At 33.3% G+C, this 72,089-nt stretch overlaps 2 protein-coding genes across 2 annotated transcripts; both read left to right on the plus strand.

Moving 5' to 3' along the window:
- Nucleotides 1-12,746: 12,746 nt before the first annotated feature.
- On the plus strand, nt 12,747-23,964 carry LOC124938207 (WRKY DNA-binding transcription factor 70-like). The gene is made up of 3 exons (XM_047478608.1): nt 12,747-13,084; nt 22,088-22,189; nt 23,408-23,964. Exons 1-3 carry the CDS (start codon nt 12,789-12,791, stop codon nt 23,751-23,753), a joined length of 744 nt encoding a protein of 247 aa, XP_047334564.1. The 5' UTR covers nt 12,747-12,788; the 3' UTR covers nt 23,754-23,964.
- Nucleotides 23,965-27,792: 3,828 nt separating this feature from the next.
- LOC124919853 (probable inactive serine/threonine-protein kinase scy1) lies at nt 27,793-46,367 on the plus strand. Its single transcript, XM_047460210.1, has 21 exons — nt 27,793-28,078; nt 30,543-30,638; nt 33,141-33,292; nt 33,692-33,764; nt 34,552-34,674; nt 35,556-35,664; nt 39,328-39,407; nt 39,842-39,920; nt 40,682-40,821; nt 40,909-41,019; nt 41,118-41,234; nt 41,335-41,424; nt 42,238-42,291; nt 42,458-42,532; nt 42,654-42,729; nt 42,823-42,922; nt 43,797-43,866; nt 44,173-44,243; nt 44,365-44,459; nt 45,374-45,622; nt 45,743-46,367. The coding sequence occupies exons 1-21, from the start codon at nt 27,953-27,955 to the stop codon at nt 46,012-46,014; spliced, it is 2,358 nt and encodes a 785-aa protein (XP_047316166.1). The 5' UTR covers nt 27,793-27,952; the 3' UTR covers nt 46,015-46,367.
- The last annotated feature ends 25,722 nt before the right edge of the window (nt 46,368-72,089 follow it).

A 72,089-nucleotide genomic window follows, 5' to 3' on the forward strand; every position in this document is an offset into this window, starting at 1 on the left:
ATCCATCCCTCTTCTTTTGATAAGTCTTCATCACATAGATAGTCTTTGTTCTATTTAGGGCCCTTCTATTTCTTCCTGATTAGACAGTAAGTTGAGTAGGTTGGATTACTGTTATTTTCTTGAGAGGAGTTAGAAATAGTAAGTTGGTTTGCTGTTATATCTTCAGAAGATGAGCTGGAAGACTCAAGCTCCTCTTCATTTTCTACAACAGATTCTTCTTTTGTTTCACTTTCTTCTTCAATCACACCACTTTTCCAAACTATTCAATTATAAACTTCAAGCATTTCTTTTTATAGTTCCATTGTTTTCTTTCTTCGAATATCACATCTTTTCTCACGATAACCTTTCTTAACATTGGATCATAAATTTTATATGCCTTATATTCTCTGATAATGCCAAGAAATATGTAAATATGACTTTTATCATCAAGTTTATGTCTTCTTTGTATATGAACTAAGGTGTGAGCTATGCAACCAAAAACTTTTAAATGACTTATAGATAGTTTTATGTTTCTCCATACCTCTTCTGGAGTTATTTTTGCTGCACAGTTGAAGTGTGACTTTTTTTCATTAGGTATATACACCAGTCATTTGTTTCTGCCTAAAACTCTTTACGCATTTCTCTGCTAGCCAACATGCTCCTTACAGAGTTCATGATTGTTCTATTTTTCTTTTTTGCAACTCCATTTTATTGAGGAGTGAATGATGCAATCAATTTCCTCTTAATTCCCATTTTCTCACAAAACTAGTTGAGCTCCTTTGAGGTAAATTTCTCACCTCTGTCGGTACGAAGTAGCCAACATGCTCCTTACAGAGTTCATGATTGTTATGTTTTTCTTTTCTACAACTCTACTTTATTGAGGAGTGAATGATGTAATCAATTGTCTCTTAATTCCCCTTTCTCCCAAAACTAGTTGAGCTCCTTTGAGGTAAATTTCCCACCTCTATCGGTACGATGGCAAGTCAGTGGTAGTTCACTCTCATTTTAAAGCATTAGCTTGAAGTTCTTAAATTTCTCAAACACATCAGATTTTTCACATATAAAATATGTCCATATTTTTCTATTGTAATCATCAATAAAAGTTAATAGGTACATTTTCCCTAGAGTAATAGGACCACAAAGATCTGAGTGAAATATTTACAGCTTCTTTGTGGCTCTCCACTTACTTTTCTTTGACTGCTTCTTCCTATGTTGATTTTCAATCAGGTAGTGTATGCATGTGTCTTCAGGAATGGTGATTAAGGGTAGTCCATCTACCATCTTTTGAGAATGCATCTTTTATAGACTCTGATAATTAAGATATCTCATTCTACATTGCCATAACAGAGATTCCTCATTATAAATAGCTTGAAGACATGTAGTTGTAGAAACTATTTTTTTTATTCCTTTGGTTTTCTCTTCGAGTGTTATTTCTCAGTATTGATCTTAAAGAGTCTATTTGAGCTCATCTTTGTGGTCATTATTAATCCCCTCTCGGATGATAGATTTTGCATTCATCATCTAGCACAAGTAGCACTATACATGTATGTTGTAGCTGACTCATACTTAAGAGGTTACATTTCATCTCTGAAGTATAGTAAACAGCTTCAACCATTTGTTTAATGCCATCCACTTTAATTTGAATGCTTCATTTTCCCGATACACCAATTTTCATGTCATTTCCCATTTTAACAAAGTGATTGAACTTGGTATCCAAGTGTGTGAACCAATGTAGTTCTCTACACATGTAATTTGAGCAGCCTAAGTCTAAAAACCATTCATTACTCTTGAGCTCTACTTGTACTTATGGTGGAGTTGTTGTTCTAACCTCTAATTCAACATTAGCCATAAGTAGGACTTATTCTTCATCCTTTCAACATAATTGGCTTTGTTCCACACAGAACATTCAATCTGAAAATGTCTCAACTTCTTGCACTTGAAACATTCAATACGTGACTTATCAAATGTCCTTCCTCTTCCGCCTCTTCCTCTATTCATCCCTTTGCATTTGTCTCTTCCTCTTCCATTAACAGAAACATACATTCTCAAGATTTGAGCTTCTTCCTTTTCAATGGGCTTAAATTTCTGTTTGTGTACAGCCAACGAACTTTGTAGTTCATCGACTGACATCTTTTGCCTCTTCTATTACAACCACAACGTAGGTAAACTTTCCAGTCAAGGTTCTCAATATTTTTTCTACGATAATGGTGTCCTACATTGTTTCTATGTTGCTTCTCATCTAGTTTGCTACAGATGTAACCCTCGCGAAATACTCCTTGATCATTTCACTCCTCTTCATCTTCAGGATTTCAAATTTGCGTCTTAGAATGCTGAACAGAGATCTCTTGACCCTCTCGTTGCCCCAAATTTACTTTTAAGAGACTCCCAAACAATCTTAGTTGAACTATGGTCTAAGATTTGTTCAAAAGTAACTTTGTCACTTTGTTAGGTAGAGGAAGTATTTCACTTTTCAATCCTTGTTCTTTAGTTCATCAATATGAGTTTTGTTAAGACGGACTGCTTCTGCGTATTCTTCAACATTTTTTCGATTAGATGCCACATCCCCTTTGCCCTAAGCAAATTTTCCATCAATTCATTATAGTGGTCATAGTGTTGACCAGTGAAGGTGGGTAACCTTGTGAGGCTGTTGTTGTTCTTCTCGTCCATCCTTGTGAATCGAATGCATCTTACTTCGCCCCTTTCGATTATAAATCAAACTCTCAATTGATTCTGAAAGTTAAATCTAACTCTAATACCAATTGTAAAATAGTAATCAAAAGCCTTTTCAAACTCATGATAATATTAATAAAAAGTAAGGTATTAAATAGTACAACAAATAACTATTGTCCTATAAAATAGGAAACACTAACTAATAAGGAAACTATCAAAACTAGTATCAACTTAGTCTAACCAACATTTTATTCAAACAAATTCTAACACTTCTAGTTTGTAGTTCTAGTTTGTAGGAGACAAGTTTCTTCAAGGCTTTAGCCGATATATTATTATATTGACATCAACTTCATCCGTGGCATCAGATTTTGCATCACCGTTGTTCATCCACTCATCAACGTTCTCATCTTCAACATCAGATTTTTTATTGATTCGTACAGGAAAAATACCTAGCTCAGAAAAACTCGTTCCCTACTCAAATAAAATTTAGGTCTAGATTGGGAGAATGAAAGGAAAAAAATATGTAGTGAGGGTTAAGTTGTGAAAGGATAGGGAACTCTATATTAGGGACGGTAAGTTGTTCCGTTCTTCCATCTTTTATAAGTCTTGTTCTGTCAGCTTATACCTCATGTGTATGTCTCGAAAGGATGATTGAATTTATTATCCAACTATTTCCCGTTTTAAGCCAACATTTCCAACTGAATTTATGGGTCAAATTTTCGAGATAAACGTCCGATCGGAATGAATTTTGGCCAGTTCAAAAGGTACCTATATTGAAAGTAAAATCCTGAAAGAGCATTCACCCGTTTCGCGGTCTGACCGGTTGGACCGCCGAACCGACCGCGTATTTTACGACTTTTATTTATTCTTAAAATAATACAAAATATATTTTATCTTAACAGTTTTAAATTTTCAATTTATTATCTACGTAACATTTAAAAAAATAAAATAAAATTATTGGTGACTAGTTTAATAATAAGTCACTTATTTTTAATAGTTATTATAACTAGTTATTATATATATATATATATATATATATATATATATATATATATATTATAGTAGTTTTTCATTCATAGCATATATATATGAGCCGTTTGGTAAGTGGTATTAGTTATATAGGTATTAGTTGTAAGGGGTATAACTTGTATAGGGGTATTAAGATGTATAAATTATATGGATTATTAATGTTTGGTTGGAATGATAAAAGATGTATAAATTATATTGATTTTATAATTTTGTGTTTGTTTGGTGTTATAAAAAAAGTAGTAAAAAAATGACTATTTTATCCTTGTATTTATATAAATTATTTTAATATTTATTTTATTAATTATATTTAAACTAATAAAAATATATATTTAATTAACATATAAATATTTTTAAAATAAATAATAATGTTATATGATAATATAATTATATGTTAATTCTTATGTTTAAATAAATATTTATCAATAATTATTTTATTAAATATATAATAACAAAATTACAAACAAATTAATGAACTTAAATTCTAATTTTTTTTATTAAAATAAATAATACAAATGAATTCGATACTCAAAATCAATTCGAAAAGAGCTACTGCTCTCATGAAAACAAATCATTGGTCTCTTTTGAATTAAGATGGCCTCTAGAGAATAACTCCACCACAATTAGACAAGAAAATAAATTGTTCTAAAAAATTAGGTTAAGAATAACAAAAACTATTTAAATATTTAAGAAAAGAGATAATAAAATAGTGAAGGATTAAAAATGGAAAAAGAAAAAATTAAAAGTTGACAGGGTTAAAAATGGAAAGAAAAAATTAAAAAAAAGTTGTACCTGGTTATACCTGTTACAATGTTATACCTAGTTTGAGGTATAAGTTATACCTATCACCCTCACTGTTTATATAAATATTATTGACCAAACATCAACTAAAGTCTACTGTTAATACTAATATTCTATATGTACAGTACTATACCTCTAACCAAACGGAGGCATAGTGTACTGAAAGTTTCGGTATTAAAAAAATCATATTAATATCATACCGTTATTTTTGGTATACTAAAGTTTTCTATTCTTTTTCGAATTTCGGCACAAGAAATGTCGTTGAAAGTTCTTTTTGGGCTTTCGGTATAGGAAATGTCATTGAACAATACTATGTAAAGTCGCAATCCATTCTTTCCAAACTTTCCTTAGATTATAATACAAGTCCTACTTTAGCAACGCCATACTTTCACATCGATTTTTGTTTACCTTTTCTTGCATATCTCCAAATTCGGCATCTTTGCAAGAGTCTTGACGCTCATAATATATTAGGCTATCCTCATCGGATTTACCACTACCTCCGCCTCCTCCGGTGTATATGGCACTGTCATTCTTATCTCAAAAGTTGCAGGACAAATTCCCTTTGCAAGAGAGCAAGAAAAGTGTATTCGTGAATATCGAATCAATTATCAAATTTTATACCCTAAGGCCCTAATTTATCTTGAATTAAGAATATTCACAACATTTCATTCCAGATTTGAATTCAAATAAAAAATGAGAAGTATTTTAAAATAATTTAGAGAAGATCTTGAAGGATATAAAGTTATCAAAAATATATATTAATTAGTTAATAAAAAAAATGAATAATAAGTTAACCATATTTAAATTGTTTAAACAAAATCATGTTTTTGTATAATTATAATAATAATAAAAACTTAAAACTGCATACGGTTTTGAAGTAAAAAAATCTGAAATCTCAATTAATTAACCCGTAAAGTCCCAATTTACCATAAAACTAATATTTATAATACTCTTTTAATAATATATTTAAAAGTAAAAAAAATGCTATACAAAACATATACAGCTGACGTCACTGAAGAGATGCGCTGGCTGTATCCGTCAGAGGCCGACAATACTCGTCTCAATCTCAATGATGCACGTTCTCTTTATTATAGATTAATGCCACGTATCCAAATCAATGACGGTGAAACACTATAAATTTGTTAGATCAAAATCCGGTCTAATCATTCATCCATGGAGGCCACAACAATCACATTTCAAACGGGTCACAGATTTCCGTTCTTTTCATACACCACATTTTCACCTAGTCCAAATAATGACGGTCGTGTCTTCTGTCGGCCGGCGGGAAGTCGGTTGTTGAGGCGGCAGCGGTGTGGGAAAGACGGGAAAGAGAAGGAGGTTGTGTCGGCGGTGGAAGAGAGAGAAAGGAGGAGGAGGTTAGTGGAGATGATGGAGTGTTTAGAGAGAGAGGCAATTATGGGAGATGATGAAGGGAAAGAGGCAGATGATTATAATAGGCGAGCCCAGATCTTTGAAAATAGCTCGAAGCTATTTCAAGCTCTTCAACAAGAAGAAGAAGAAAAAGAAATAACCCCAAACACAAATGATTGATTTATTATTTTCTAACTTTTGTTTTAAATAAATAAATAAAGGGATGTATATGTTATAATGTATAGTGTTTAATTATCAATAAATCAATCATGTTTTAGTTACAAAAATAATCTATGGGAAAGTCTAATTAAGGTCTTGTTTTGATTTGAAACTAGTGAGGTTACTATATATATATATTAGAGGCATGTTTTGAAACCAGCTACTAGATATTGAAATAATGTTATTTAGTTATATATTAACAAATATACCTAATTAACAAATTTAATATAATATTTGTTCCTTCACCCTCTAAATGTTTCTAAACCGGCCTATATGTTTTGATTAAGTTTGAGGGCTTGAATACTTCAATTTTAAAATTTAGGGCTCTTACCAAAAAAAAATTATATATATACTTTTTTTGAGAAAATTTAAATAATTTAGTTTTAGTTTTGTTGGTTAGTTATTACTTTATAAGTTTAGTGATTATATGAAAATGACATCCAATAAAACAAATGAAATATAGATTTCCAAAATATTTTAAATAAATTCACTGCAAAATCCATACTCAGCATCCAGGACTACTTTACCATATTCAGATTTCAATAAACTCCTTTCATTTCAATAAACCCCTTACATTAATAGTTTGTTTTGTTTTAATCTGAACAATAAATACATTTTTTACACGGTCTTTCGAGGGATCTCTATGCAAATGTATAGATTGCATCACTTTTAGAGTCGATTTGGGTGTGTTTTAGATGTGAGAGTGTTGCTTATACAATAGTGTGACTTGGTTTTTATAATAAGAAATTTAAACTGATCAAATAACTTCAATTTTGGAATTTTGGTTTTTAAATTCTGTGTTGAATTCATCTATTTATAGCTCTTTAATTAATTAAAAAAATTTCCATAAAGTCTTTCCATCTGATCCATGAAAAATCAAGGATCTATAATAAGTAAGTCTATCCAAGTTAGCAATTGATAGATTATCCCAAGTGAAATTTAGAGCTTAAAATCATCTAGTTTAAAAACCGCCTAGTTGACGTTTGAAATTATAGAGATTTTTTTAATTCTCGTAGAAGTCCTAGGACTTTCTTTTTCTTGGTCCATCCAATAGTTTATCGTTTTCAACCACTTGTAAGTCTCAAATTATTGTATAATCTTAATCTCAATTCTATTTTTTATCTATGTTTTTGAGTTATTGTCTCTTTATTACCTGTAAGTTTATTCGATTTAATTGCCTAGTCACACTCTAATTTCAATTTAGAAGCTAACCTTTTAATTAAAATCCTCTATTTCGTCTCAAATCAACATGTTTGAATAAAAATATTAATATATTGGATCATCACTCTTGATCGTTGAGAGTCGGAGCTCGAACTCGAGGGTGATGATCCGGAAATGCTTCAAATATATTAGAATCGATTAGGATTAATTTAAGGAAACTGTAATGGCATAATGGCATCTCAACATAATTCTAACAAATTTTGAAACAGTGTAACGAAAGTCTGGCTTATAACTAGTTTGCTTCTCAACTTTATATTTTAAATCATTTTCTATTATTTGATTATCAATTGATTTTATTAATTTAATAAAAATATAGAGAATAGTTTTAAAGTAATTTTAGGACTAGTTTAAAATATTGTCTCTATTTTATCATACTTAATATGAAAAAAAAATCATACATTATCCTTCTAATATTCTTAATCATCATCTTCAATTTTCGAATGATTTCATGTACCATTTTTTTTACCCTCTCTAGATACATTTATATTTAATTTTGTTTACACATATTCTGTCCATGCAATGCTATAATTAAGTTTCTAACCTTAGACATATACAATAGGTTTAAATTATCATTTTAGTGTAAAATTGTTGGGTCTCTCTCATATAAACCATCAGTTCAGTTTAGTAGTAGAGAACTTCGAAAGACAGGTCATTCACACGTGTTATCAAACAACGAACTTTAAAGAATTTTTATTATTTATTAATTTCAAAAGGAGACAAATTAGGTGACGATTCTCGAACTAAAACTAAAATAATATTCAAAAGGCCGACTAAAATGAATTAGCTGGATACGGACTATTTTTGGGGCGTACAATGAGAAAGGAAGAAGGAACTTATGTGTGGTAATATATTACCTAATAAGAAGTGATGTGGTCACTAATTTCTAATGATGTTGGTGGTAAAAAGCCGCTCAAAATGATTGTGGGTATTCTGTCGAACACTTTGTAGTCAAAAACTTGAAAAAAAAAAAAAGTAAAAAATCAACCATAAAAACAACAACAAAAATATTTTTTGTTGATGAATATGATGAAGGGTATCGAATATGATGAAGGGTATCGAAGAAAACTACCTAAACAGAAGACATCCATAGCGGTTGCAACCCGTACTTTGCCAGACCTAGCCAAACGAAACCATATCAAAGAAACAAATTAACATGGCTAGCTATCTTCTCCGTCGTTGAGGTTTGATAATGCCTACTAAATGTTAGGACCCTCTCTAACTCTCACATTTAATAAGTACGATATCAATTGACAAGTCTTTTATATTTAAATTAAATAAGGTTTTATTTTATTTAATACATTTTTAAATTAAAAATATGGGCAGTTACTCATCAGATAAAATGATTTTGGATATGGATAGATATAGATATTGCCCTATTAGACTATCCACAGTCGGTATCAAATTTTTTCATTTAATACCCTACCACGTCAGTTTAACACATATTTTAACACCCACTTTTTAGCATATCCTACAGCAGAGTGTTATTCAAGGTATCAAAATTATTTTTTCATTTTCTCTCACTTCCACATCATTTATACGTAATTTCATTTTTTTTAACCATAAACAAAGATGATAATATGGTGGAAAATTTTAGAAATTTTTTGGTGTCCAAATGACACAAACCAAGTCTCTATTTATAGATCTCCAAAAATAAAAAATAATGATATATATATATATATATATAAATTTTGATCAATTATTATGCAAAAGTGTATTTAAAAAAGAAAACAAAAACAAAAAAGTAACCACCCGCGCTGTCACTTGGCACGCTGTGATTGGGCTACGTCAAATTTGGTCCCTTATCAAAATTTGATACTCATATTTTAACACTTAATTTTAATTTTGATACTCTGCTTGTACCAATTAATATTATATTAACACTCATTTGATACCCTGTTGTTGACACACTGCTGTTGATAGTCTTAACGATTTGAAAATTTATTATTTTGATAACAGTAATAACATATCTTTGCAAATTTGATTGCTATTGACTATTTTATAGTAGGGTTTTATTTAGATCAAGAAATATTTGGAGTAATGGATTGATTTTATATATTAGGTGTAAGGTCACTCACACCTGTGACCTGTCTGTCTAGACATTAATGTGATTTGAATAAAATTGTATTTAATAAAATTTTGTTTTAAATAAATAATCATTTTTATAGCTTTTAAGTTATAATATATTATATACACTATGGCTTCTTTTTGTTGATAGTGATATCATATATATGGCATGAATTAGTTTTATGAGTTGTGACATGATAAAATAGTTTTGTTAAGTTAAAAAAATACACTAATACCAACTATTTTAAAGTGATTGACATGAATTAGTTTTATGAGTTGTGACATGATAAAATAGTTTTGTTAAGTTAAAAAAATACACTAATACCAACCATTTTAAAGTGATTGATATAGATGAATAAATATTCACTGTTTTAAAATAATTGATATTATCCCCTATAATAAAATATGTAGTTCATTAGGAAGACATTATCTATTAGTTACAAGACACAATGATGGATTCGTATATAAGAGATGCTATAGGATAAAAAAATAATATAAGGAACCAACATCCATCTTTTATTATTGCATTATACAATATATATATAGACATGATGTTTGGTGTTGAATGAGTAATATATTTCATCACCTTTAAGACGGATGATTCGGACTTCAGACATGAGTAAATTGTTATGAATAATATAAGTTTGAGCTAATGTATGTCTTATTACGATCTAATGAGCATAAGTAGTTTATAAGTATGTACATTTATAAATATAGAGACGATGTAATATAGAGTTACTTGAATTATTATTCATTAAAAATCAATAGAATGGACGCGCGACTCCCCGAGGACGTAGACATTGTTGATAGAACCTAGTTAAATATTGTGTTATTTACTCTATCGTATCTCTATTGTTTAGATCGTTATTATTTATTTTGTGATTTTTTTAACATGAATAAGCCTTATATTTTGAATCACTACATTGAGCCTCTAAGTTTCTACATATCATTTATTTGTCATGAATCAAAAATTTTGAGAGATGAAAGAGTATATACAAGTCTAAATAAAGGGACGTGATAACTAGAATCATAATCTTAACCAATTGCAAACGTTATTAATAACCTAGGTGATAAAGATAAAATTATCAAATCAAAACAAGAAAATTCATAGTGAGGTAAATTATGACATAAAAATACATGTCATGAGATTGGAACAATTTCATAAATTCTCCAAAATGAATGTGGAGGTAGAGTTATTAGAATGTATAGTCTTTGGTTATATTTTCATTGTTTTCCAAAAATAGTATTTGGCTTAGGATTGATTGCTCTTTTTATTAAATCAATAGGATATTCCTATTTTGTAGGCCTAGTTAGGTTGGGTTATTTTAATAACTCAACCCACTCAAACTTTTTTTTACTCCCCTTCTAATCAATTACATCACTCAATTCATTATCCAAAATACTAAAATACCCTTTATTTTAAATTACTATTTATTATTTTATTATTATATATCAATACCCTTTAAGTAATTTTACCAAAAATATTCTCATTATCTCAAAATCATCACCAATTATTACTTATTTTCCCCTCTAGTTATTACAATAACCCCAATCCGAACAAGGCTGTAGTATCTGAACGATGAGAACCAACTATCCACAAGTTATCACAAGTTAGTGTATGATTTTAAAGTTTGAAGGCTTCTTTGAATATATGTAACAAATTATAGGATTAACTAATGTGTTTTGTCTGCTAATGTGTCGTGTATTTTGATAGTGGGGTACTAATTTATGGATCTTATCTACAATTGGCCGGCCAGAAACTATTAAAGAATAATAAAGATACAGTACGATGCCAGCTCATCAAGGAAGGAAAACGATAGGTGCATCAGCCCTAGTATCTTCTTTCGTCATCTACATGACGTCATTTTTAATAACTAAGGACTTGTTTGATATTAAATATTTGAATTTAATCTAAATAAATCACTTTTACATATTTATTTAACTTGTTTTACTTTATTATTTATAAAATTTTAAAATATTATATATAAGATATATAGTTTTTCATTCAATTCAAAAATTTGAAATAATTGTTTTTTTTTATAAACGGATATTTTGTAAAAAAAATGGTTAATTTATTTTAAAAAAAACGTGCTATAACTTATTTTTATTTTATTTAATACCATGTTACCAAGTAAGGGCTTGTTTGGTCTGATTATTATTTTTGAAATAAGATAGATTTTGGAGAAGTTTTTGTATGATAAAAAATAATTAATTTGGTTTAAATGACTTATATGTGTCTAATATTTATTTTTTAATTTTATAGAATAAAATAATGATATGTACTTAATTTAATAGTTAAATTGAAAATAAGCATAATTTATTATAGCTTGCTTTGATTGCAGGCTCCTTTTGCTAATAAAAGTTTGATCTATAAATCATTTATAGCACAATTAAAAAGTTGATATTTTTCTTACTAAATAAAATTTAATTATATTTTTCATATTAAATATTAAAAAATAATTATTTTTTCTGATTTTTATTATAAATTTTGATAAAATACACCAAATTATAATTTGGTAGTTTGTGTTGATATTAATTATATAATGATTAACCATTTATGTAAGTATTAACTTCCTTTCAGATGATTTTATGTTTTATTATGTAATATGAATCTATAAAACAAAATTTGAATTTAAGAAGCTAATGCACCTATCCTTGCTATTTAAGCTAGCCTAATTAAGTAAAAAAAAGTTATTCCTTTCAAAATTATATAGTTTAATTTGTAATTGTTTGTAATATTTTTTAATGACATTTCACAATCTTTTATAATTAATGAAACTAGTAATATATGCAATCCAGCTTAGAGATATATGAATTTGTTTTCTTGATTTTTGTAATTGAAAACTATTATCACCCCACACGATTAAACTTTCACTTCAACTTTAAACATTTTAAGTAAAAATCAAACATGTAATATTTAATCTTTTATTCATTATTTTCATTTAAACTCTTTTAATGAGTTTTAGAGATATATGAATTATTCACTTTATTCCAGTTATAATTCAAATAAATGATTATAACTTATGATAGCTTATTTAAATCTAGTTCCAAAGTTGCTTTAAAATCTGACTTAGATTAGTATTTTCATTCAGAATCTTTACCCTAATTAGATATGATTTATTTATGTCTTAACTAGGTAATAATTTTGGTTTAAATTATTTAATCTTTACAAATAATAATAAAAAACAGACAAACAATAACTATAATAGAACTCTATCTATAATTAGAAAAAACAAACAAACTTTGATGTACTATATAATTTTAAATTAATAAAAAATGGTACTACTTGAGTTTGACTAAACTAAATAAATAGACAAAAACCAATATTTAATGCATAATATATAACGTTTAGACCACTTTAATTATAGCTTCTTTTAGACTCAGCTGTCTTTCTCTTTCACTTTCTCTCTCTAGATGAGGTAGGAGCAAGAAGAGTGATGGAAGAATCATCCAATTGGTCAGAAAACCTAAAGCCCCAAGATTGTGAGATGGAGATTGTAGAGGAGCTGATAAAGGGGAAAGATATGGCGAATCAGCTCAAGATCTTGCTTAAAAACCCACCACAAAATGCTACTTTTATTACCGATTATGCAGAAAATATCTTCACATCTTTTACTCAGGCTATTTCTCTCCTCGCCTCTTCCGGCAGCCAGTTGACCGGCCAGAGTTCAAACCCGCAGCCGCAACCGCCGGCCACGGCCACGAAGGATCGAAGAGGCTGCTATAAGAGAAGGTACATCATATCTACTTTTGGTACAATATTAATTATATATATTTAAGGCTTTCTTTCAATTTATTATTATTATTTTTTTTTTGTTTAGTAAAGGTGAAATAAATTCATTAATAATGCAATCCCATGTATAGTGATGAAGCTTTCACTATTGTTTGTTAGTTTATTAATAAACTTTAGATTAACCCAATATACATAATTAAAATTATAAGAATTCGATTCTTATTTAAAACGTACTAAGTTAAGCTGAAATGAAGTAATTACCGGAAAAAAATAAAATGAATAAGTATTTTTTTGGTTATTGAGAAATAAGTTAGAGATAACCCGACCCGACCCTAAATGATGGGTAAGATGGGACTAGTGATTTTCAACCCAACAATTAGTAAAGGATTTAGACATGGTAATTGATTCTTGATAACCGAACAAATTGACGCTAAAATCGATTGAGGAAGAGATAGATGATGTTGTGGTCCAATTTGAAGAAAGTGAATGATGTGAGGTTGAGAATAGCCACTAAAAATTGCAAGAGTTATAGCTAGTATGTACAGAGAACAACATCTCCAAGAGTATAGAGAAGGTTTTGCCACTAACAAAAAGAGTACATTGAAACCTAATAAAGGAAAGTATTAAGTAACATGCAACCTAACTTACTTAGTCTTCCATTTTTTTAAGACTTTTACTATTAGAGATTCATAATTGAATGATGATGGATACATTTTCTTTTAGGATGAATGCACTTTTTTAATGTTACCTTGATGTTTTTTATTTGATGTGTGGTTACTACGACTCTTTGATATAGCTTTGATTTTAATTTATGTCATTTATGATAAAACTGATATCTTGATTTGGGTGCTACAAATCTTCTTACTGGAGATCTTACTAAAATGAAGATGAGCTCTTTTTACACAAGTAATAAAAAGTGTTTGAAGTAGGAGATAATATTCTTCTCACTATTTTATAGTATTGATTATATATACTATTCCATGACTGAAAACAAGTCATTTTCTCTCTACAAATCACCTTCATCCTAAATATTAATGTGCCTACAACTATAAAATCTGATGTGTGAATTAATTTACTACCAATTATAATGTCATTTTCAATTTTATACTAAATATTGTATTTTCAAGAATCATGCCACAAATGAGGTACTCTTATATGGAATATTTAAAAATGATCTTTATTGTCAAACAAAATCTATGTAAATTCAAATATTTCTACCCTTACCAAAACAACACTTGTGCAAATAAACTTTACAACCATCTATTTTAATTAGCAAACTATTTATATGTTGCATGAACGAGTCAATTGTTTTTCACAATGAGGCACATCACATCTTTATTACTACTTCAACACCTCACCGTCTTCTATCTTCATTATAAGTTAGGGTTGCTGTCAACCAACGACTTCTCGCTCATCTATGCCTTCTTTAATAAGAAAAATCAAATACATGTTGTCTTCTTCTCTCTTCTTCTCAAGGCATCGTCACCCAGAATCGAGAAAAATATTAACCACTATTATGGCAACTGAAACTTTAAACTCACATATTTATTACTAATTATTCTACAATGAATGTCTTTTTTCAATTAACTTACAATCTTTAACAAGAGCACAAAATTTACAACAACTTCTTCAATAAAGATTTTATGATGGCATATCATCATAAATAGAATATGTTAGTTATATTCTTAAAATATGTTTTTGATACCACTTATTGAGTAAAACACATACAAAAATAACATTAATGTAGCACGATGGAGATAGAGATAAAATAATTAACACAATATATAATGAGGTTCAACAAACATATGACTAAATCTATACAGAATTGTCAATTCTATAAATTTTCCATAGAATAATGGTTCAAATAACCTAAGTTATTATAACATCTATATTTATAGAAAAAATGATTGGGAGCACGACTTTGGGGAAGCGACTCGTACAGCGAAAGTGACATCGCTGTTATACGAAAGTGACATCGCTGTTATACAAAAAAGACATCGTTGTTATACAAAAGGGACGAGGTCTCTTTTGTATAACAGCGAGATCACTTTAGTATAACAGCGATGTCACTTTCGTTGTACGAGTCGCTCCCCCAAAGTCGTGCTCCCTATCATTCATCATATTTATATTAGTATATACATCTAAAATCATAAAAAACTAAATTATATTATTATTTTTATGCCAAAGACATTATAATATAAACTCTAATAAAATTTGAGACAAAACTCCATATTATATCCTATCATGATAATTTGAGACAAAACCTACTCGACTACTCTATACAGTAGAATATTATTCTCCCAATATCTACACCCCGACCCTATGGTGAGATACCACTGGCGTTATATTCTTAGTTGTCAATCTTGTCTTCCATGCTTAAAATCATAGAGAGATTGATTATGATTCCATGCTACTAAAACATCGTTGGTATAATGTATTTATTTTGAAAATTAAATTGTTGATATTATAATCAAAAGATTATCGTCTCACACGACAAGTTTGAGATTATGCCTCATTTTATTTTAAGGTGTATTAAAGATATAATAGATTTTGGGACTTAACCTAAGATTATCACGTCAACGATCTCCAATCAAACTGATTTAGTCGACTAAAATGGATACATACGGAAAAAAGATTTGAATTATATGTTGATATTTCGTCTCGAAATTACATAAAATTTGTATAAATACGATGATACAAATAAATTATAATACAAAAAACGAAATCATTAAGTAATAAAGAAGTAGTTGTGTATTAAAATGTATTTTCTATGTATGATTACAATTATAAGAGTATGAATTTATAAAAAAAAAAGTAAAGAGTAACTAAAGAGTTATAATATGTACCATCTTAAAGGATAGAAGATGAAAACCAATGGACTCGAGTGAACTGATCATTACTTTAAATTGTAGAGTCTTTAATACATTATCTCAAACAAAATAGGGAGGCACACACCGTGAATTTGTTACATAATAAAGCAAACCGATTTGATGTAAGTCATTTGGTGAGGATGTCGACAATCTGATCATCAGTAGGTATGTATCGGATAAAGAGAGATTTCTGGGCAGCACGTTCAAGAACGGAGTGAAAATTAATCTCTATATGTTTCGTACGAACATGAAAAACTAGATTGGTTAAGAGAAACACAACACCAATATTGTCACACCTAAAATGGGAGGTTGAGGTAAGGAGATGCAAAGTTCACGTAGCAAAGATTAGAGCTAGATGGGTTCAGTAGTGGCATGAGCTAGAACTCGATATTCAGACTCGATACTAGACCAAGCATCGACATGTTGTTTCTTTGAATTCTAAGAGATAAATTTGTCATACAAAAATGTGTAATAGTCAATTGTGGAGAGACGATCGTCTGGACAAACAATCAGTTAGAGTAAAAAAAGGTAGATAGATCGAGAGAAGGTTATGGACGAATGAGGAGTCCATAATGAGGAGTATTAAAAAGATAGCATATTATTCTTTTCACTATAGACCAATGAGTAATGGTAGGAGGCTGCATTAGTTGACATGCACGGTTGACAACAAATGCAAGTTCAAGTCGAGTATGCATCAAATATTGAAGATCGCCAACAATGATGTGATATATAAATGACTTTAAAAAGTGTCGTCATTATGACGAGATAAAGATTACTCATAAGAGATTGGGATATTAAAAAGTTTTGAGTCACTCATATTGGCTTGGATAAAAATATCATGGATATATTCTAATTGAGATAGAAAAATGTCGGAGATAAATCGATGAGATTCAATCCCGAGAAAATAGTGTAGTGTACCTAAATCCTTGAGGGGGGAAATGTGATTAAGTTGAGAAATGATGGAGGAGATGTGAAAGGAGGATTTGCTATTGAATATAATATAATCTAGTAGCCAAGAAATAATGATGTAATTTGTGGAGAGTGATACATGAATAAAGGTGAATTGTTTTTGGATGATATGATCCTTCTTCGTGACCTAATCCTTGACAATGCAATGATTTGGAAGAAATTAAAAAATGTATTATTATCGACAGAAATTTGAAAACACTTAGAATTTTTTGTGATTAATGAGACATAAATATATTACGTAGATGATGATTTTATTGGAACATGAAATAAATGATTTCCCAATATTAGAAATAGGAAAAGGGTTATCGTCACCCATTTTAATAGTTTATGTACCATGATAGGAGGTTACGACGCTAAGGTTGTCAAGATTCGTCATAAGATGATATGTAGCACTAGAGTCGAGATATGAGTCCAATGCATAAACAAAGGAAGGTGTAGTCTTCATAGTAGAGTGTGTCGTATTTTGATTATGACGACATCAACAAGTTTCAATCGAATGACCTATAAAGTTACAAATCTGATAAAACAGACCAGACCAAACCGACAAACATTAGTCGCGTGACCAAAACGATCACACAATTGATATTGTATTTTATTTCTATTGGACTCACAAGACCATGACCCAAAATAGAAGACACAATAGTAGAAGGACCCCAAACATGTTAGCATAAAGCTAGTTGGAGTGTGAAAAATTAGAGGAACTGAAGTCCCATTTATTTTATATCCATTAAAATTAGGGGAGCCTAATCGATTGATAATTTTATTTTCTCCACTATAATCACTCGAGGAGGAGACCGAATGTCACAATCATTAGAAGTTGGATGGTTTCGAAGATCCTCTCGATCAAATAGCAAGATTAAAGGTTGGAGAGTTAAAATGGAGTGATTTAAGGCAGATCTCATGTTTAAGAAGCATTATACGAGGTCTTCGATGGCGATGTGGTCGGTGCGGATGGTTACCGCTATAGTGAAATATTCGTATTTAGGACCAAGTCCTCTCAAAACATAAATGATGAAATCTTGTTGAGATGTGTTTTGCCTAACACTAGCGAGACTAGCGATGATTGATTTTATTTTCTACAGATAACACTTATCTGGAGTGAGTCCTTTTTTACCGTCAAGAGCTGGAGATGAAATTGCATTAGATGAGTTTGGGATTGAGAGGCGAATGTGCATTCTAAATCAAATCAAATGGCTTTAAATGTGATGGAGAGAATTTAACCACTTGGACTAGGGTGGATTCTAAAAGGGTGGAAAGAAGACATGAAAGAATCCTTTGATCTTGTTCCTCCCCGGTGGTAAAAATATGATTTGTAGAGAGGACACTAGATCCGTCAAAAGTGTCGGCTTGGAGAAAAATTTAAGAGCATAATTAGTTCTAGTAACGTATGGATAAAAGTCATAACCTTTTAGGGTATGTAAGATTTGAGATTTCTAAAGAAAAAAGTTTTTGTGATAAATTTATTAGAGTTGAGGTTGAAGTAGAAGAGGAGGAAGAAGATGCCATTATATAGAGGTATGTTAAAACCGAGTAATGACTCTAATACCAAGTTAGAGAAAGATAAATAGTAAAGAAGTTGATGTGTATTAAGAATGATTTTTTATATTATTAGAATTACAAGTATTAATAAATAATTAGAATATGTATCAACTAAGACTAGAAGATTAAAACCAAGGAAATCAAGTGAGTTAGCTTACTTTTAATTCTAAAATTTTTAATAATGATAAATGTTCGATACAACGAATTTATTAATGAATTAATATTGTAATCACTACTAATTGAAATTGTCTATACATGTATAACTATAATAAAGTTCAAAGTAACAAGGTCAAGTCTAATCTAATTTTGAGTGGTATAGAATTGATTACATTCAAGAATTATATATAAATATATAGTCATTGGTTCAATTAGTACTGGTTGTTGTATGTTTTTTCTTTGTTAAAATATTTTTTGAAGAAGTTTTTACAAAATTAGAAAAATTCCTATTTTAATTTAGTTTAATTTTTATTTTATTTATTTTTTTTTAGGATGATAATACTTATAGGCTAAGTATTTCTTTTGTTAGACGTTCTTCTTCTATTTCTTCTTCTTTTTTTTTTTTTTTTTTTTGAAATTTAGAAATCCTTCTAAAATCTTTCTACGAAGTAATTTTTTTTTTTTTTTTTTTATGAATCAACCTGTGAAAATATTTCCATAAATTTAAAATTATTAACTTAAAAGAACATGCTTTCACAATTAGAGGTTTTGTTGCATAATAGACTTGGAAAAATAATTCTATTATATTCTAAAATTATTGAAGGGATATTTATTTGCTGAAAACTAAAACCATCAAATAGATACTTGACCAAACCTTTAACTTTGGTCATTAATCGAGAATAAGAATATATATACCAAATGCTCATTTTCATTAAATAGATTTAAATTACTAATTGTTATAATTATCAATCACAACTAATTTGTTTTGATTAACAACAAAGCAATAACAAAGAAATAGTAAATATCATTATACATAATACATTAATGTTGACATCATTCTACATTTTGATCATTTGGTATTTATATACAATTAATTTATTAATTGCTTTTGGATTAATTAATTAGAATTAATTAATTCAAATATTACTAATTCAATGACATACAAATTTATTGATAATTTTATTATTAGCATTTAGAGTAAAACTTAAACAATCATATATTGACTTTTGAATTGATCGAGTACAATATTTGATTTTATTTTGTTCGGACATACCAACTTAATTAGCTAGATATATTATTCTTATATTATCATTTTCATTCATTTTAATGAGTTCATTTCAATATTATAATTAATATATGAAATTAGATTATGAATTAATAATCTAATTCTTAAATTTTCTAGCATTCTATTTTATTTTCTCTAGTCATATATGTATCTGATAACTTCAGTTGAAGCATTCAGAACAACAATTCACCCTACAAGAATGTTGAGCATATTGTTTTCTATTTTACAACACATTTCATTATTTTTTTCTATCTACATAAGAATTCATATATATATATATATAACCATAGAATAAGACAACCAATGCAACTGCATAGGGTTTCATAAAAAAATTATAAAAACAAATACCTTAGAAAGGTTTGAGAACCCAATACCTCTTAGAAAGTATTATTATACAATTTAACCAACTAAACTAAATTAGTTAGGTTAAATATAATACAAAATTATTATTTTTTACAATATAACATAAAAAATAACAAGTTAAATAAAAATAAGAATAATTTTTTTCTTTTCGCATAGGCCCCAAACTTCGGAGATATATATATATACTCCATAAGAATGACATTGTTGTTGATATGAAAAAATCCTTATGGATTGTAGTAATTTCTTTTATGTTGTTTGAGTAGTAATCGGATAGCGGAATATATTTTGACATAACTTATACTGAATTATTTTGACGAGTTTTTTACCATTTCTTTTGCAATCTTCGCAAAAGTACTATCTATAATATATTTGACCAATAATATTGGATCTCCAATTGAAATGATAGTCACTCATCCCAAAAGGATGATGAGATAAAAGTTGTGATTTGCTATTGGACTTGTAGTGTGGGTAAGAAAACTTATAATTTTTATAATTTGAAAGATGAGTTTGTACTTGAGAAACTATACACGAAAAAGTCAAATTAAAATAAATAGAGATGAGGACTATGGATAATAGATTGTCTATAAGTTTAATTCTAGTGTGGATAATTACAATTCAACTTGCTATATTGATGTTAATAATAAAGACAATTTTGTTTAATTGATAAAATAATTGTGAGAGTAGATCTGATCAATAATTCTAGCAAACCTCTTATAGTAAAGATGTTACTTTGGTGGTTTGCACTTCTTCTTTTTTCAATCAAACCTTGTTTATACTCATTACACATGAGCATGAAAACAAATCAAAATGAATGTGTGATTCCAGACATATTTGTGATGGATTCGCTTTAATGGACTGATGGGAGGCGAGATGTTGAGGGAGTGATTGGAGAATTTTTCGAATTCAACAAAATACTTTGGAGTCGGGTCTGATTTGGAGGGGTTGAAGATGTAGTAGAAGAAATCTCATATGGGATTGAGGATGTTGGAGATGATGATGTTACTTAGCTTAGAAGGGCGCGGTCACTCCGCCTATGAAGAGAGATTTGACCTTTTATCCTCTTAACTAATTCAGAATCTTTTCGCTAAACTCTTTTGCAGAGATTGCAAAAGTGAGATGGTCGAAAAGGCGACCAAAACAGTTGAGAAAATCTAAAATGACTAAGAATGTAACTTTATTATAAAAAAAATTAGAGAATAGTATAGAAACTTGAAAACTCCAAAGCGAAATAAACTATGCGAATAACAAAGAAAAAGTCCCGAAAAAAAGACAGAAAATGACATAGGTATACGTCATTGACTCGTTGATTTTTCTATTGTTTGTTATTTGGATCATTAATGTTTTTTCAGTTTTTTATTTAATTTTTGTTTTCAACTTACGACTAAACTTGTTTTTAAATGTTTTGTTGGGGGTTAACTCCAAAATTTTGCAAAAATTTTATAAGTATGTTATCAAGCTAGAAGGTCTTACTTTTATTCTAAAAAAATATGTAGTTTCCATATGGACTATCATAGAATAATGGGGTAGGAATTTATTTCTTATTTAGTAAGGTCAATTTGCATCAATTCATTAATAGGGTCTCCAAAAATCCACAGTCAATCGAGGCATATCCCCCCAACAAATCTCATATGATTATCACAATCTATTAGTAAGCTATCACGGTCAAAGAAAGATATATTTCGGTTTTTAGGTTCACATAAATTGAAAAACATACATACAAATACCCAAGCAACCAAAAATTACTATGACCTCCCCACAAAAATTATCATATTCACTCACAACCGAAATCGCACCCACCCACAATTTCTTGTGGATGAGCGCGATAGTTTGATGATTTAAATATATATTAGAAGAGCTGTTTACAGGTTTATAAGAACTGTGGTGTAGTTGAATGTGTTTGTAAGTATTCATTTTAAATTTGTGAAATAATTATTGGACAAATGTGAGAGTTTTAATCTGAATTTTTAAGAGCACAAAGTAGTTTTTGTTACTAATTTACTTTGATCATGAAATTTTCTCCACTTTTACTGGTTGATGCAGAAAAGGGGCTGATTCAATGGAAAATTTTTCTACAACAACTGAAGATAATTATGCTTGGAGAAAATATGGCCAAAAGAAGATCCACAATGCTCATCACCCAAGGTCTGTATTCTCAATCAATGGATATACATCTAGATTCTACATTTAGCATTGTAGTTCCATTTGATTTGGTTTAGCCAATTTATTGCAATGTATTGGTAGGTAGCAACATGAGATAGTGGTCGGGTCAAATCGGGTAACCAAGATAAACAGTTAACTAAAACTACTTTTTAAAAGAATGATAAAATTTTCAATGACCCATGTTGTATGCAAATTCACATTATTTATGAAAAAATTAAAATGAGTCTGTTACAAAATGACATGGATTGTCATTATTAGGCATCTAGCTAGTTTTGAAAATTAACTTAAGTACAAAATTGTGGTGTTATAGAATCAATGAAATTGAAACATATATTGTAGATGGAGTTCACTTTGATAAAACTTATAAATATCTTTGATAATTAATCTGCACATTCAGTTGCTTACAATTAATTGTACATGTGCTCTTAATGCATGCAATTATAGTTTTAGTTCACAAATATAAGATTGGGCAATTAAATGTCTCAAATTCAAGACAATAAAATCTATACATTGAATAAAATAAACTTTTTTTTTGAATTTTTGGAAACTTAATTAAATTAGCAATAGGAAAAACAAAACCACAAAAGTAGTTAAATAGTACCTAGCTACCCGCAAGTAGAGTTTTTCATGGCTATAAATTCTTACTACATTACATGCCTTAGGGGGTCATATGAAACTTATATATTTTTTTTAATTCCTTTATCTATTTTTTTTTAAATAGAGAAATACCATATTTTAACGTTAAAATTAAAAAAAAAATAGTTTGGTTTATTTTGTTAAACAGACTTAGTGGTTTAAATTCAAACATCAAGAGATATTCTTTTTGAATTTGCCCTAACTAAAGGATATGCTCTGTCATAGACAACCAAACATTTTCCTTAGGTTTTTGTATAAGTATAGAACACACCCACTTAACATTTAAAAAAATCTTGAAGAGACTTTCCACAACTATAAAAAAAACTCATAGAAAGTTGTCAAGAAGGTCAAAATCACGTTTATTTCCTTTTTCTTTTACGTATTTGTATATTTACGTTGTTTAAGATTAACTATAAAAGTATTTACAATAACCCATTTCACATACGAAATATAAGACCCAAATGACAAACATTATAGTTAATCGAAACTACCTTTTGTAATCTAATGTATTTTTGGTTGTATATTTTAACCTTTTTTTGGCTAATGAGGTATTTTTGGTTGTAGGTGCTATTATAGGTGTACTAACAAGTTCGTTGAAAGTTGCAAAGCATTGAAACAGGTACAGCAAATTCCTGGTGAAAAATTATTATACCACATCACATACATCGGCCAACATACATGCCAAGACACATCAACATCAAGGAACCCTTCAAATATAATCTTTGATTCTGATGTTGCAAAGTTTAGCCTCACCGGTTTCGAATCTACCATGGTTAATCCATCTTTTGTTAAAGAAGAGGCGAATGATAATAGTGTTTCCGATCCATTGGATTCAATCACATGGCCTTCAAATATGATCGTCTCGGATGTTCAAGAGGATGATGCTTTTGTCACGAATTTGCGTTATTAGGTTTGATGGATTGCACTATAATTTTCTATGTTTGATGTTTATGATTGTCGCATTGATTTTTGGATATTCTTGTAATGTAAAGTTTTATTGTTCATTGTTTGTAAAGAGAAATAATTACTCCCTTTTGAAATATCCTTGTGCTAACAAGATGGAGACTTTTTTTATTTTTTTCTTTATTGGAAGCAAGACTTTCTTGTTGATGATAGCCAAGTCAACCATGTCAATAAATTATGAGCTTATTCTTGATTTTAGGGTTTATTTTGCTTCACAATTTGAATCTTGCACATATTGAGGTAAGTATCAACTTATAATTATTATAATTATTAGGGTCAAATCGTTTGTTGATCTCATTTTAATTATGAATAATAAAAGAAAAAGTGAAACTTTTAATGCAAATAATGCAATATGATGAGTTGATCTTGTACAACTCATCTAAAAGTATATAAAAATATAAACGATAAATATAAACGTTATTCTCTATTCAAATTTTTTTTATTAATAGATGAATATATATATAAACGCGAAATCTTATACTCTCTTTTCAGTATTTTATTATTAAATGAATTATATTAATTTTGTACAAGTAAAATATTTAACGAAGAAAAAATGTATAAAAAAAATCAAACAAAGTAAAGCAAAACATCAAAAAAAAAGAAACATATATCAAGCTCACATTGCAATACTCAATGGAGCTCATAGAGAAAAATCCCATGGTGATTATGAGGAAGCTGTGCAAGTTGCTTGAGAAAAATATTTTAATTATTTTTAATAAGATAATCTAGTAAATAATAATGATGGAAATGAAAAGTTAATTTTTTTTTGTTAATGATAACCTTGATAATGACTCATACTTCTCATAAGTCATTTGTCACATATATTTAACAAATCAATTAATATAAGCACTTAAAATTTAGACAATTATTTAATACTTGATTTTTAATATTATAAAAAATATTAACCATTTATACTTTGTGATTAACCAAGTAACTTTTCAATGGAAAAAACATAAAAAGAGAGAAAAAAAAAAGCCTAATAAAGCATTCCATATACAATAGAATGGTTCACAAATTTGTAGCGTGTTTTTGTGTGGAATATTATAATAATGATAGGGAGCAAATGGGCATCGATCTCTAGCTACCCTAACTTGAGAGTTACTTGAAAAAATAAGTCAAATTGGAAAAATTAATCTGCCACTTAAAAAGAAAATTATAAATGTAAAGAAAGACATATTCATTCGGATCATTCTGTCCCGAACATAATTTCTCTCTCTAATTTTTTATATTATAATTTTTTTTACCTTGACTTATTTTTTTCACGTGACTATCAGATGGGTTCGTTGCCCCGACGTCCTCTCTTTATCATTCTTATTATTATTATTTAGCTTTGAAGGTTAGTTGAGAATATGTTACCATCTCGCCCCATTCTATTCCAGTTGTTTTTTTATTATCATTTTTGTCCATTCAATTTCGGGGAATCTCGGTTGGCACCCTTAATCATATTATATAAAAAAAAATATTGATAATATTATATATTCAATTATGTTTATTAGTGTTCGTGGCAAAATTGTGTTGAGATCGAGACCGGAGATACAAATATCATTCTCGTCTCATCCTCGTTCGATTTCGAGAAAAATCGTCCCTAACAAAATGATTCATATTAAAAACCGCGTGACAATTTATAATTGTCATCCCTAATAATGATAAATTGTGTTTTAAGTGATAATCGAACTCGTGGTCGTATAATCAGAAAGTCTACATTGTTCTCTTAAACTTATTATAAAATAAATGAAACTTTTAAAAAATAAACCAAAATAAAAATTAATAAAATTAAATATTAAAGTGAAAAGTTGGTGTGTTCTAGACTTCTAGGCTTTATGATATTTAAAAAATATATTTTTTAAATAACAAATATATATATATATATATATATATATGGAAATTTGACGAAATGACCCTAAAACGGGGTAAATGTGTTGGTGACCAGCGCATAAAATTTATTGCACTAGTAACCACTTCATATTTTTTTTTGATAAAATTGCCCCCGTCGCGAGAGGCAACCACAACCGGATGCCCTGTGAAAAGTCTTCCATTTTCTTTTATTTCCTTTCTTCCATATTATCTCTCTTCTCAATCTTCTCTTCCTTCTCTCTAAAAATTAAACACCGAACATCCAGACGACCGAACCCCGACGACGGAATCCCAGCAAAGGCAACCATGAGCACAAAGATGATGTCCGGTACTGGTATGCTTCCTTATCCTTCGCTCATTGTTGTTTATTTCTTGTTTGAACGCATAGTAGGGTTTAAGGTTTTTTTAATTGATTCGCCTTGATTGAATTCAGATGTCGATGGGGTCCCTATTGATGAGGTTGGATGCGGTGGTGCGGTCTCATGTTGATTCACCTTGCGGAGCGGGCGCGATTGTTGATCGCTTGATAGTTATCGATTACGTCTCGCGGTTGGTTGCGTCTCGCGATTGCATCTCGTGAATGCTTCTCGCAAATGCTTCTCGCGAATGCGTCTCGCAACCTAAATTGCGTCTCTTGACAATGATAAAAGTTTGGACTATGATTTGTTTTGATTTTGTTGTTTAAACGATCAAAATGAGTGAGAATGATTGTGAAAGAATTGTATTTGTAACTGTTGGGACAACTTGTTTTGATTCTCTTGTTAAAGTTGTGGACACTTCTTTTGTATTAAGTCGTCAACATTATGTAGTTTGTTTATTCATACATAATTTTGCTGTAGAGTTCATTGTTGTTATTGTTGCTGCAAATCAAGTTTTATGAAAGAAAAAAATGCTAATTGATCTAAGATTGGGACAAGAAATTGTACATAGGTGTTTGTTGACAACCAAACTATAATTTCTATCTTGAACAATCCTGTTTTTCATAGGAAGACCAAGCATTTCAACATCAAGTTGTTCTTTCTTAATAAAGTGCAAAAAGTGAAGTACTGCAATTGAACTTCAGTTAGCAGACATGTTCACAAGGCCTTACTGAGGAATAAGTTCGAGTTTCTAAAGGAGAAACTTGACATCTACATCAACTCAAGCAATGAGAAGTGTTGAAGTTTCTTGAAACTACTGTTATTTTCTCTTATTTTTAGCATTTCAGATTTAGTTTGTGATGTAGTTGGTGATTTCTATAAGAGTTTATAGTAAATCATGTTTATGTATTTTCCTATTTTTTAGCTTCACCATAGTCATTTAATTGTATTTCAACTTAATGAAAATTTACAATGTTTTTTCTTCCATCTTTTTTCTACTTTAAGAAAACATTCTTAATTTAAAATAACCAACATACTTATAAAATAACAATATATCTACAATCAAACATCGATTTTCTATGATTATATATGAATAAACAAACTACATAATCTCGACAACTTAATACAAGAGAAATGTCCACAACTTTAACAAGAGAATCAAAACAAGTTGTCCCAACAGTTACAAATACAATTCTTTCACCATCATTCTCACTCATTTTGATCGCCTAAACAACAAAATCAAAACAAATCATAGTCCAAACTTTTATCATTGTCACGAGACGCATTCGCGAGACGCAATCAACCACGAGATGCAATCGACCGCACCACCGAATCCAACATCATCAACAGAGACCCCATCAACACCTGCATTCAATCAAGGCGAATCAATTAAACACAAAAACATTCATCTATAAATGACATAAGGGTTAAAGAGAAGAGAAAGGCAACTCCTCTTCGTCGCAGTTCAGTTCGCAGTTTGCCGTTCGCAGATGTCTTTACCGTTGTGTTTGTGTTCGTTGTTCGCATATGGAAAAAAGAGAAAGGCGGCTTATCATATCCGTCATGTGTGGTTGCGTCTCGCACAACAGGGTAATTTCGTCAAAAAAATATGAAGTGGTCACCAACGCAATAAAATTTATGTTACGGACATTTGAAGGCCTTTTAGGGTTATTTCGTCAAATTTCCATATATATATATATATATATATTAATAATATAATCAATTAAAATGATTGATTTCTCTAGTAATCTCATAATATTTTTGTAATCCTTTATTTGCCGGTCACAGGTTGCCGGTTGGCCCGTTTCTTCTCAAGAATCTCTGAATCTCCGACCCGTCCCTTCTCGGATCGAAAAGAGCTATTCCTTTCCTCTCTCTCTCTAGAGCTTGGAGCTGAAGATTGTCTTCTTCTGGCTGATCGGAAAACGTTAAGATGTTCAAATTCTTGAAAGGCGTGGTCGCCGGATCCGGTTCTGGCACCAATAATCTGCCTTACAACATTGGCGAACCTTACTCCTCTGCTTGGGGTTCCTGGACTCACTATCGCGGCATCTCCAAGGCAATTCAATCCCTCTTTATTTCTCTCTTTATCTATCTACTTGAATACGTGTATGCATAATATATATGGTATAATTCTGTCTCATTGGCATCTGGACTGTGTTAAGGCTGGATCGAGATTTAACAATTTTGTGGGATATCCATAATGTAGTTCTTGGTATCAGATCTTGGACTTTTAGAGATGAATTGTAGGATTAGTTCGTGATGACCATATAGTGGTTTTGTTCAACACTCTGGTTGCCATTTTGTTTGTTTTCGTGATAATTCAGGTGTAAATTTAACCTTTTTCAGTAACAGAAGAGTGGGACTCAAAATATGGAACTTGAATGGGATTAATTATCCCCGGGGTACTAGTTGGTTTCTGCTATACTATTTGACTTAATGTGATGAGGTTGATGATGTTGGCATTACTGCTTATGGATGATTCATCAATCCATTTTTAACTCATACCCTCGCAAGAAAACAAACAATTGACATAATTTGCTCAAAGGGAGTAACACCAATATGAAGATTCCTCTTCCATGTCATCTCTTAATTCCTTTCTCCCTATTTTTTCTGTACTTTTCCCTGTCTTCATTCATATCTTTATAGGTATGTATTGCATCCGCTAGTTGTGTAGCTTAATGCACTTAATTGGAAAGTGAAAACTTAGGAGAAAACTGTTTTTTTCATGTTATGCAATCTATAGATGGCTAAATAGACAAATAGACATGATTCAAAATGCAGTTCTTTCTACACGATAATGATGAAACATGGTCTCATATAGTGATTCCTTGCAATAAATAAATAAAGGAATAAATAAGGGGAAAGTAACATTAGGGAGTTTTCTATGCATGCTAGTAAGACGTAAATTAAATAAAGGCCAAGTTTTGTGCATGGGGTTCCCTGCCATTGTGGGTGTTTGAGAATGCTAACAATTTGTTTGAGGAGATTTGGATTCTTTCCGGATTCCAATTTTCCCCAAAATCACTTTTACCAACTAATATTGTTTATCCTATCATTTGATTTATGGAATTAATAGTTCAAAAACAGCAATTGCATAAACATCTGACTTGTTCTGTTTGATTTAATATTTTAATATATTTTCATTTACAACTCTCTTAAGATTATGATCTGAATTCAAATCAAATATAACCTTAGCCTCCATTAAGAGGGGAATTCTGGCCGTCAGTTCCATGAAGCAAGATTACTCGTTCTATTAAATTTAAATAGCCTTCTAAAATTCCTGAACTGTTGGTGCGGGATGATCTTTCATAAGTAAATCTTTGCACTACATGATTTTATGTAATCATATCAAAGTTCTCGCAAGAGAAGCACTATATTTATGATACAAGATAAATATGACAGTTTAGAAGGGTCAATACTAAGCATATTATATTTATTTTATGTAGGTAATTGTAATGAGTTAAAATAGGATAATACTCTAGTTATACTATTTAAATATTAATTCAAATTTGAATATTTTAGGATTATGCTAGCCACTATTATTTATGTTCACAAAATGCTATGTTTAAAATGCAGATTATGAGATCAATCTTTCTCTCCCCAGTTCTCTTATTTTCCATCTCCTTCTGCACTATCTTTTTTTCCCTATAAATCAACATATATCTTTGCAAAGGATTCTAATTCTTGTAACGAATTTCAATTGTTTGGTTTCAATGTGGCTTTTTATAGGCTAAATGAGCTTGATTAAGTAAGATGAGAATTAGTGCATTGAATCAAACGAGCGCCTAGTGCACTTATTGTGTATAAAAATCTCACAAAAAACTTCTCATGATGGGATATTTCTCCTTACAAGAATCTCTAATTTGGTGTTACATCTTTCTCTTATGAATATCCTACAATAGAAAAGAAAAATCTGCCATTGATGAATTATTAAGAAATGTACATGCTTACATTACATGCAAGATGAAAATAAAAGGAGAGTTAGACTATGAATTTATCAAAAGATTATGTGGGCAATTTTTATTTCAGTTGTTGGGTTAGCTCTATCTTTCGCGTTGTTAATTGAACAACTCAACCATCAAGCTACATTGAGTATGTGAGAATATATGAATTGCTTCTTAATTTCCTCTGCCATCCCAGCCAATAGGATTTGTTTTTGTTAACATCTTTTACAGTCACTTGTTTCATTATTCCCATCACTTCTTGCTTAACGGCCTTGGGATGAACTCTATAATAGCCCTCTACCATACTAGATTTCCTTACATTGAAAATAAGAAGTCACTACTTGCTTTGAGTTTAGGATACAATGCAATGCCAGTCTAGAGTAGGTGGTCGAGCTTCCATGAGTTATGTGTTTTTTTGAATAAAATGTGTGCATCTTTTATTATTCTAGCAATATGGCCTTTTTTCTTCTAAAGTTTGCTTGTATTTTATCATATGCTGGTCTAAGAGTGGGAAATAATGCTACTTTCTTCTCCTTCTTTCCTCCTCTATTTGATGGACCTTGTTTCATTTCATAGGATGATGGATCTCCTGTGTCAATATTCTCTCTTTCGGGAAGTAGTGATGATGGCCATATATCAGCAGGCAGAAATGGGGTTAAGCGCCTCCGTACGGTAAACCCTTAACCTAATTGGATCAACATATTTTATTAATACAATTCATTTTTTGCTCTCTTATTTCCTCTCACTATTAATTACGCCATCAGTTTCTTTTTATGATGATTTCATTTCTTATCCTGATAATGTGTTGGTGGCATGTCTTTTTATGTTAATGCGTTGGTGGAATGTCTTTTTGGGTTTTGATGAGATAGTTGATTTTAAAAAGTACACGAGGAAAAAAGAAAGTGATAATAAATAAAGAAGTTACTTGTGTTAACAATTTATGCACTGACTGAAGTTATATTGCTTGATGATAATTCTACTAGATGGGATGCATTTGAGTGCTGACTTTGCATTGTACTTACCTTTTATAGTAGTTTTCCTTACATATGCTTAGTTGAGATGGATTTTTTTTTTTAAATGGTCCGGGTATGAAGAATCGAACCATGGCCTTAGACACGAGTTCTTGCGCTCAACAACTGAGCTAATGAATCTTCATTGGTGGAGATGGACTTGTGTGGTCAATCTTCTTAATTAGGAGATAAAGTTTTAATGATGAATCATACAACCACTATGTTTATTGGTTTGAGATTAGTTTAAATTTTTTTCAGAGCATTCTGGTCTCACTATTAGCATAGATGATCTCTTGTAATTATTATACCTGAGATCAAACAAGGTGTGTACATAGGATTTTATTTTGAAATATTAACACTTATATAAATTATCAAGTTATTATGAAGGTCCTAATCCCTAGTTAACAAGTACAATAATGTCTCAGAACTCTAAACAATAGGTATCAACTAAAAACCCCATACTCTCTCAAAATTCATAAAATCAAGTAGAAATTGAAATCATCAACTTAACCATGCATATGTGAAGAAATTAAAGGGAAAGTAGATTTGATATATTTTGTGATGTTTAATTATTACATAGGAATACAAAAAGACTAACTAAATGATAGAACAATTTTTTAGATAAACATTAATAACCCTTTTGTTGGTAAAAATGTCTCAGAACTCCAAACAATAGGTATCAACTAAAAGCCCCATACTCCCTCAAAATTCACAAAATCAAGTAGAAATTGAAATCATCAACTTAACCATGCATATGTGAAGAAATTAAAGGAAAGTAGATTGATATATTTTGTGATGTTTAACTATTACATAGGAATACAAAAAGGCTAACTAAATGATAGAACAATTTTTTAGATAAACATTAATAACCCTTTTGTTGGTAAAAATGAGTGTCTACAGTTGGGAAGACACAACTTATAGGCCAACTTTTTATAAAGGGATAAAACAATAGGTATCAACTAAAAACCCCATACTCTCTCAAAATATTAACACTTATATATGTATGCAGTTTTGGAGTCAACTCACTACTTTGTTGGGAAGACACAACTCCAACCACTTGTAGTTAATGTCATGTGGAACTAATTTTGAATATAAAGGGATAAATATGTAGTTGGAGGGAACACTATTACAAATAGCCTGAATAGGACAACCATTGTTTTATGTTGATCATATTTCAAAGAAGGGATAAGCATATAAGACCTGATATAAAATTTGACACTAGGAGTAGGGATGGAAACTTAATCCGCCGTAATGGTATCCGATCCGAATTGTCCCGTACGGGGCGGGTTTTCCCCGGTTTGACTGGTAGGTGACCTGGGACTTGGGGATTTACCATCCTCATTTCTGTGATTCGATTATGATTGAAAGTAACTTCATTGAATGAGAGGTTATAGCCGTAGGTAGATGTGCTAGCTTCTCCCAGGATTAGTCGAAATGTGCGCAAGCTCGTTAGACACATCCTGATAATAGAAAAATAAAATAAAAGAGAAAAGGATTGTGCTTGGAGGATACTAGTTAGGGAAAATCATTTTTATTTCTCCTATCAGGCTGTGATATTTTAGTATTGAATTTGATTGCATAACTGAAATTTTAGCCAGTTATATACCATTAGCCAACCTTTTGATGCTCTAGTACAATAATTCTAACAAAGCGTATGTATGTCCTATGATGTCCAAAATTCAAAATATATATATATATAAAACAATGCAACTCATTATGTTTGACGGATGAAAGTTAGGATAAACAACTTATAATGTATATTTTAGCGTTTGAAAATGAGAAATGAATATGTTCAGCATCTCATTAAAAAATTCTGTAAATCCTTTTCATTATTATTATAAGGTTTAAATTCCTTTCCGCAAAACAAGAAAGAAAGAATAAACTCTCTATGGTATTGCCTTGAAGGCAGACACTTTAGATTTTATGAAGTGTTGAAGTTTTGTAGAATTTCTGCTCTGGATGAAAATGTTTGTCATATTCGGCTTATTTCCAATCCTGGATTTTCCAAATTGTCAGCAGCTACTAGTCAAGGTTCAGTTGTGGTTACTCTTTGTGCGTGCAGAGTTTGAGGCTTTACTATATTTCTAGATTTTATTTTGCTCCTGCATGTAAAACGTTTTCAGTGAATATCTAATAAACTTGAAACACTCTTTTCCCTTTTCAGGTGCGCCATCCAAATATATTATCTTTTCTTCACAGCAGTGAGGCTGAAACTTTTGATGGTTCTAACACTAAGGTGACTATATATATTGTTACTGAGCCTGTAATGCCTCTTTCAGAAAAGATCAAAGAATTGGGTTTGAAAAGCACACAGAGGTATTCTCTAGCCTTGCTTGCTGCTGCTAACCATTTTAATTTGTGTATATCACCATTTATGAAGAGATAGATTTCCCAGTCTGCCTCACTCTCTTATGTTTCTTATCATTGTGGTTGAATGATTTGTTAACTGTCACCACATTGGCTTAGGAAGGTGACTTCTATATGTTGTTCCTTAGTAATATTCATAGGTCATTGTTTGTCCTTAGTAATACAAGTTGAATATCTTTTAGATATGAGGATGTCATGTGCATTCCGATTTCTAGGATTTAAAGCTTTTGCTTTAAGCATTTTCTATAGCTATTTGAATTTGGTCCTTTCTTTATCTTATAATTTGACAAAGTTTAAAGCAGATATGTGTCAAAACCTGTAAATCTTAGTTGCTCCTTGTGGTGGCAGGGACGAATACTATGCATTGGGATTAAATAGAATAGCTAAAGCTGTCAGCTTCTTGAATAATGACTGCAAACTAGTAAGTTTCTGCTCAATTTCCCTGCTATTCTATTAATGATACTCCCTCTGTCCCATTTTATGGATCCATTATTTTGGAAAGCAAGTCCCAATTTCTCTTGGTTAATTCAATAACTTTTTAACAACACAATTCCTAAACAAGCTCTTTTTCTTTATTTAAAGAAATACATTCTCTTTCATCAACTCCAATGCCAATCAACATCAATTAAAAAGTACTCACTTTCTCTATTTTTCTCACACATTCATTACAATTTCCTTCATGATTTTTCAACAAAATTATGGATACTTTTCCATCAAATTAATTTCATACTACCTACCCCTCCAATCATATGATCATTGTTGAAAGGAAGTCTCATCCTGAGAACTGATGAAGTGCTCTGTATATATATACAACAGTGAGCCATAATCAAACATATTGCGGGTATCCTATAATCCTTCCATACCGCAACCGCAATTTGGTACACTGCATAAGAGATGTAATTGTTAGTTAGAATATTATTTTCTAGTACACTGCATAAGCTTTCTTAAGTCTTCTGAATTCTGATCCTTTTTAGTTTTTTTTAGTATTCCTTGGAAGTTTCAGAAATACTGATACCTCTCTGTTATGTTTTTGTATAATTTTTTACTTAGCACTTCTTAACTGCCCTTATGTATATATAGGGCGGACTTATGGAAAAAAATACTTGTAATCACGAACAACAAAGCATGGCTCTCCTTTCTTTAGCCATCTATCCATTTATTTCTTGTCTCGGTCAATCATTTGGTTTGCCTGGTTTTAAATGCTGCAGGTCCATGGAAATGTTTGTTTGGCAAGTGTTGTTGTTACTCAAACATTGGACTGGAAGCTTCATGCTTTAGATGTTCTATCGGAGTTCGATGGAAATAGTGAAAACCCTACAGGGCCTATGCTGGTAATACACAATCACCTAATTATGCGTGTGGTTGCTTAGCTGCTACTGTATTTTATCTAAGTTTCCATGTTGTTGCGTGTATCCTGTATCTTGTATCTGGATGAACTTGGAGTAAAATTAACCTGTCCGTTAAGATATTGCTTGTCCACCAGAAAGGCTGAGATATAGTAGAATTCTAGTCTTGTCTTGTGGAATATGCTTATAGTGATCCTGTTACTTCCATCTCCATTATGTGGTTGACCTTACAGGTCAAGGAACCTTTTCTTGACCTCTTTACTTTCTACGAGTAATCATGTTATAGTGACCATATTGCTTCCATCTCCACATTGTGTTTGGACTTACAGGTCCTGGAACCTGGTATATCCTGATGCTCTTACTTTTACTAGTTATAAGAAAATAATCAAAATATCCAATTCAATTACCACATTTGGAAAAGGTTGATAATAAGTTATGTGCAACTGGATACACTTGTTTGTAAATGCTTTGGTTTGAATTTGAGAAACATTGTTGAAGATATGAGAGCTTTAACTTGAATTTTTGAGAAACAGAAACGGGCCAATCTGTATATGATAAACTTCTCCTTGCAATATTTGCCAGTTTCTTTCTTTGATTTTAGGCCAATCTAGAGATGACGTAAGTTTTCTGCTATTTTGCTGGACTAGCTTCATTTGTATTGGAGAACTAAAATGTGGATTTCCCTTTATCCTGTTCCATTTGGTATTATTTGACAATGACATTTAAAGATGCTAATGATTTGGTACATTAGGTGCTATTTCCATGGTTAAGGATAGTGTAGGCTGGTCTAGGGAGTTTTCTTTTTCTTCTTTTTTCTGGTGACGAATACATAGGTTGGTTACTCACGTATGGGGATGATCTTGCAGCAATATGAGTGGCTTGTTGGTTCACAATATAAACCAACAGAAATGTCCAAGCATGACTGGACAACAATCAGAAAATCTCCACCATGGGTCATTGATTCCTGGGGTTTAGGTAAGATCCATTTCCTGTAAAGAGCTATTTGAGTTGCTTTTAAGCTTCCATTTATGTTGGTGCACAGTTGTTTTCCTTTTCTGTTGTTATATTTGGCTGGTTAATCCTCAGTGAATGTTATTTAGTTTTTATGGTTAATTAAAAAGTCTTAGCAAGCTAGACTTTCTTTCAGTACACTTAAAACCACTTTATTGAATATGTAAAGGTTTTTGTTTGTTTGTTTCAGATAGTAAGAAGAATATCTAGCAGAAGAACAATGTTCATTTTAATATTATTTAGTTTTTCCTTCTACATGGGAATGATTTGAAGGAGCCGAATGGACTAACACAATAATAAATTTGTTGTTCTACATCATTGAGTGCTATATTTGTGCGAAAAATTCAAATTCTAAACTGAACTTGCAAGGAAGCTAAGCTATTCACCCATTGAAATTGAAATTAACTCAATTCATCTTTGATGCAGAAATAGGAAGAAAAGAGAGATAAACAAGTATTTTCTTTAAATACATGTCTTTCATTCTCTAGGATATATCTAAATCCCTAGAAAGTAGGAACAACCTTTCATTCTCTATGATATATCTAAAATTCTAAATCCATACGAACCTTTGTTAGACAGTTATGGGTATTAACTTGTAGAAATTTAGAGAGAGGGAAAATATTATTTAGATATTGAGTTATTGTTTTAAATGAGAAATTCAGATATTTTAAGGACATTGAGGGTAATAAAAGATAAAAACTGACAACACTCAACATGTTCAGTGTAAACAAAGCAGCATGTTGAGTGCAAGTAATTGCATAATTCTACACTCCCCTCAAGTTGGGTAAAAGATATTGAGAGTACCCAACTTGCCACATAGTTCTTGGCTCTTGGCTCTTGGATCTTGGATTTTGGCACTTGGCTATTGGCACTTGCTCTGGCTCGTGCAACTCTTGAAGTGAAAAGTGATAATTTTTGGACAGATGAAATGTTGGAAGAAATCTGTCTGAGACACAAAGATGTACAAATTCGTCCGAGATATAAAGTGCAGTTTTGAAATGACATCCCACTTGTTTAACATAGTGGATGATAAAATAGAGATAAAAAAATACTTAGGAAATATGATATAATATAATCATTTGAGTTATCCTCCAATGGTTATTTTCACCATTGGAGGAGGCAGTGAAAAATTGTGAACAAGTTTCCTCAAGATAGAAAAGCTTGCTCTGATACCCAAGATAGAAAAGCCTGCTCTAATACCATGTAGAAATTTAGAGAGAGAAAATATTATTTAGATATTGAGTTATTGCTTTACATGAGAAATTCAGATATTTAAAGAACGTTGAGTGTAATAAAAGATAAAGACTGACAACACTCAACATGTTGAGTGTAAACAAAGTAACATGTTGAGTGCAAGTAATTGCATAATTCTACATAACTATACATAGCTAATCATTGGTTAGTAAGTTTAGATGGACATGATGTGATAAGGTACATGGAGTATGAGTATGGAATACTTTAACCACCAAAGATAAGACCCAATCATTTTCTCAATTTTGGATGTAAAAATCTAAAATGTCTTTATAGAATGAATAAACATGTTTCTCGTTGCTGCATAAGTGATGATTGGGGCTTGTGCGTGAGAGGATCATAAACAGTGACGGTTTTAGAAAACATGGGTGCAGTTTGCCTATAGATTTAAGTGTTATTTATTTCTACGAAGTGGTATGCATGATAAACTAATTTTCCCTGAAATAAAAGTGGCTGTTTTGAGAGGGGTTGTTGTGTAAGTAGTTATGGGCTAACGAGAAATAAAGGGATGAATTCGTTTGGCCTGGGTTTGCATTACAGAGCTTACTTAGATTACTTGGATAATAAGTCTTGGCTTTTCAAAGTGTCTGCAGTGGACAAGCTTAAACAACAAAATGCATGTCTGTACAGAGAAAAGAAAGAAAGATATAGATCAGCTTTGGGTTAGGCTAAGGTTGTCTTCTTTTGTCTGTTCCTGTCCTTCTCATTACAGTAAACTTGCTGGTAGATGAGCCAAGAAGGTTAGCGCAGAGATTGTTCACCAAGATTGATTGAAGAAGGCTTTGAGAATTTCAAGCAGTATGGCATTAGTTTTTGACAATCATGCTGGACAGCTCCCATCACCACAGCTTTTTTCTCTTACATTTTGTGATTTCGGGATATCAGTGATAAGGAAATCTAGAAACTGATTTGGGAGGTAGAAGCCAAGATCAATTGATCTCAGTCAATTATTCATCTCTGTACCCTATGATTGTTTAGGTTTGATACCGATTCATGTGAAACTGATATTAAGAAAAGGAGTCTTTATCAGTCTTTTGGCATACAAATCTGTGTTGAGAGTCATTTTTTGTCCTTATGCTTGTGCTAGTTATGACAAACTTGAGCCCAGTACAAATAAATCTTTCTCAAATTGTTTTGGTTCACCTGACCCACTACCAAGAAAATCTTTCACTTCTAAAACTATCCTATAGTACCGTAGGTGAAAGTGGGTAAGGGGTCAGACTTACCCCCACGGAAGTAAGAGTTAAGAATATAGTTTATAATGCTACAACAATGGGTATACTAAGAAAAATCATGCAAAAAGGAAAAAAGAGAGACAATAATGAAGTGGAGTGGATTAACTTAATTAATCAAACACACAGTTAACAACTCAAGTGATAGTGTAATCATTTATGGACTGAGAACTAGATTATGTACTGATTATTTGAGATGGTAAAAACTGATACAGTCATTTAGCTAGACTAAGGAGGCCTGGAATAGATAGAAGATTCCTCGTACATAGTAATTATGCATTACAAAACATTTATAAGGTGCAACATTTGTTTGAGGATCAAGGAGGCCATCGACCACATTCTTCTCCATTGCGACCTCGCCAAGAGCATGTGGTCTCTCTTGCAGAACATCCTTAATTTCCAATGAGACGCTCCGCAGCCTCCGCTCAATGTCGCCGACTTTTGGGCTTAATGAATTGATTGGAGATCTGGCAACAACATTGCAGACGACTGGAAATCAACCCCTCTCATCATGTGGTGGTGGTCTGGAAAGTGAGAATCAGAAGAGTCTTCGATGGGAAGAGCTACGGATTTGATAAACTCAAAGGATTCATGATGAACGCGTTCGCTTCAATCCGGGAAAAGGGGAAACGCATGGGATGACTGGGATGACATTTTTTTATCTTATTGGCATTAAGATTATTGTCATCTATTTTATTTGCCTCCCCCACCCCCTTTGTAATGACTGAATTCAACTTGCGTTCTTTCTTAATGAAAACTTGAACTTTTTCAAAAAAAATTTACATTCATACCTAAACATTTATTTGTGTTGTATTCTGTCACTGGATAAATGAAGGGACAAGTTTGTGCTGCACAGGGAGTATCTCCTAATGTATTTATTTGTGTTGTATTCTGTCACTGGATAAATGAAGGGAAAGGTTTGTGCTGCACGAGGAATATCTCCTAATGTATTTTATGAATGAGCTACATAATCTTTGTTTTATCAAATATATCATTAATTGGAAAGATGCGTTCTTGCTTTGTTGTTTTGCCTTTTGCCTGTTTGATTTTTGAGATGCAAGTTCTCAACGAGAGCTGTGTACTTTTGTCTTTTTATGTATTCCTCTATGTCTTATTGTCACTTTATTCTTCTTGGCATTCTTAGGTTGCCTGATTTATGAGCTTTTTTCTGGCATGAAGCTGAACCAAACAGAGGATCTTCGAAACACAAGTTCAATACCAAAGGTGAGAAACTTGTTAATCTGCCAAGAAACAACGATTAAGCTAAGAATTGACTTGTGTATTATTTCTTCTTTTGTGGTGTGTTACAAGATGGATATCCATGATAATATATAAGACAATAAAGCAAATAGTGATTAATGACAACATTGGAAAGGGAGAGACTCCTAGGAAGAAACAAGTATCCTAGGAATAAAACCAATGCTGGAAATAAGTTCAATTTACTGAAAAAATAATGGCAATTAATATTGCAACACTTGCACACTACAGAACATTGACTATAAGTTGTCCTCCTAAACACGCTATGTTTTTTTCTATTGTTACATTTCTTCTTTCTATTTAATTTAATGTTTTGTGTTCTAATCTATTTCAGGTGTCTTAAAAACTCAACTTATGATACTAACTTTCATTTGCATCTACCTGTAATTCTTGATTTACAGTCACTGCTACCAGATTATCAGAGACTTTTGAGTTCAACGCCTTCTCGCAGGTTAAATTCGTCAAAGCTCACAGAAAATGGTTTGTCATTCTTTTTAACTCACCTTCTGGAATCCTTTTATGCAATATTGTACATATACTGTTGTGAGTTAAATGTTTCAGTTTAGTTGTCTTTTTTACCTTTAAGTCCTTGGACTAATTTTTTTTTAAACTGTTTAAGTTTGTATTAATAGAGTTGTCGTACGGGCTATACCAATTCTATGTGACCTGAATGTTTTCCATTTAACAACTCATCCATCAAGGCATGTTGAATTGGTAACATTCTTCCAGGAAACTATACTTGTATATTATTGACATAAGAATTTGTAGCTTAATTATTATCCTATTGTTAGTAACAAAGTCAATAGTAGAGTTGAGCTTCTTTTACCTACTAAACATCCTTATATTTTCCATCTTCTAGGCATAATGGTTTTGTCCTGCTAGTGACATTATGAAGGGTATTATACTTACTTGTAAGAGTTGTACAATCACCTAGAGATGTTGGGAAAATGAAAAAAATGTACAGCTATCACAACAGAGGGGATGTATCCTTACCGTTTGAAAGTTATTTTCCATGCTTCATGATTTTGTTACTCACTAATCACAATCAACAAGCATATCTATGAGTTAACTACACATTAGGATTTCCATAATGGATGTATCAGAAACTTATTTTCTACTACTATATGGATACTCTTTGCCCTTCATAATCTTACATTTCACTCGCTTCTCATAAGAACTGTCTCCTTTTTTCTTTTCTTTATAATTTGCTACCCTAAGAGAAGAAGATTTATTGATTGCAGAGTATTTCCAGAATAAGTTGGTAGACACAATCCATTTTATGGAAATTCTTAATTTGAAAGATAGCATTGAGAAAGACACTTTCTTCCGCAAGCTTCCAAATCTGTTGGAACAACTTCCCCGCCAAATTGTACTGAAAAAGGTGCTTCTGAAGTTTTTCATTGTATATTACTTTACTTTCAGTATCTTCAGTTTCTAACAGTCGTAATGTGCTCATTTGAGTCTGCAGTTACTTCCCTTATTAGCTTCAGCTTTGGAATTTGGTTCAGCTGTTGCCCCAGCTTTGTCTGCATTACTTAAAATGGGTTCTTGGCTTTCACCTGAGGAGTTTAGCACTAAGGTTTGACTATTCCATTGCTGTTAGGCACCATTGGTAAATATAATTTTTTTTCCTCACTTCTGCTTTTTTGTGTATTCTGCTACTGTTATATTTTGCAGGTGTTGCCAACAATTGTCAAACTCTTTGCCAGTAATGACCGAGCTATTCGTACTAGTCTCCTCCAGAATATAGAACAATTCGGAGAGTCTCTTTCAGCTCAAATTGTTGATGAGCAAGTATGCAACAAGAGCTTAATGACCCACCTTGTTTCTGGTTCAACTTTTCTCTGGACTTTCATAGCCTTATGGATATTGACATGTAGTTTCTTTGTGCTAGGTTTACCCCCATGTTGCCACTGGATTCACAGATAATTCTGCTTTTCTACGGGAATTGACACTTAAATCAATGCTTGTTCTGGCTCCCAAGGTGCATTTATATACATTAAATTCTTCTCTTGCAGTATCTCCTTTCCCAATTTTTTCTCTTCTGTTTACGATTTAGGATTTTCTTTTTGGTGTGCTTGTTGTTGTTGTTAGGGGTCAGTTTTTTGTTTCTCTGTTTCTGTGCCAATGCCACAACTCCCCTCCAACATTACCTGTGCCATCACTGTTCTCACAACCTTCACCACCATTACTGATGCCCTCACTGTCCTCGCAACCATTTCTACCTTGCCCCGCCACAACTTCCCCAACCATTGTTGAATGTTTCTGCCCCAAACTCTTGTTGCCACAGTTGCACCATCATCATCTCCGCCTATGGACACCACTGCCACCACCATTGCCACTATAATAGTTCTTTCCAAGAAAGATATTTTTAATCTTCATCATTGTTATTAAGTAAATAAGATAATAGTTCTTTCCAAGAAAGATATTTTAAATCTTTACTTGTATAAAAAAAGATGGGAATCTTTCCTTGAATATCTGTGGAAAAGGTAGGATTGGAATCTTTTCTGCATATCGAAAGGGGGGTGAGGGTTTAGGCATACCTTGGAACACAGTTGCCTAATGGATCAAACTAATAGTTTTAAATATAATTATCTGTAGAGATTTTGATGTTTCTGAATTTTCTTTGTATAGGAGTAGATCAACTTCTTGTTTAACTGAAATGTAACTGTTATACAGTTTGTGTCAAGGATTCATTGTGGCACTTTCCTCTTAGAAATACTCAAATAATTGTATATTAATTGTAGTGTTTTTGTTCATTTGGACCTTTCTATTTATTGGATTTATGTAAATGCAGTTGTCTCAACGTACTATCTCAGGATCTCTGTTGAAGTTTCTATCTAAGCTCCAGGTATTGAATAAAACCACTTCTACATATGTGCCAATGTATTACCTTAGTTTCCTTCCATATAGTTATATATCAGTTGATTTTACTATTAGTTTCTTGTAGTGATGATTTTCTGTTATTCTTTAGTTGTGGTTCTTAATTTGCCTTTCATGTTGATAATATCATGCAGGTTGATGATGAACCTGCTATTAGAACAAATACCACTATACTACTTGGAAATATTGCTAGCTATCTCAATGAAGGGGTGAGTAGCACTTTCCTTATGCTCTGTCTTTTGGTATTCTTAACATAGTCATGTCTTACATGTTTTTTAGCCATCAGTAGATGCAAACAAAAATCTTACTTATTATTGGGCTTCAATACAGACACGGAAAAGAGTCCTGATAAATGCATTTACTGCTCGTGCTTTGCGTGACACATTTTCTCCTGCTCGTGGAGCTGGTAGGGAGATCTTATTTATTGTTCATTTAAACTTAGTTGTATACGAACTGTTTTTTCTAATTATAATGATTGCTTATGTTTTTCTTTTGGCAGGAGTTATGGCTTTATGTGCTACAAGTTCTCACTACGACTCTACTGAGATTGCAACTAGGATTTTACCAAATATAGTAGTGCTTATAATTGATCCTGACAGGTTCTTTTCTTCTTTTGTAAGCATTTATCATCTTGCTTAGTTTTCTCATTGATACGTTACCAATCAAAGAAATATGTGGTTCTTGGTGAGGATTCATGATCTTATGCACAAATTTTGGTGATGATTCACATTTTTATCTCCTATCAAGAAGAAAGGATAGAAAACAATGTCCCACGTCTGCTGACCTAGTGCTTCACATTTTCTTGTTGAATTTAATACTAAATTAGTGTCAATTTCAACCTCTTATCTCTCGTTGATTGTTCACTGCTAAAGAACTACAATCTACATAAAGTCATATTGACAAAGAGAATTGGGAGGAGTATGAGAGAAGATTATGATGAAGATAAAGAGATCTATGCAAACCAAATGAGATTTTAGCCAATCTGAGCAGAGTGACTATTCAAAAACAAGTAACAGAGATCTGACTGTGAAAGGAACCTGTTTTATTGAATATGCAGGCATCATGAGGACCTTACAACATATATGGAGTTTATAATATTATGTTAACAATTGAGCTAGATCTTCGTTCTTGTTTTATGTTTTATTTTCATAATATATCATTCTTAGGCCTTGTTTGATGAAAGGTTATTTGGATTTAATCCAAAGAACCTCTCATCCCATCATCAATAAATTCATCAATCAAATCATCAACCAAAACACCAAATTACCCTGACTTTATTTTTTATAACATTTTAATATTAAATATAAAAGATATTTTTTAGTCCTTCAACCAAAATAACCCCAATATATTTCATCAAACAACTTTTTTTTTACTTTCCGAAAAATTGATTAATTTAAAGAAAGCCCTACATCAAACAAGCTCTTAGTGTTTTCTTTGTTTCTCCTTTCTAATTAAATTTCATCCATGTACTAGTGATGTTCGATTGAAAGCCTTTGAAGCTGTGAACCAGTTTATGCAGATTGTGAAGCAGCACAATGAAAAGGTCTGTTAATTTGTGGTCTTTTATATATTAAAATCTTTCTAGGTTTTAATTTCTCTGTCTTGGTAGCATAATTAATACCATAGCATGTATTTTTTGCTTCATTTGGTTTACATTTTTTTTTCTACATCATGATTCAGTTTATATTGTGCCTTCTGGCTTCATTTGGTGTAGATATTTGTTTTTTGGATCATGATTGATTCATATTTATGTTATTTACATCATTATGATTTTTGACAAACATAGAAAAAGTAGATCCTTTTGTTTTCCAAATAGAGCTTAACTAATGCCCTTCAATTTCCTGTGTAGAGCTCGGGAGACGCTACTGCATCCGGCAGCAGTGTACTCTCATCAATGCCAACAAATGCAAGCATATTGGGGTAACTTATCAGTGATGCATTATATCTTCTTCTTTTTTATGCTGCAAATTATTTATCTGCTGGAAAACATTTACCGACTTACTTCATTATCTTCTGTACTTATTGTCCCATTAAAATGTAGATGGGCCATGAGTTCCTTGACCCTTAAGGGAAAACCTTCGGAAGCTTCAACCACCTCTGGGCCTATTAATCCGATAGCCGATACCGCTAGCCCAGGTGTGAACCTTAATTCATTTGGCACCGCATTTGTTCTGATAAAAGTTCTTCTTAGTTTATGGGATGCTTCTTTATCTATAAAGTTATGAACCTAAAGCTGGAACGAGCATCATGTTATATAGCAATACCTTTATTTTGATGATTTAAGTCACAATTTCTTAATTGTTATGCACTCTACTATGTAACTCTTTGTGCTTTTATTATCTTCTTACATCCTTTTGACCTCGTATGCAAGGAAGTAACTTATTCTTTTTTTCATGTGAATACAAACACCAAAGACACAATGGCCCCAACTGGAACACTTTTTATTTTTATTTATGGATCTGGATCCATATACATAAATGTTTCGAAAATAAACTTAATCAGAGACACACAAAAATAAAGTTGATTTGTAGATCCAGATACTAGAACACATTCGAAATGTGTTTCCAATTGGGACCATATCAACACAGTAGCTCATTTGGAAATTGTCTTTTGTTTTCGAAAAAATCTTGATTTGTATCTCAATCCAATTGAGAATCGCCAATTTTGTACTTGTGCTGGAATTTGTTTCGTTGGTAAAAATATGTAGTTGTGTGAGATGCCAACTTTTTTTGCTTGCCAAATGTTGTCATTTATTTGTTTTGAAACAAATATATTTTGGTTTGCTAAAATAGTGTTAGTTGGATTTTAAGTTGAATCACAAGCTAAATTATTTTCAAGATCACTAGACATATTCCAGGTTATGATTTGATCTAAATTTCAATCTAGCTAAAATATTCCATGAAAAAATGGGCATTCTTGTGGCATTGTTGGTTTTTGATTCTCAATGAGTTTCCTATATCACATGCATTATTTCATATTCTAGGTTTACATTATTACACTTCAGTTTTATTATTCTCATATCGAATGTAATACAACGATTGTTGTATTAGGTGAGACACCAATGTCTATCAATGTAAGCCCGACTCCATCTTATACAACTGAACAACCTGCTCCTCCATCTCCTACATCAACGGATGGATGGGGAGAACTGGAAAATGGCAACCATGAAGATCTTGAAAGTGATAAAGATGGATGGGATAGTGTTGAAGATCTAGAAGAGCCAAAGCCATCAGCAGCTCTTGCAAATATTCAAGCTGCTCAAAAGCGGCCTGTCATATTACCCCCCACAAAACCACAAGGTAACATCATTTGATCCTCTTCATGTTAGATGTTAATTAACCAGGTCTGGCATTCTTATATTTGGTATAGTTGTTCTTTACCACCATGTATATCTAATTAACCGAGATTGTGTTGGTCAGTTTCAAAACAAAAAGTTGCAGTGAAAGAAGAAGACGACGACCTTTGGGGGTCCATAGCTGCACCTAAACCAAAATCATCTTCAAAACCATTGATCCCCAAAAGCATCCCCCCTTCAATGGATAATGATGATCCCTGGGCTTCAATTGCAGCTCCTCCACCGACTACAACAGTCAGACCTTTGGCTGCAGGGCGAGGACGAGGGGCCAAGGCTGCTGCTGCCCCAAGACTGGGTGCTCAAAGGATAAACCGGACATCCTCATCTGGAATGTAGATTTTTCAAAGCAAAGAGGAAATATTAAATCTTGTGGTCTGCATTCTGATGATGATGATGTTAATATATTCATGAGATTATATGTGTGCATCTATCTCTATATATTTTTTGTTTTGTAGAATTATCATGTTTTTCATCATCAAATAGCAATAATATTCTTTATAATATGTTAATTATTTGTGACTGAATTGAACTCATTCATGAGTTAATCTGAAAGGTAAAAGTTATTACATACAATTTCTTCTTTGAATTGATTTCAAGGGTGTGTTTGAAAGAGAAACTCATGTATAGCTGTTAAAGGATCATTTTGTAAAACCTGGAGAATCTGTTATGAAGTTCCTTTTAATTGTCAATTGTGAAATCTTTGTTGTTTGGATTAATAAGCCCCATTTTATCCATTAAATTTGGTTTGATTTGTATTGGTTACTATAAAATTACCCATTTAATTACTAGTTAAAAGTTGTTTCTCATGATTTGGGTCCACATTTAAGTTGAAATGATTAAGTGAACTACAAATAAGACAACATGATTATCAAATAAATTGAACCAAACTAATTCAAAGGATAAGGATTCAATCTATATTTATAAATAATATTATAGTTCTTAATTTATATGGTTTTATCTCTTTAGATAGAACTTTTATATTTAGTAATTATTTTTAAGATTTAGGTGATAAGTCATATCCTAATAAACAAGGCCTTCTTTTTATGTTAAGATGTAGGTGATAAGTCATATCCCTAATAAACAAGATAACTCTTTTTATGTAACAAGATACTTCAATAATAAAATTGATCTATTTGAAATTCAACATATTATTAGTTTGTTTTTATTAACACATCAAAATATTTAATCAATTAAAATTTCTAATTAATTTTTAAAATTTTACAATTCTATGTTATATTAACTAAGTTAAATTTAGGTAAGCTCTTAAATTATTTATGATTTTGAATTTTGAATCAAAAATTTGAAGAGTACAAATTATTTGATTTTATAATTTTATAAAAATAAAAAATAATTATATTTTATAAATTCAGAATAAATTATTACTTATTCAAGTAAAATAGTTAATTTAGTATTAAATAATATTTTTAAGCTATAATTTTGGTTCATAATAAGGATGTTTTAATTTAAAAAAAAGTAACAAGATTGTTGAATATTTTGATTAGTTATTCAATTTTGAACAACTATTTTTACTCATTTTTATATGAATTGATTTTCTTTAATTAGTTTAAGAATTAACTTTTTAATATATTATTTGTTTAACAAATTTATATAAGTAAATTGTTAAGAAAATCTATAAACTCATTTTTACAGACTTTAGGGCTATCTCTTTGTAAATTAAAAAAAAAAAAACTCAAATATCCCACTTTTGAGCACTTTCGGTACAGTACAAGAAAGGAAGATTGGATTGAAATTTGAAACCATCAAAGAAGAGCTCAAATCACTTCAAAGAAAGAAAGGGGACATTCCAGGTGTTGGCGAGGTACAAGGTCAGGGCCCAGTTCAGATCTTCTGCTACCGATTGCCGTGTTCCCCTGTGGCGCACCAATCAGATTGCAGCATTATTAATTTAATAATAAATCAATCTGGGCAGGAGACGGAGGGAGGGAGAATCCGGAATCCGGGTTTAGGCCCGGGTTCACACAAGACGCCGTTAACGGAAGCGCCCGTTAACGCCAGGAAATAATATAATATTCAGATAATACCCAGATAAGATATCTTCGCTCTGATCTACACGCCCGTTGCCATGACCCTCATGTAAACCCCGCATACCCACCCATGAGAAGACCGTCTGCCGTTCATGAAAATACACTTACACGTCCATGTAAAGACCGAATTGACAGTCATATTATATTTACGTTTATTAAATATTAATTTAATTTATTAAATAACACAGGCAGCGATATAATATTCGCTTCAAGTAATTCAATCTTTTATTTTCTTGGATTTTTTATTTACTTTTTTTATTTAATTTTTTTTTGCCTCGAGACTCGCTGGAGCGAAGATATATTTGCTTCAATTAATTTTAATAAAAACCCCATGTAAATCCCCCCTACCCACACATGTAAAGACCGCTTGACTACCATGTAAAGACACTTACCCGTTTATGTGAACACCAAAATGACATGGATTTTATATTTCCGTTTATTAAATATGAATTCAATTAATTGAGGATGACATGCAGAAACCGAACAAATCTTCGCCTCAATTACCGGATTTTTTTTTTTTTTTGTATTTAATTTTTTTTTGCCGGAGACATTCATGAGCGAAGATATATTTGCTTGAATTAATTCTAATAAAAACATCATGTAAAACCCCCATACCCACCCGTGAGAAGACCGCTTGCCTACCATGTAAACACATTTACCCGTCTATGTAAAGACCAAACTGACATGGAATTTATATTTCCATGTATTAAATATTAATTCAATTAATTGAAGATGACATGCAGCAACCGAACAAATCTTCGCCTCAATTACCAGGCTATTTTTTATTTTTTATTTTTTTCCGTTTATTAATAAATGTTAATGTAATTAAATTAAATTGACAATCAGTAAACGACCAAATATTCGCTTGAATTTTGTTTTTCGAGTAGATGATTGAAAGCGAAGATTTCTTATTTTCAAATAATTTTATCCTCACGTTCATGTAAAACCACCTCCCCTCCAATGAGAAGCCAACTTGCCTGTAATGTAAATTCACTTACCCGTGCATTTACATTCCGCGAATAAATCTTCGCTTCGATGAATAGTTTTTACTTTGCATTTATTTTTATTATTTTTTTAAGAAGTTACGATATCGAACGAATATTTATTCGCTTCCATGACTAGTTGATATAATTTCAATTTCCCGCTACAAGCCGACTCTCCCTCAATTTCATTTTCATAAGCAACTGTTCATATTCTTCTCTCTCTATCTCCCGGCGATAATCCAAACACTGAACGTCGAACCCTAGATATTTCGTTTATACTACAAGGATATCTTCTGAACATGTCGGGTAACCAAGGCAAGAACATGGAAGTGGATCATCCCATCGACTCCCGAGAGGTCGTCTTGCAAGTTTGTAGGAGCATAAACGAAAACGAAACTGCACCCACTCCGGCATCCAACGTCAATCCCAGCACTAAACCAGAGAGGTATGTTGATCTTATTGTGTTTATACTAATTTTACACATGTTTATTCAATTTATTTCGTATAATACTGATTTATGCTATCCCACCAAAATTAATGACTTGTAGGACCTATGAAAGGAAGAGGAAGAGAAATCCGAAGACGAATACTAAGTCTTCATCGACTGCTGAATCAGTTTCCACAGTTGCTGTCGAAGCTACTGATGTTGCTGCAGGTACTGATGATATTTTACCACCACCTTTTCCCCCTAAAAAAAAACCAAATGTTATTCCTACCTCCAATCCAACAGTCGATGAAGAGTTACCAGAACCACCCCCAGAAACCACTAATATTTCTCCGTCTACTACCCCATTCGATGAAGAGTTTCCCCCCTCTCCCCAAAAAACCAAAACCCGCAAGAAACGTCCAGTGACATTTCTAACCAGATCATCACCTCATGGCCTCGCTCAACTCATTCCTCAATTGAGCGTAGAACAGAGGGAAGCCGTTAAGGAAATCGGGTTTGGTTCTCTTCTTACAATGGGCGTCTCCAAGTGCCTTGCTCATTTTTCCAAACATGTAATCCAATCTTTTGACCCGGATAAGAGTTCTCTGGTATTGGCCAACGGTGATGAGATCCGTATCGATGAAGATCTCGTACAGCTCGTGATGAACCTCCCTAGAGGCTCAATGAACGTAGTCGAGTCCGTTGGGTTGGACAAGACTAAGGACCCTGCTTATTTTAATTTCTTGAGGGATTGGAAGACCAGATGGACCGGGGAAGACTCCAAAGCTCCCGAAACACTTTCTATGATCCCCAAGATATTAAGTAACACAAGTGCAGACAACGATTTCAAAATAGACTTCGTTGTCTTTGTTGTCTCTAGTTTTTTATGTCCTGTTCAAAATTCACGAGCCAGGTAAACATGTATTCAAACCTCTTATATATCTAATTGTATTTTTGAATACTGACAAATGTATTTTTTTCATTTCAGGTTCAAAATTCTCAAATCCTTAATGGAGGTTGATAACATAAAGGAACTGAACTGGTGCCACTTTACACTTCAACGATTGATTGACAGTGTAAGAAGTTGGAAAGAAAAAGCAAGTAAAAATAAAAATCCATATTTCGATGGACCTATAACCCTTTTATCGGTAAGTATTGTTGCCTCTCTTATATATGATTTATAGATATGTAATATTTTCTAACATGTCTCCCACTCCTTTACTCCAGATTTGCTACCTAGATGGTGTTTTTGTGGAAGGTGAACGTATCCCCTACGAAAGAAAATTTCCAATCATCTCCTGTTGGGATGACGTCAGCGTGTTGGAGTTTACCAACTTAGAAGGTCGTGCCGGTGGTTTTGGGCTTGGCAGGGCAAGGGCGCGCCTAGCAGTTAGACAACCCGAGAATCCAGTTGACTCGGTTGAAGTAAAAGAAGACGATAATGAGGTATGTGGAAACAATAAATTGACTCCCATTGTTCATTATTAGCCTGTTTTCAAGATTAATGAAGTCTGTTTTTCATAATGTACAGTTGTTGACCGCCAAAATCCTGCAAACTTTTAAAGATACAGCCCAACAGCTGAATTACCTATCCGGGGAGTTGGAGAAACGCAACATCGATCCGAAGCCCTTTTTTGAGGCCGGTTTCCTGAACCTCAGAGAGTCTGAAGGGTTCATGAAACACTTGAAGGTGGTGATCGATGGTCCGGTTCATGTAGGTGTGGAAGATCCTACAAGGGAGGCACTTGTGGACACTTTACCGTGTGCGGGCTTGAAAGTCATTAGTCCCCGGGTTGATTACACATGTGAGACTGTATTGGAGGACCATGCAGACAATCAAACAACACGGGTTGAACAGAATGATTTAGAGGATGCAGTTATGCCCCATCAAGAAAATCGTTCAGATCAGGTGGAACCGAATGATCTCGATGATGCAGTTCTGCACAATGAAGATCAGTCACTCCCTCTTGAAACGAAAGATGTTGAGGATGTAGGTCATGACATTGACGATGAATCACTCCTTGTTGAACAGGAAGTTGTACAGGCTGCATTTCAGCCCATTCAAGCCAAGTCACCCCCTTTTCAACCGGACGAACCTGAGGATGCAGTTATGCCCCATCAAGAAAATTGTTCGGATCACGTGGAACCGAATGATCTCGATGATGCAGTTCTGCACAATGAAGATCATTCACTCCCTGTTCAACCGAAAGATGTTGAGGATGTAGGTCATGACATTGACGAAGAATCACTCCTTGTTGAACTGGAAGATGTACAGGCTGCATTTCAGCCCATTCAAAGAAAGTCACCCCCTTTTCAACCGGACGAACCTGAGGATGCAGTTCTTCCCAACAAAGATGCCTCACCCCGTGTTGAACCAACTGATCATGATGGCGAAGTCAAGGAACCGGATGAGGTACCCCCAGTGCAGACACCCACTCTTGAAGACGATGATCAGGGTGAAGGGAAGGAACCGGTTGAGGAACCCAAAGCGCAGCATGTTGAACCAAATGCTCAGGGTGAAGGGAATGAACATGTTGCGGAACCCAAATCTGTTGCACCAAATGATCAGGTTAAAGGCAAGGAAAAGGTTGAGGCTTCTGATGCCGTTGAATCTTCTGAAGATGAAGATGAAGGTGATGGGGGGGGATGCATCAACATTAGAGAATATCCTAAGAGGAAGATCACGAAAATTCCTGTGCACCTTCGATCCCCCTACATGCAACAAGTTGCAGATATGTTGGACCACAACATAACCATCAAGGAACAGAGATTAGCCGATTTTGTGTTCGATGAAGACCTGCCTGAAATGTAAGTTACCTCTCATGCTTTTCGGAATTTCAAATATTAAATTAGTTAGTTATGGTCTTGTAAATGAATGTATTTTGCAGGGACGTTCTGTACGTAGGTGCACCGGGTAATATCACCCGTAAGCTCTTTCAAACGGTGAAAATGGGTCGTGAAATTGCGAGCGAAGTTGTGGACGCTTGGTCCATAATTGTGCACTTCAAATGCCGTAGGTTGCCAAGGCATGAGCCACGAATAATATGTTTTTCAACAATTTCACATGTAAGTGCTTCTCTTGTTTTGTTCTATGTATCCTTCAATGTTCATGACTTTGAGTCTCCCCCCTTATTTTGCAGGTTAATCTGCAGTATGATAGGACCTTATTTTGTCAATCCCTTGAAGAAGACATGAGAAACTACCATGTCACAAAAGAAGACATCATCTTCGCTGACCTGGTATGTACATATCCCTCAATTCCAAGTAACAAGACTGCCATAAAATAACAAATGTTATGTTCTTTTTGCAGATATTCCTACCTGTCGTCACTTCTGGACATTTCTTTCTTGTATGTGTGAATATTAAAGACTCCCAAATAAATGTCCTAGACAACTCCGGTCGTCCGCATAGAATGAAAATTTTGGAGAAGTATGTCCAGTTGAGGAATCAAATCGATAGTTTTTCGACTTTCTTGGAAAGGCAAGGCATACAAAGATTTGCAGAAAAGGTTAAGATGTACAGGATAACGGCCCCAAAGCTGCCTTGGCAAGACCAAACAAACAAGACCGACTGCGGTGTATATTTAATGAGACATATGGAAACATATAGAGGAAAGATGAAGGGTTGGTCATGTGACATCAACGAAAAAAATGTGAGTGTTTTTTATATGTTATTCTATGACATTTATCAATTTTAAATGTTCTTATACTTTCTCTTGTTCTTTTGAAGGCCGACGAAGCTTTGAGTACATTGAGGATAAAATATTTATACAGAATTCTTATGTCTGACCACAATGTCAATAGGTTCAAGTTAAAGACTGCAATTAGATCAAGATATTAGGGTTTTGTATGTGTTATACGGAATTATACTTGTACAGTAAATCTTATGTTCACACAGGTCAATTGACCTATTTTTAATGTATGGATGTTTGATATTGATTTATAACTTATAATGCAATTCAGATCTTAATGTATGGAAGGCAGTTCAGATCTTAATGTATGGAGTTATAACATGATCAAACTGATAAACTTGCAACCGTAATATTGACATGATGACCACCTCTTGAAACAGAATTATCTTGTTATGTCTTCTTGTGGCCCTCTTCTTAACTATTCATTTTCAAATTTCTAAACGAATATCTTCTTATGTTCCTTTTCGGTGCAATCCTTAATTTGATAATCAGAGACGAAGATATCTTCTTCAATATATGTTCGCAAATTACTAAACGAAGATATCTTCTTCACTATATATTTAGAAATTCCTAAACGAATATATCTTCTTAATTTATTTTGGGGTACAATCGATATTTCGAAACTACGAGACGAAGATATCTTCTTCAATATATGTTTTCAAATTCCTAGACGAATATATCTTCTTAATTTATTTTGGGGTACAGTCGATATTTCGAAACTACGAGACGAAGATATCTTCTTCACTATATGTTTTTAAATTCATGAACGAAGATATCCTCGCAACTAAACATTTTCAAAATCCTAAACGAAGATATCTTCTTATGTTATTTGTTGGTTCAATCCATATTTTTAATATCCGAGCCGAAGATATCTTCTTCACTGAAAATTTAGAAATTCGTAAACGAAGATATCTTCTTATTTTCATTTTTTGGCTCAATCCATATTTGTAATATCCGAAACGATGATATCTTCTTATGTTAAATTTTGGGGCAATCCATATTTTTAATATCCGAGACGAAGATATCTTCTTCGCTATATGTTTGCCAATTCATAAACGAAGATATCCTCGCAACATGTAATGCACCTACCTGTGGTATGTATTGATGTCAATTCAAGAATGAAAACTCATTTATTAACTTCAACTACTGCTGTATCAAGATCATCACTCTCATACCCTCACTCTCACTCTCACTCTCACATTACACTCTCACTCCTTCCCGAATCTCAATCTACCGTTGTCTTTCATTCAGTCATTAAGCGTAAAACTCATAAGATGGATGTAGAGATGGACCCAGACATGCTGGTTTTATCGCAGCAACAGCTGGAGCGATACTTAAGTCTGATCAACGATGACCCTGTCCCTTTTAGTGTCTATCATGTAGATGAGATTCTTCCTCTATTACGAATAAACGTTAACGACGGACTGATGGCCCACATGCAAAGCAGATGGGATACGGACTCTCGTTCTTTTGTTATTGGGGAAATGCACATATGCCCGACGCTAGAGGACTTTGCTTCAATCCTTAGGTGTGGTACAAATGCACTCATGATCTTGCCTGTCCATCAAGATCCTCATATGGCCGTCCACATTTGCGACAGCTTCTATGGATGTACAATGTTTGATGCTCTCTTGTTTACCCTCCAACATGGATTTCTGAATATGACAAACATAGACGAGTACATTTGGCGTGTCCAGGGAGCTGAGAGGACCATCAACCACACACAAAGCAAACTGATCATGCTTGTGGTTCTGGCTCATTTTTTTTTATGTCCGGCTGCAGGACGCCGGCCTTCGGAAAGGCTCCTGCGGGTAGTTCCTGCACTGATGGGAAACGCCCCAAACCTGGCTAGCCTGGTACTTGCTGAGACATTACTTGGTCTTAACGAATTTGTTCCCGAGGAAAACAACTATTCTCGCCGTGGATCACCTTTGGTTCTATACCTCTGGTTGTTAGACAAGTTGCATTGGTTGCCCCGTCCTTCAGTTCCCTACACTTCCTTTGCCAATCTACAAGTGCAAAGGGTCAATGCACACGTGCCTCCGAATTTTATTTCGGATATTCACCCAATTAGGTTCATTGTTCCGTGGTATCTGTTTACTGAAATGATGTACGAGATGAGGGGTTCTCCATTCATCATTTTGTTGGGCCTTCAGGGAACTACCTCCTACTGCACAAGTGTCATATACAGACAATTTGGCCTACGGAATCCCCTACCTTCAAATGGAGACAATCCTCCGGAGGACTTCATGTTTACTCCTCAACATCTTTACTTAGAGTACGCATCAATAATTGAAAATTCTTTGACTGTTTTCATCCCCAACCGATGGATCAATGCTGTGAACGAAGCCATTCAGCTATACATTCCACCCGTCATCGAACATGAGGTCGTGTCGCTGACAGGGCCGATAGACGAGTCATCATCTCATGAATCAGACTAGAGCTTCCTTTGTATTGTTGAACAGCTATATTTTTGGTTAATCTGTGCAGTACTTATGTAAACGGATTATGGAATGTTTTTGTGTATTCAACAATATTATGAATTTATGTTTGATTATAGTCTGAAGTTATATTTTACATTATGTAGTGAGTTTATTGTGGAGTGATATAAATCGACTCATTGTTGTTATGTTTGATTCTATGATTGCAATTTGGATGTCATGACTCATGATCAATTCAAAGTATAATGTAAAACAACTGATCTCTTCATGTAAACCCCTTAGATTGATCCATCGATTGGTTGCTCGCTTCCTTACACAGTATCTAATCAGTAAAACGGACATTTCTTCGCATGTAAAACCCTTGAAAACGAAGATGATGGCGCATCCAATCTTTGAATTTACATATTATTGTTGACACTTTCATTGTCACGAAACGAAATACTATTCGCTTGATCTTCATATTTGAGGTCGACCACAGTGAACGGAATTGTATTGAAATTATATTTCATCATTGAAAAAAGAAGTGTGTTTTCGAATAAAACCCTATAACGAAATCATTTCATATCTATGGATTACTGTATTAAGCCTGTAATGACATATCAAATCGGAACAGTGTGCAGTATTGTTGTCACATCACAAAAAATAAAAATGCGTATATTTTATTGAAGTTGCAAATTATGGGTATTTTCCAAATTTTAAACACATGAAATCATCTCATTACATATGAAAATAAGCGAACATATATTCGTGTACAGTGAAAATTGCAAAATTTGAGGAAATAATTTGCAGCGAATAAATCTTCGCTTGAATGAATTCTAAGAGGACGTTCATGTGAAACACACAACCCTTACATGAGAAGACCCTTTACACCTGATGTAAGTACACCGACGCTTGTATGTGAAGACCAAAATGATGAATGAATGTGGGTGGAAAATACACGCCGCGAATTAATCTTCGCTACAAACAATTTTTCTATTTCTATCCCGTGGATCACATTTCATTTTTATTTATAATCATTACAAATCGAATCGGACCAAAACTTCATTTTTTTTAATGTTTAATGACATGTGCATGAAAATATAAATAACAAATAATTATTATCATTCGACGTACAAATTTTCATTACAAGTTTCATAAACATTTCCCCGTTTCATAAACATTTGTACATTTTAACAATATTCATCTGCATCTCCAGCTTCAAGGCATCTCCATTGAAGCAACCACGGCGGATCTCTAACGCATAACTGGGGTCATACACCTGTTGAGTTATCTCTTGAGATGTTTTCCATCCCAGGGAATCTCCCAAATGGTACATCCCAGGGAAGCAACCACAGCAGTGTACACGAATGATCTTCATTTGATCGGTAGTTTCTACTTGAGTTACCAAGCATTCGTGTACACTGAAGATGTTTTCCACCAGTTGATCTTCATTGTACAAGTTTTCCATCACAGAGAATCTCCCAAATGATACATCCCAATAGTTTATATGAAAAAAACACACACTCTCAACAACAACGCTCAATAGATATTTCATGCTGCCGACGAAGATTGTTCATGTAATCACTACATTTATAGGAAACAGAATTTCTGTTTTGTTCATAAATTATTAGTTCTATTGATTCAGAAAAAGTAAATGTCGCGTGATGAAATATCAAATCGGTACAGTGTGTAGTCTCTCTGTTACATCATTAAAAAGTAATTTCATTCACGAAAAAGTAATAACACTTCATAATATTAAATAAAAGAAATAATTCAATATTGTCATTCAACACATTATATTAGTTAATAAATTATTTCAATATTAATAAAAATATTTTCATGAATAATTATAAAATTATATTCAATATAATACTATAATAGTATTGCTATATGAACAGGGAAAAGATCTGAGCTTCATTAACTCCCTAAGCGAAGAAATATTCGCCACAATTGTGTTCGACCTGTCCCCCGTGTACATCCCCCATACACAACAATGAGAAGCCAGCTTGTCTGTCATGGGAAGACACTAAACCGTGTATGTGTAGACCAAAATTAAATGTATTATAAATTTCCCCTTATTTCATATAATATGAAAGTATTATAACTGACATTAAGCGAACAAATATTCGCTCAAATGACTTGTTACATCATGCAGAAATTATATGTCATCATTGAAAAAGAAGCCCTCTTTATAGAAATCATTTCATATCTACGGATTCAGTAAAGTATTAAGCCTGTCATGACATGTCAAATCGGAACAGTGTGGATTAGTGTTGTCACATCTCAAAAAGTAAGAAATTGTATATTTCAATAAAGTTGCACATTATATTTTTTATCAATTTTTACACACATGAATTCATCTACTTATAGATGAAAAGAGGCGAACATATATCCTTGTTCAGTGAAAATTGCAAATTATTAGGAACTAATTTGAAGCGAATAAATCTTCGATTGAATCAATTCTCATTTGACTTACATGTGAAACACACAACCCCCACATGAGAAGACCCTTTACACCTGATGTAAGTACACCAACGCTTGTATGTGTAGACCACTTGTCTGTCATGGAAAGACACTAAACCGTGTATGTGTAGACCAACGTGAAATGTATTTTAAATTTCCCCTTATTTCATATAATATGATATTATTATAACTGACATTAAGCGAACAAATATTCGCTCTAATGACCTGGCGGATCAGTAGGCAGTCCTTTTGTTTTGTCACATCATGCAGAAATTATATGTCATCATCGAAAAAGAAGTGTGTTTTTGTATAAAACCCTATAAAGAAATCATTTCATATCTATGGATTCAGTAAAAGTATTAAGCCTGTCATGACATGTCAAATCGGAACAGTGTGCATTATTGTTGTCACATCACAAAATGTTAAAAATATTATATCTGAATAAAGTTGCAAATTATTTTATTTTTCTATTTTTACACACATGAATTCAAGTAATTATATATGAAAAGAGGCGAACATATATCCGTGTTCAGCGAAAATTGCAAGTTATGAGGCACTAATTTGAAGCGAATAAATCTTCGCTTGAATGAATTCTCATTTGACGTACATGTGGCACACACAACCCTTACATGAGAAGACTCTGTACACCTGATGTAAGTGCACCAACGCTTGTATGTGAATACCAAAATTAATGAATGAATGTGGGTGGAAAACACACGCCGCGAATAAATCTTCGCTTCAAGACATATTTTTATCCCCTGGATCTCATTTCATTTTTATTTATAATTCATTACAGACATATTTTTTTACGTGACATCATATCTTAAAGTAATCATTATACATCGAATCGGACCAGTCTTCATTATTTTAGATAGGGAACATCAATCATAATTTATATATTGTTAATTCAAAAGTTTAGGTGATGTTTGATCTACACTTACTATAATTAAAAAATTGTTGTAAAAAATTAAAAAATTAAAAAATTATTCAAAAAATTATTCATACATAACAAAATTATTCATACATACATCATATCTGAATACGACGGTCATAAATTAAAAAATTACATTTCCTCTAAAAAACATTATATGAAATATTAAATTATTCATACATAACAAACCTTTTATTTATTACATGAGTGTGAAAGTTAAATTTATATATTGTCATATATATTTGAAAAAAAAAATTAATTAAATTTAATTCACAGCTCAATTAAAAATGAAATTAATACACTGAACCGCCAAAAAATTTTCCACATGTCAGGTCAACTGTCACAAAGTCTCAGGCTTTGTGACGACGGCCAGTCAATCGCTACCATCGAATCAAATGTCATTCGTTTAGATTGGATACGATCTGTAAGATTGGCAGAGCGAAGATTTGTTCGCTTATTCAGGATCGAGAAGCAAATAGTTGTTCATTTCGTTGGAATTTTTTTTCAAGTCATGTGAAACAAGAATGACATGTACTAAGCGAAGATATATTCGTACATGGCGGAGTTCTGCACGAATACATCCTCGTCTATTGTAGTATGTTACTTTTCATAATGAATAATTACCTTTCACACTACAAAAGCGAATATCGCTTCGACTCGTACGAAGTTAATGAGAAACTCCTTATTCATGTTTGTGAAACCCGATACGGCCTAATGAAAATACATTCACACTAACAGTGCACTGTGCCAAGTAAAACTGTAAAACATCTGAAACCCGAATCCGGCCGTCGTACGTTATTCGACCATCTGACCTAGCGCTGTCGTCTCCTGCATTTCGACTACGAATCCATTTGTCTTCCGGTTAGTATCTTCGGCTCCAGCGAAAATGGTAAGAAGTGTTTACGGTTGCATGCTTGTGTGTATTTCTTTTTCTTAGTTTACGTCATTCGAATCTAAATGTGACTTTAACATCTCAGAATCAGGATTCCGATATGCAAATAGTTCCATATACTGAATCCACGACTGAAGTGAACACACTAAGGTAATTACGCGAATGTTACAATTGTTAAAATTTGACTATATTTGGATTAGGTAAATAAGCCAATTTGCTAATGATAATGTAGTGTTGAACAAAGGAAACGAAAACCCGATTCATCAGGCACGCCAACGACACCACTGGATATTCTGGCCAACGCGGCGAATGAAGCACTTAGTGAGAACCAGGTTCGGAAGAAAAGAAGAAGGACTCGTGACCCTGAGGTCGATTTCAAGAGCAGAACCTCTCCATCGGGCCTTCATCACCTGATTAACAGGTTATCTGAAGAACAGAAGCAGGCTGTGAGGGACATAGGATTTGGTTCCCTTCTGTCACTTGGGATATCAAAATGCCCAATTCAATTCTCACGCTGCATTGTGAGTCTATTCAATCCCAGAAGGAGGAGCATCGTCCTACACAGTGGAGAGGAGATGCAGATTGATGAAGAGGATGTTCAATGTGTATTGAACATACCCAGAGGTGAATTAGTTGTGGCAGAGTGTTTGGGAATTCACACGGACGACCAGGTGTACAAGGACCATCTCACGGCGTGGAGAAGGAGATGGGGATTCGAGAACAGTGGAGGTCCTTCAACCTACCAAATGCCGGACAAAATTCTACAGAACACAGAAGGAGACAGTAACTTCAAGATGGACTTCGTGGTGTTTGTTGTATCCAGTTTTTTGTGGACATCCCAAAATCCACAGTGCAGGTATACCCAAAGAACCTAGCATTAATTCTGTGATCTCATTTAGAACTTCAATATAATTTTAAATGGCTTGAGTCAATACTTTTTTATTTTCAGATTCAAAGTACTGAAATCCCTCCAGGATGTATCTAAAATCAAAGACTACAACTGGTGCAAGTTCACGTTAGACGGGCTAGTCGACAGTGTTTATAAGTGGAAAGCAAAAAAGACATCCTATTTCCATGGACCATTAACCTTTCTTTTGGTGAGTGTAGAAATCTATTGGCTGGAGGTTGTCCTTTCATAATTTTTTGATGACTTTGAACTTAACATATATTTGTTCATGCTAATGTATCAGTTGTGCTACTTGGACCGTGTGGTTGAGTTCAAGGTAAACAGTAAGATCTCAAGGAGTTTTCCTATTCTAGGATGCTGGGACGAGAAGAAGATGTACGAAAGGGTTGAGTATGAGGCTGCACAGGGGGGGTTTGGACATGGTAGGGTGGTTGCTCGCATAGCCATTCCGAATGAGCAACCACCGATGCAACAAAATGTGCAGCCAACACCACCACAAACTGGAGATGACCATCCAACTGAGCATGCTCCAATTACAGAAAACCTGGCGTCATGTTTGAGGAAGGTTGCGGCCGCTGCCGAACAATTGGCACAAGGGGCTAAATATCTGAATGAGATGCACCAGATAAACGCCATGGAACTTGTGCAGTCTGCATTTGAGCCATTGGCCACGGTGCTAAACTCCAATGCAATCTTGAGGGAAGGCTTACAGCGGAGTATGGACCAAAACAAAAAGCAGCAGCCCAGAGGAAGTGGCATTAACCCCAACACGGAAGCCACCACCCAAGCGAAAGGCAACATCCTTCCTACCAACAACCAAGCCAAATCCAACACCCATCCTCTAAACACCCCAGACCACACACAACCCACCCTCACACCAACACCCCCATCCCACAAGAACCCCCTTCCACTCAAAACAGTTACCCAAACCCCAGCCCCACACCCTCCAATGGCACAAGCCAAAGCCAACCCCCTTCCTCCAATCACAACCACACCCCCTCTAGTGGCACAAGCCAAAGCCAACCCCATTCCTCCACTCAAAACCACACCCCCTCCAATGGCACAAGCCAAAGCCAACCCCCTTCCTCCAATCACAACCACACCCCCTCCAGTGGCACAAGCCAAAGCCAACCCCCTTCCTCCACTCAAAACCACACACCCTCTAGTGGCACAAGCCAACACAAACCCCATTCCTCCACTCAAAACCACACCCCCTCCAATGGCACAAGCCAAAGCCAACCCCCTTCCTCCACTCAAAACCACACCCCCTCCAATGGCACAAGCCAAAACAAACCCCATTCCTCCACTCAAAACCACACCCCCTCCAATGGCACAAGCCAAAGCCAACCCCCTTCCTCCACTCAAAACCACACACCCTCCAGTGGCACAAGCCAAGCCCAAAACAAACCCCATTCCTCCACTCAAAACCACACCCCCTCCAATGGCACAAGCCAAAGCCAACCCCCTTCCTCCACTCAAAACCACACCCCCTCCAATGGCACAAGCCAAAACAAACCCCATTCCTCCACTCAAAACCACACCCCCTCCAATGGCACAAGCCAAAGCCAACCCCCTTCCTCCACTCAAAACCACACACCCTCCAGTGGCACAAGCCAAGCCCAAAACAAACCCCATTCCTCCACTCAAAACCACACCCCCTCCAATGGCACAAGCCAAAGCCAACCCCCTTCCTCCACTCAAAACCACACCCCCTCCAATGGCACAAGCCAAAACAAACCCCATTCCTCCACTCAAAACCACACCCCCTCCAATGGCACAAGCCAAGCCCCAAACAAACCCCATTCCTCCACTCAAAACCACACCCCCTACAATGGCACAAGCCAAACCCAAAGCCAACCCAATTACTCCCAAAACAGAAACCAACACGAACACCAGCACTCCCACCACCCCAGCCTTGCCTCCTACCCTAATTATCCAAAAAAAAGAGGAAGCAGGACCTTCAAAGGCCTTAAATGTCCATAGAAAACCCCCACGAAATTTGAAGACTGATTGGTTAACCGATGTCATCAAAACAGAAACCAACAAAAACTCCCCTTCTTTGGCGATAGTTAAAAAGGAACCTGAAGAATGCATCTCCAGTCTACCACAGCCACTTCAAACCGCCTCTTCATTGGAGACAGTAAAGAATGAACCTGAAGAAGGCATCTCCAGTCTACTGACGCCATTTCACGCCGCCTCTTCTTTGGAGATAGTAAATAATGAGCCGGAAGAAGGCATCTCCAGTGTACTACCGCCACTTCAAACTGGCTCTTCTCGTCCAAACATGCAAACGAAAGAATGGCTTAAAGCATTGCACTTGCCTACAGCTTTGAAAACACCACAATTCAATAAAATGTTTAGGGATGACAAGAAACTAACAAACTTTCAGAAGATTTTTGTGGGTTTCGTATTTGCTGGAGGACTTGATCCAAGGTAATGTTTGCTGCAAATGCTTAATTATTCATAAAAAATAGGAATTGCACACCATCTTGAAAAATGTTTTGCTGTTTTCATGCAGTGAAATGTTATTTATTGCGGAACACCTATGTCTACACGTGACGCGCGGGGACATGCTTACAATGGCTGATCAAACCTGGGTAGACAGTATGATTATTGATGTTTGGTCATACATTTTGCACAACCTTTATAGGAAAAATGTCAAACCTCGTTACAAGAAGATTTTCTACACAACCGTGCTCACCGTAAGTTGTACTAGCACTGTTATTTATCAATTATGTTATTCTTGTGAGACTAAAGACTGCTGTAAACAGATTTTTCGTGAAGGTGGGATAACTACCCGAGACAAATTCAATGACAGGTTCTGTCTAGAAGGTCGGGCTTTCCAAATTTCAAAAATGGACCTCTGGGAAGTGGACCTCGTAAGTACATCTCTGGCTGTCATACCTTATAATATCATTTACCACTCAGTTCAAATCTAATCTTTTTTTAATTCAATCCACAGTTGTTTTTCCCAATCATTGATGACAGACATTTCTACCTTGTTTGCTATAACTTCATACAACGGCAATTTCAAGTAATTGATAACCGGGAGTCACCTATGCAATCGCCCTTCGAAAGAAGATATAAGAATGCCCAAATCTTGGTATGACACTACAATTAAAATTTAAAACAGTTCAATTTAGGAATTCTAGTAGCACTAAAATACATTACATAATGTTGTTTGTAATGATGTATCAGGATGACTACATTCAACAATATATGAACGACGTAGACCCCGTTCTTGCTAAAAAGTATGGCGGTTTGGAAAAGATATGTCTGAAATTGCCATGGCAGGATGCAAAGAATTACACTGACTGCGGCATTTTTTGCATGAGACACATGGAGACGTATGACGGTGAGGTGAAGGGGTGGAAAACTGGCTTTGGAGTTAAAAGAAATGTAAGGAACCAAATAAAGACATTGAGGATGGAATACTGTTGGCGTGTCATTGGCTCGGAGCTAAACAAGGCCAGGAGCGAGGTCTACAATTCCTGCCGTAAATGGATAAGTCAATGAATTAGGAACTGTATACATATTGTGTAATTAAATTTTACGAACAATTTTAGTTGACATGAGTACAATAATGTCCTCATAGACAGATGGGGTAATTAAACTATTCCTATAATTGTAATGATTTATTGTTACAATAAAGAATATGTTGTGTAATTTCAATTCTCAAAAATTGTTACTTCACATCCTCACTCTAATGAACGTGTATACATGAAGTGTGTTTTGTTATGAAAGTTGATTTTCAAATACTTGTTCAATTATGTGTGAAATGAATAAATTAAGTGAAATAAACATGAGCCGCATAAATATTCGCTTCAAAGACCTTCTCTTCATAAAATATATATGTGAAGCCTCGAATTTCATGAAAGAAATATGAAGAGAATAAATATTCGCCTCTAAGAAATATTATCGAATAAGCGAATACATATTCGCCTAAAATTATTGGTAATGTAAAACCACCATCTCATCCATGAGAAGCGAGATGACTTGTCATGTCACTGCAATTACCCCGACATGTACATACCAGTTTCAACATAAAGATCAATTTCATCAGACAAATATGAGGAGAATAAATATTCGACCGAGATACATGGTCAGGTTCAAGCGAACACATATTCGCCTCAGTACTATGTTTCATTTTCTCGATTTGCATCTAAAAGGATACTTAATATTAGTTGACTTGGGGCGAATAAATATTCGATTGATTTAGGTGTTTGTAATATTTTAGAAATGAATTAGTGTGGTCATTCATTTGGTATTTCATAAAACTTCGCATGCATACATTCGACCTTATTCTTTGTTTCATATCCAACGTACATACAATACTATATACATATCAGATTTCACATGAAACTGGAATTCGATAGTTGAGATGACAAAAGAACAGTGAACGGAGTATTGGCGTCCATGCTGAAACTTCCGTCCCATTGTTGAGGAGTTGAGAACTGAGGAGTTGTCGTTGGCATTGCACTTGATGGCTGGAAAGGAATATCAAATTTATTTAAAACTATGTTATTATATGAATATTAATAACACAATTATTAGTAAAGAAGGGTAAGTCAGCAATTTCATACCGGAATATGTGATTCACTGGTTATTCTTGTTGATTTTCGTTTTCTTGAGTTCTTCTCCAGTCCACCTTTCCTTCTCTTACCCGACTTTGTTGGCTTCTTAGTTTTCATTCCTTTTGCTTGAACAGGGGCACCCTCGGCAGAACGTGATAAACCGGTTGGTGGAGTTTGCATATTTATACTCTCCTGCAATTTTTTATCCACAAACGTGCACTGGCTCAGCATGATTTCTTTGACATGATTGTAAGTGTCATCTCTTTCGGCTGCCTTGTTAAATAAATGCATGGACAACCCACACAAATCTCTGTATCTTATGTTATGAAGCTCACTCGGATCAACACTGGTACTGTCCACGATTGGATCAGTTCCAAATATTCCATCTTTGGCTGTTCTTGTCCACCTCTTCAATATCAACGCCGGAGGAATCTTCAACACGTCAATCGTTGTGAAAATCTTTAGGATGTGAGCACACAAAATCCCTCCAAATTCAAATTTACAGCAGCTACACTCGATATTCTTATCGTGATTCTTATGAACTGTAACTGTATGAGAGCATCTCCTAGTGTGGGGTGTTACCTTGTATTTTCTGTGTGTGTCGGCATCCTCTAACATTTCAACACCACAATCATGCGACATAAACCATTGTTGTTCAAAGCACTTAAAGACCTCTGGGGTGTAAACTTTGCAGGCATCCTTTAAGATCAAAACTGGATAGTTAAGACTAGGTTGGCTGGTAATTGATTTGAAATCAGCCTTCAACACATCATATCTTCTTTCATCGAGTAGTCTTTCAAAGTGTTTGAAAAATTCTAAAAACTTGTGTTTGTAGGAGCAGTACCTTTTCAACATACTGTTCATACTCTCACTTCTCTGTGTTGTCGTCATATCAGCACAAAACATTTGTCGTCCATACACTAATGCCCACTTTCGCCTGATGCTAAACATGCGTTTCAACCAATCGTTGTTTTCAAGCCCGTAGTTTGTCAACATTTGATTCCAAGCTTCAACAAACTCTATCTCTTCTTCAAAATCATATATACACGAAGAAAAATCCTTAGAAAAATCTCTGAAATTATGGAACACCGAGCTAAGATGTATGGCTGCATTTTGAAATATGTGCCAAATACAGAGACGATGATTTGTTTCGGGCCATTGAGATGCCAAGGCCTTAGCCATGGCCGCGTCTTGATCTGTAAGAATGGTTTTTGGTTTTTTCCCATGCATAGCTTTGGTGAAAGTCTCAAACAACCAATCAAAAGTCATCGCAGTTTCATCGTATAATAGAGCTGCTCCAAAAAGAATTGATTGTTTGTGATGATTGACACCTACAAAAAGCGCAACTGGACGACCTTCATTATTCTTCTTGTATGTGGTGTCAAAACTGACCACGTCTCCGAAGTATGAATAATCGGACCGCATGTTGGAATCACACCAAAAAATATTCGTTATCAAATCGTCCGCATCAAGTTGAAAAGCATTATAAAAACCAGGATCATTGGATTGTTTGTTCTGCAAATACTCTAATACACCCCCTGTTTCCCCAAAATTACACTCTCTGGTTCTTTTCGTGCGCAGGTAATTTTTGTAATCCTCAGGAAGAAAACCTAGATTCTCCCTTCCACCGATTTGTTTAGACATTAGAGCATGTGATGACTTAGGAGGAATTCCCACGTTAGTGGCCATCTCGATATGTAAGCCTGCAACTGCAGAAATATTCCTATGGCATCTATACAGGTGAGTTTTCTTTGGACTTGCAAGAGGATGACTATGATCACTAATAAAATTTACCACTTCGAACTTTCCATTGTCTGCACGCTTTATCCTCAATTTCGCTTCACAACAGAACCGAGTCACAGAACGTCTACGTTTCACATAGACATCACGTTTGTCCTTTCCCCGTTCACCCTGTGCACTACAACAAAAAACTCTATCCAGTATTTTACCCTCCTTGTCTACATGTTTTGAACTGCGCCTTATACCAAATCCTATTAGTTTAGCGTATGCTAAGTAGAATACGTAGCCTTCTTCTTCACTCTCAAATTCTCTACCTAAAAGTGGAATTAAGTTGGATTCGATGTCCTCCAAAGGTTGGCCGTTTCCATCGAAATTCAATTGACGACGACAAGTAGCAGATTCGCTGTTCAGTTTGAACAAGTGGAAAATAAAGGTTTGTAGATTATTGGAAAATGAAAACAATATAAGCGAAGAAAGCTTCACTTCAACAGTATGAAGGTTGTATTATTAGGCGAATATAGTTTCGCTTCATAACATATTATCTCATAATATAGTAGTGAAGAGATCTTCGCTTACATGTGCACTACAAAAATTGGAGAAGTTAAACAATGTTACCTTAAATCAATAATATCATTCTCGTCCATATCATTCTCGCTGATACGTATTCCTTCCTGATAATCAAAAAGAACAGGACATTTCATGTCGAGTATTAAAAAAACATAGAAAAGGTTGGGAAGAAAAGTAAAGGAGGTATAGATGACATTCAAAAACATACCATTTTAGAATTTAGGAAGATGGATTGATATTATAATGAAGTCTCCGGCGAAGGAGAGGTCGATGGTAGACAATGTAGTATAACTCCGGCGAAGAAATGGTCGTACGGTAGAGAGAGAGAAGAGTACAAAGTTGTCTAGCTTAGCAGCATGGCTTGCTGCATGCAGCATTTAATGAAAAGGTGGCAGGTGTTAGGTGGCGGTGAGGTGACTTGTTAAAAAAATTATTTCATTTTAATAATTAAATGACAAAAATTATTATGAAATTAAATTAATAAATCAATCAATCAATCAGTAAGCGAAGATTTCTTCACATTATTATTTTGACAATTGTTTTACAAATGTTATTTTGACAGTAGTTTTAAGAAATATTAATTATTTATCAAATTTATACTTCAAGTTATACAGTATTTCTTAATGTTTCAAGACTTAGTTAAATATAAGGCTCATGTTTAAAAAAAAAACAATTCGAAGAACAAAAAACATAATTCTGAAATCAAATATGACATTGAATTTTCAAGAATGCAAAATATTCAAATATTAAGTAACAAATTAAACCAACACATGTCTATTACAAAAACAAAGGCTGCAAATCACAAGCAGCAATGGATTCTAGCAAGCTTGTGTGAGGAACACCAAACACATCCAAATATGTCTTCAGAGGATTCTCTGCCTCAAATACCCAAACAAGTTCATTAACATCGTGCCGAGACTTGTCGTATACAACTATAGTTTTGTCGTCCTCGGGCTCGACAAATGGATTCTCCATTTCTTTAGTTGTACCTCCTCCAGCAATTACAAATCCCATAAGATCAAGTTTGTAAGCCGGGATGAATTCCCCTGCAAATATGAAGGTGTAACTGTCGAAGAGTTTGGGCAGCTGAAAGAAAATACAATACATTATTAGTAATCATGGACAATTGAATATCATATGGAGGAGTAGGAATAAGACAAAACTTACATTGTTCAAATAACGCATTCTGCCAGCTCTTGGACCGCCCACAGTCCCATGATTATCTCGCTGCACCTCGTATGGTTCCTCGTCCACGTAACAGTTAAATCTAATTGATGATTTTATCCCTGTATAAAAGCAATAGGTGTTTTTAGTTTCATATATGTGAAAATGAATATTGAGTTAACAGTAAAGGGTTAAGAATGACAGAGTCTCACAATCAATGGTAAGGACCCAACTCCCGTTCAATATGCCCTTCAATACTTTGATGGTGCGACCGCATCCACCATTAAAATCGGTGGATGCTATGACGTGGGTAACATCGTCTCGCCACCTCATTGACACCATGGCACCACATGTGTTAGCATATTGTTGCATCAAGTGCTGTTTAAGAACAATCATAAATTTTTCAGTTAAACAGGATGAAAACTTAAACAATATAGAAAAAAAAGGGAGAAATGTAACGAAGAGTACTATCTCTTCACTTGTTAATTGATTTGGGCATAAAATCCAGTCTTTGCCAAAGTTTTGGACGGATGCTGAGGCAGTTGCCTGCACGTGGATGAAAAAAATACGGTCTTTGTGAGTATGTACTAGGGTTTCAGGGAAATAATATCACAAAACACAACACTAGGTAAGTTTTCATAAATAACATTGATTTACAGTCAAGGTGACATTTTGAGAGTAGGGTTTCCTAAAGATTAAAGAGACAACAACATCACATAACAGAATCTAGTCAGGAATACGTACCATTGTGGAGTCGTGAAGATGTGGATTCAGGTTCGGTCGACGGGGAGCCGGTTACGAATCGCCGTGAAAAGGAGGCAGGAAGAGAGAGAGATGAATCGGGCGGCAATGATAATAAAATAATCATATTAGGGGGTATATATATTCATGTAACCGGGGCGAACATGTCTTCTTTCGAAAAGCGACTATTCATTCCATCTAACATGACACAGGGACCAAGGGCGAATACGTGTTCTCTCGAGAAGCGACTATTCAATCCATTTCACATGGAACATGGTCTAGGCGAACAAATGTTCTTTTCCAGCGAAAAAATTAAAATAAATAAAAAAAAGTAATGAATTAATTGAAGCAAATATATCTTCGCTCATGAAGGACTCCAGCCAAAAAAAATGAAATAAAAAAAAAATTGGGAAAAAAATCTGGCCGGTAATTGAGGCGAAGATTTGTTCGGTTGCTGCATGTCATCTTCAATTAATTGAATTAATATTTAATAAACGGAAATATAAAATCCATGTCATTTTGGTCTTCACATAAACGGGTAAGTGTCTTTACATGGTAGGCAAGCGGTCTTTACATGGGTGCCTAGGGGGGTTTCACATGAGGCTTTTATTAGAATGAATTGAGGCAAATATATCTTCGCTCCAGAGAGTCTCGAGGAAAAAAAAATGAAATAAAAAAAAATAAATAAATAATATAGCCAAGGAATGGAAGCGAAGATTTGTTCGGTCGCTGCATGTCATCTTCAATTAATTGAATTAATATTTAATAAACGGAAATATAAAATCCATGTCATTTTGGTCTTCACATAAACGGGTAAGTGTCTTTACATGGTAGGCAAGCGGTCTTTACATGGGTGGGTAGGGGGGTTTTACATGAGGTTTTTATTAAAATTAATTGAAGCAAATATATCTTCGCTCCAGAGAGTCTCGAGGTAAAAAAAAATTTAAAAAAAAAAAAATATAAAATCCTAGAAAATAAAAGATTGAATTACTTGAAGCGAATATTATATCGCTGCCTGTGTTATTTAATAAATTAAATTAATATTTAAAAAACGTAAATATAATATGACTGTCAATTCGGTCTTTACATGGACGTGTAAGTGTATTTTCATGAACGGCAGGCGTTCTTCTCATGGGTGGGTATGCGGGGTTTACATGAGGGTCATGGCAACGGGCGTGTAGATCAGAGCGAAGATATCTTATCTGGGTATTATCTGAATATTATATTATTTCCTGGCGTTAACGGGCGCTTCCGTTAACGGCGTCTGGTGTGAACCCGGGCCTAAACCCGGATTCCGGATTCTCCCTCCCTCCGTCTCCTGCCCAGATTGATTTATTATTAAATTATTAATGCTGCAATCTGATTGGTCCGCCACAGGGGAACACGGCAATCGGTAGCAGAAGATCTGATCTGGTCAGGGCCAGCCCTAGGGTCACCCCTCCCTGGGCACCCTACAAATAATTTTTGTATTATTTTTTTAAATTATCCTATCAACATATGAACGTGATACCTGATATTATTCTAGCATTTAACTTTGTTTTTATTAAATATAGTACAAAATTGTTAGATATTTTCAATATAACAAACTAAATAAAAATAAAAAACATTTTTTTTTTCAATTTGAGCACCCCAAATTTTGGACGTTCCTATTCATCACAGCTACAAGGATTAGAGACAAAAAGTTTTACCTAGAAAGAAGTGTATATAATTCAATAAAATATCTCTTTTTTTTTATTTAATATGTAAGAAGTAAAATTGGGGTGAGCTTAATAAAATTTGACAGTAATATTAAAAAATTAATAAGAATATTAAGAATAAAATGATTAAATAAAAAATTAATAAATGTAATTTAGGTATTTTTTAAGAAAAAAAAAAGAAAGTATTAATTGGTACTTGTTTTAGATAAAAAGTTAATACGATAACTTTAAGAGAATTAAAATGATTCAACAATTTTATAATTTTTCTTTTAATTTGATTCAAAAATTGATAATAATGAGTAATGAAGTAGAGCAAATCGAATAAATTAATCAAATGTTATTTTTATCAAAATTTTTATGTCCTTAACTGAGGTTGATAAACAATTTTAAAATTTTTGTGTGTATAAATAACTGACCATCTTCTTATGTGATAATAAAAAATGAGAAACTAATATAAATAATGAGAAAATACATATAAGAAATCAATAAATTGAAAATTAAGTTTCAACAATTTTTTTTCTTCTTAAAAATATAATTTCAGATTCAATCATTTATCTTTTCTACTAATAAGATGAAATATAAACTGACTCCAAAAGTTATCATCAAACTAATTGAAAGATTTGAGTAAGAAACTACCTAGCAACCATTTAATTGCATTTAGTTTATACTAACTAACTTGTATTTTGATATGCTAAAAATCTAAAGAATGACATTTGATCCAAAAAAATAAAAATTCACAAAAAACAGTTCAATTTTTTTTTTCAATTTTCATTTTCGTTATATATTCAGTCTTAAACAGTTTGTCAAGTATAAACTTATTTTTATATATTATTATCCAAACATTCTTTTTAAAATAGATAAATATATTAAATATTCAAAAATACCTTTCTAATAATTTTTATCATTCCTCTCAACTTATTCATTAAAATTTATTTGAATTATAGATTCTCATTGTTTACTTCTCTCCCCAAATTTCAACCCCTCAATCACCAAATCAGATCTTCTATTATCAAATTATTTATTCTCCTGTTCCGGAACAATCATAATGCAGCATTATTATTTTATTATTAAATTAAACTTTGGGTTGAAATAAGAGAGACCCGAAACTCGAATATAATTATAGGTCCACTTCATTCATGTAAAATCAAGTTTAAGAAGCACATCACAAA

Source organism: Impatiens glandulifera, chromosome 1 (genome assembly GCF_907164915.1).
Source record: "Impatiens glandulifera chromosome 1, dImpGla2.1, whole genome shotgun sequence".
Classification (NCBI taxonomy): Eukaryota; Viridiplantae; Streptophyta; class Magnoliopsida; order Ericales; family Balsaminaceae; genus Impatiens; species Impatiens glandulifera.

Coding starts and splice junctions, on each gene's coding strand:
- LOC124938207 (XM_047478608.1), top strand. CDS start 12,789: ATGGAAGAATCATCCAATTGGTCAGAAAACCTAAAGCCCCAAGATTGT. Junction 13,085..22,087: donor AGAGGCTGCTATAAGAGAAG/GTACATCATATC, acceptor TGGTTGATGCAG/AAAAGGGGCTGATTCAATGG. Junction 22,190..23,407: donor CACAATGCTCATCACCCAAG/GTCTGTATTCTC, acceptor TTTTGGTTGTAG/GTGCTATTATAGGTGTACTA.
- LOC124919853 (XM_047460210.1), top strand. CDS start 27,953: ATGTTCAAATTCTTGAAAGGCGTGGTCGCCGGATCCGGTTCTGGCACC. Junction 28,079..30,542: donor ACTATCGCGGCATCTCCAAG/GCAATTCAATCC, acceptor TTCATTTCATAG/GATGATGGATCTCCTGTGTC. Junction 34,675..35,555: donor ACCCTACAGGGCCTATGCTG/GTAATACACAAT, acceptor ATGATCTTGCAG/CAATATGAGTGGCTTGTTGG.